General features: G+C 47.4%; 2 protein-coding genes across 2 annotated transcripts; both read left to right on the top strand.

Moving 5' to 3' along the window:
• Positions 1-35,598: 35,598 nt before the first annotated feature.
• LOC119444400 (glycine-rich protein-like) lies at positions 35,599-36,948 on the top strand. The gene is made up of 2 exons (XM_037708805.2): positions 35,599-35,753; positions 36,559-36,948. The coding sequence occupies exons 1-2, from the start codon at positions 35,742-35,744 to the stop codon at positions 36,946-36,948; spliced, it is 402 nt and encodes a 133-aa protein (XP_037564733.1). The 5' UTR covers positions 35,599-35,741.
• A 16,331-nt stretch (positions 36,949-53,279) lies between these two features.
• LOC125944241 (glycine-rich protein-like) lies at positions 53,280-54,438 on the top strand. Its single transcript, XM_049664578.1, has 2 exons — positions 53,280-53,291; positions 54,061-54,438. Exons 1-2 carry the CDS (start codon positions 53,280-53,282, stop codon positions 54,436-54,438), a joined length of 390 nt encoding a protein of 129 aa, XP_049520535.1.
• The last annotated feature ends 17,651 nt before the right edge of the window (positions 54,439-72,089 follow it).

The raw sequence follows: 72,089 nt of genomic DNA, 5'->3' as shown, positions 1-72,089 counted from the left end.
CACAAGTTCAGCTTCCAGTGTGACCATAAGGTAGTTCTCCTTGCTCCAACGGGCTTTTGTTCTGGTTATGTCGATTTCAGCGTTGTATGCCTTCTCGGTGATGGTGGCAACGGTGCTGGCTCAGCCCTATCTTGGAGCTAAATGTCCTGCTGCATTAAATACAAGTTTTGTGACTCAGTGTATCTGCTCTGGTAGTCTCGTCTGCCGCAACCACGTAAGCTGGGGCGGCGGAAAATCGGTGGCCTCTTGGGATGCACCAGAGTTGCGTGCCACAGTGCGGGAGCCCCCAAAGTACACAGGGGAATCTAGCATACTGTCAGACCCTGACAACAGACTAGACGGAAGACGAATCCTCCATCGGTCCCCTGGCCATCCCCCCGTACTTACCCAGGCTGACCCCTGGTGGCTGCCGTCGGTGGAACCACAAGGGTGCGCCGGTACGAACTCACTCGGTACTGGGCAAGCGGAGGTGGCCGCAAACACAGTAGTATTAGCCTGCCTGCTCAGGCCTGCGCTCACTTTGATGCTCACATGTCTGCCCTTAGACTGCCTCGCAACACACTTCATGTCGCCTTCAGAGGACCCAATTTCCTCCACTACTCTCTAACCAACCAAGACTCCACCAACAGCAACTCTGCCTGAGGGTGTTACTAATTGCTCGCACAGCAGGCCTTCAAATCCTTCCTTTAGTCTCTGCTCTCTCTCTGCTGTGGGCTCTACAGCTGGAGCTGTGGCGCCATCCGAGTTTTGTAATTGATCCGACGCTGGTGAATTGATAGGCCTCGTTTCGTGTCGAATGCTGTCTCGCAGACCATACACTTAAACCGAGTGCCTGTACTCTGCGGGGCCCCTTAGGCCACTGGAGGCGCCATTGTTTTGTGTACGAGTGCGACCTCTACCACCTCTTACACTTGGTGCTGCCGCCACTTGGCAGCCGCTTTCTTTCGGGTTTCGTTTAACCAGTTGCTAAGTGAAAATTGGCACAAGGACAACGCCTTGGTCAAAGATGCCTCCAGTGTTGCACGGAAACTCAGGTGATTTTGGGTTGGCAATCTCACCTATTGCCGACACGGTGGCAGGTTGAACCACGAGCAGGTACCGGTAGGACTTTCCCTTTAAGAGATTCATTGTTACTCCCGCAGTGCTCCGCGCTTATTTGAATTTCTAGGCTGTTGCTGATGATGTGTGGCTAACCGTATTCTCGTTAACATGCGACACTGTGTAGTTCATTGTTGAATGGTAAGAGCATCGGCAGCGGCTATTGGTTCTACATTGTCCATGTTGCAATATGCATGTCTGTAAGACATGCGCGTGTAAGACCACGAATGTTTCCTTTCGCGAGCGGCGACGCTTCATCAGTGGCTTCGTTATGTCAGAGCGGGCTGCTCACGCGCTCTACACAACAGTGAAAAAGACTATACGTATATATATGCCACTCTTGAACCTTTTTCACGCCGACATGGGTCACTGTAGATGCATGTCCGGGTATGTAGCGCTCTTCATTATAAATCTTTGATGCTGACTTGAAGCACTGAGTACGTACGTGCCAATGGATCTGGGCTGGTTTTGAATCAACCGCTTGGTCGCCACATTGGGTCACTGGGTATACTAGTAGGTGTGTGTCACCCTACAATTACAAGAAATGCTGGCTCTCCCGTAATCCAGAGTAGATGTAATCATGAAATGGCTACCTTATGGCGTCATTTGCTACCCGTGATGCCACCGCCTTCAACCGCTTTTCTTATTCCAACAGTGCAGCGTGCTCAGAGTCTCTTGGTACTTCTTGTCGCGGACCGGTCACGAATCATTGAGCGTGGAAAGAGCACAGGCCACCCTGTCTCAGCGCTAAAAGATGTATGGTGCCTTCTATATCCCTTTTGAACGTCGCTATTGGCAATGACAAATAAAACTGCAGCGTACTTGAAACTACAGCTTAAGTGGTATTGTGAACGAACATTTTAAAGAAATCGGAAGCAATATTTTTTTTCACTAGTTTGGGAAGTAACCAGCGTATGCAATGCGGTTCTGTGCAAATGGTTGGGGGCCAGAGGCCGCATTTTCTCTAGTTTTGACTGGTTGCCCGGATGTTCTCGTTTTGTTCTCGCAACGATGCTCGGATGTTCTCGTTTGAGTTCCCGGATAGTCTCATGTGAGTGCCCAGATAACGGCTCTTGCTTTTGGCTCAAGGTCACTTGAAGGTCGCCGACAAGGGGAGCTAGAAGCATTTCATGCTTAAAAAACATTTAAAGGGGCCGTGAACCACTTCTTATGGAAGTCGAGAAATGCATTTGAAGTTATAATAGAAGATTTCAGAAATACTTTGCCACCGAAGTACTTCAATGCATTCAGTAGAAGCGGAGTTATTGTCAATCAAACATTTCCTTCGCGGTGCTTCCGCACCTGCTTTAATGACTTGCACTGTGAAGGGTACGTCGGAATTCTTGATCCCAGGCAGTTATGGGCTTCGTCCAAACAGCAGAGTGGGCACCGAAAGACGCCAGACTTTCGAGAATTCAAGTTATTGATGATTTTAGACGCACTGAAGTAAAATGGAGAGACGAGCTAGCTGGTGAACATTCGTCATTGAAACGTAAGCGCAAACTGAGACAAGCACAAGAGAGGACAACGACGCCAACGCTTTGGTGTACTGCGCGTCTGGAATTAGTGACAGCAAGACCAGGTTCACAAAGGCCGTTTGAGCGCTGCAGACAACCTGACAAGAGGTTCCTGCAAGTTCTGCTTTTCGCTAAGATATATCCTTTGCTTGCGTCGTTTAATCTTTCCACGGCATTGTTTAACAGGATTTTTTTAAATGTAAAATACCATCACTAAAATCCTCCTTAGCAGTTTATAAATGTCAACTGCAGTAAGATAGCCTCACAGATACAGCCTAAGTTTCTGCAATTTTATATGTCATGTGTGTATGGGTCAAGGGCATCATCGCCCAAAGAGCGCCAAATTTATATGTGGTGCAATGCACACTTCACTGCAGCGGGCCAGTTATGTGGAACAAGACACAAGCAAAAAATATACAAGCGCACTGTCTAGACATTTTACTGGAACCTAAGTGAAACGATATCTGGATCATACAACACCACTTCCCCTTTTACTGAGTTCTAGATAAGAACGATAAACATAAAGAAATCAGAACGAACGTTCCACATCAGATCCACTTATATGTCTCGTTGCACTTATTAACAGTTCGGATCTGGATAAAAATGTGTGGATCACCTTTTTAACGGGAACTTATATGGAACCAGATTAACAGTGTAGTTATGCACAATTGCAAAGTTGTCAATTCTCAATACAGATGAGCAGTGTGCACTAGCTAAGTATTAATATCACCCAAGCAAAAAATAGAAAAAAGGACCTTGTCTGAGCATTCATAACAAAAGAGCAGTCAGCTAGCTCTATCTTCAGTTCCCAGCCTGGCTAGCCTTCTGGCTTTTCCTTGAGAGGTAGCTCTTTAGCTGCTTCAACAAAGCTTTCAGCCTATGTGAGATAAGCATTGCTGAAATGTACCACTCTTTACTAATACGGTTTGCGGCAACCCTAACCTCTGTCCAAACGCATGCGGATACGAGAGATCTAGTAGGAAATAGATTGTCAAGCATAGGATTAGTGCATGCTCTGCTGAACATCCAGGAACAAGGTGAACTTTCTGTGGATTGCACACAATTCTTCCAGCTCCAGGTTCCATGATATCGCATGCTCCTGGAAGAAGCTTGCTAGTATCATGAGGGTCCTAAAAGGAAAGTTTATTTAGGGAACCTCATCTTTATCATAAAGCAGTTGTTTAGCATTTCCACCTTAATATAAACAATCACACTGTATTGAGCCCTTTCTAAATGTTTCAGGTCATATATTTACCTCTTTAAATAATAAAATATTCTCGTTGACAAGTGAAAATCCACAGATGAATAAAAAGAAAAAAATAATCAGAGCCCTTCCACTGCTGTGAAGATGGAAGCCAGCGAAGCTGTGACTATGGTGGGCCTGCTGTTGTGACTATTGCTATAGTGAGTTTTTATATTATCAATATTGATTATATCGAGCGTCTTCGGCAAGTTTGTCAAAGAGCAAGGACACCGGCGTCTTGTGTTCACCCGACGCTATGGCCATTAGTGCGTTTGCTGCGCCAAGTGCGCCCCATCGTCATTGACTAATCTATGAGCCATAGCGTTCGTAGCCGCGCCACACTGCATGGCAGTGTCAGGATCCTGTGAGATCTCTCCCGCTCTTGCTCTCGGCGGCTCATACCCACATGTCCAACGTGGTATGAGCCAAACGCGATTTATTTATTACCTTCCTTCTTTCTTTCTTTCTTTCTTTCGGTCTTTTTTTATTTCCTTCCTTCCTTCCTGCCTTCCTTCCCGCATATCCCTAGCTCATACCCACATATGCAATGCGGGTATGCGCCACACATGATTTTATATCGTTAATCGTTACGTAACTGACGAGCATGTGATGTTATTGATGTCATGAAATATCAGTCATGTTAGTGTGGTAGGAGGACGCCAGTTTAATGTTTGTGCTCGGTGTTCGGGGCCAAGAGATGAAATGCGCGGGCTTTTCCTTGCTTGTGTTTGGCGTGCCGGGCTGAAAAGCGCGGGAGTTCGTGTGGCTGGTGCGCGTGGCGGGTGCGCGTGGCTGGTGCGCGTGCCGTGAGAGACATCTGGAACGACGGGGCAGCCAGGCTGACAGAGCGGGCAGTTCAGCGAGATGGAGCGGACCGAATGCTGGCCCAGGTCCCGGCATCCCTGTCCTGTTCTGCAAACCGGGCGCCGCCCCGGCTTCTACCATCGTCGCGGGTCCTGCTGAGCTGAACCACGTCTGGGCTCGCACGTCCGCTGCCATGCTGCTGGGCTCGGGCTACGTTCCACAGCCCTGGTCCTGTTCTCCAAACCAGGCGTCGTCCCGGCTTTCACCCCACTGCTGTGCTGGGCTTCGTCCTGGCTCTCAACCCGACGCTGTGCTGCCGAGCTCGGGCTACGTCCCAAAGCTAACGCTCCGGAACCGGGCTACGTCCTGGTACCGCCCTGAACTTGAACCGCCGCCCGTACTCACCGCCGTCGGAGGCAAGTCTGCCGAGCCATCGCCACGAGGCCGGAACTCCTGATTAGCATTGTGAGTGCTCGAGCGTGACAGTTACCCAGCTTATCTGTATGGTCCATGTGTTTCTGTATTAGTCCCATGTGCCGTTTCATGTTATAAAGAAGTCTCTTCGTGTCTATGCTTGCCTTCTTGTGCGTCTGGCTGACCTGCGCCCACACAGTTGCCCACAGTTAGTCATCCGTTTTGACACATGTGATAAGGTCTAACTGGCGGGAAACCGCCACGCTCGTGAAGCCGAAATAATGATGATATTTTTTTTCTACACGTGGACACGATCCTAGGCAAAGTAACCCTTAACAGCCTAGCTGTAAAATGTGCGAACAAACTCGGACTACGGGGGCTACATTGTTATTTATTAGCTGTTTAGGACAACTTTAAAACATTTCCCGCAAGCCACATACACCATAACACTTAATGCACTGCAAAGAGCTTTTTAAGGTGTTTTAAAATATATTCAAGCTAATCCTACGTAACATGAAACTTCCTACGTAACAATATGAAACTTATCGCTATAAAGTCCTTTTGAGAGTGTACTCACTAGTGCTATATTTCTGCTAGAAATACTGCTTCAGGAAAGTTGTCACTTACTTACGTCGCCTTCCGGGTACTGACCACAGATATTAAAGCAAATTCTGCTTTTTTAAGGCGTAGATAGCAGTCAATATCAACAACTGTCCATGTTGAGGTTTTCTCGGATTCTGTGAAGCTCACTTTTTATAGCGTGCAGTGATGCCCAAACCTAGCTTCAGCCTCCATGCCAAGCTAAAAATACACTATACATAGCACTCAAATGCTACATTCGCTAAGCTCATAGCCTTTTTATAAAAGTATACTCTAAACAAACAGTCTTTTTGTATGTTTTTGAGTCAAGATGGTTTGTTTTAGGCCATTTGTAAGTTTTCGATGTACTTTAGTAATGGTGAGGCTTTTATGCTTTGTAATGAAATGTCTGAGGCACCTGTTTTTTTGCAATACAATCTATATTTTTAGAAGAAAAAAAAAACAGCTACTTTCAAGTCATCTTTCTACGTTCTTGCTTACGGCAAAACAGTCTGAACCATTCAGATTTAGTCGGTTACATGAAGCATACATTACAATACATAATATTCTGCTCATTACATCGTGCAACATTATTGCAAATTAACATGCATGCCCTTTGTATACAACTAGGCCTACTTTCTTAATTCTTGAGGTCAAACAAAATTCTGGAACTTCTAGTGAACAATTCTTTATATTTAACCCTCACTGCCCATTCTATAGGCTATGGCACCCAGCGTGATTGAGACGAAAGCACGAAATATACATGAAAAATCACGATGTTTTGAAAGATGGACCAACCCAGACAACACAATAACATCCTCAGGATGTCCTGAGTATGTCACGCTGAGGACGTTATGATGTCCTCAGGACATCCTCTAATGGTACTAGCATTGCACTAATCCAGTCCTGTTGTCCGGCCTCATAACAACCTCAGGACGTCCTGGAAGCAACTTTTCAAGACTTTTTCTGTTCGTTTTGAGTATGATACTTTGCAGGGCTGGTTGGGTACTGCATTTCATAAAATCGTCTGCAATTGCTGCTTATAATCTGTTTTCAATATTTTTTTCAGGCATTAAGGATCAACGTGTTTCCAGGAGCTTTTGTTGAAATAAGCACTGCCCCTAGAAACGCACATAGACAACAGCTCAGTTGCTGACACATACAATTAAATGAAGATAATCATTTATTTGTAAATTATGACATCGATCGTGTTGGCAACTTCGTTGCCCATCGTAGTAGTCCGCAAAGGAACCTAGAAAAAGAAAGTCAACAATGAATTAGTACAATGAAGAGTAGAACAAGTGTATATGCTGTCCCTGAACTTACGAGATTGTGTTTACTACTACTGCAAGCAATTACATAGGTTGTTCCCGCCCTATTTGGTAAGATAACATGTTTTGAATAAACACTGCACTGGGTCGGCCGGACCGTGGAACGAACAAAGTTCTACCACCATGCCTGCAGCTTGACCCGCAAATGTAAAGCAAAGTTGTGGCAGTGCGATTGATCAGCTGGCCCTACGCCATCACTGTCGGCCGTCAGCACACAACTTACACATTGGCATCGTTCCAGTGAACGCGATGAAGGGTCCAAGCTTATTTGCTCAACATCCGGCTATGGAATTTTGCTGTGCATGCTGCGTACCCGCCGAGCAGCCCAAGGTGGAAACATGGAGAAATAAATCAGTGGGAAGACGACACAAGCAGCGAGTGGCAACTGAAGCGTTCATTCTGCACTCAGCAAAATGCAGTGTGATAGAGACAGAGAGCACTAAAAAAAACTCGAGGCAATCATTGTGACCACGAACACCGGCAACAACGGCATGACACAAACCAACAAACGCACAACAGTCGAAAACGGCGGAATTGCGAGACAAGGGAATAAAGACAGGCTTGCGCGTGAAGGAAGAAGCGAAAAGCAAAGAAAAACAAAGCGCAAGTACACACGTATGGTGAGCGGGAATCGGGAATGAGACAGGAGATTTTACCAAATGCAAAATAAACCCCTCAGTTCACATTCAGTGCTTGTGCCGTCCAGTCGCTCGAGCGTCCACGTCTTTTGCGCTGCAAATCAACTTTACTGAATGCCGCAACATTGTCAACATGTTTTGGCACAAAAAACCACTCGGAAAATTCTCGAAATGGAGCTCATCTATCAGAAATTATCAAACACCCATAAACGCGAATTTTGCTGATGCATAGGGGCTTACTCTTATATCTTTAATACACAAAGGAATTATGAGAAGACTCACCTCCGCTCCCTCCAATGCATGCTGCCATCTTGATTTCAACAGTCGCTTGGCTTGGCTAGGCTAGCTTGATCCAATACTAGCTGTGATGGATTGGTAAAATGTCCTCTTTCGTTGTGGACTTACGGCCATGCTGTTTGAGATGCAACGCGGGTGCACCAACAGCTTACCCAAGCAGGGGTGAATAAAAAAACAAAAAACAAAAAAACAACTTTCGACAATTTAAATTTGACTTTTTAATAATACGTATCTGCTTGCTTAGAATGAAAGTGACAAATTATATTTCAAGCTGTTATCGTCCCCAGTACGTCCCCGCAAGGATGTTTTCGGGACATTGCATTGTCCTCAGAAATTGCCCAAAAAGACGTTTCGCGGTTGGTCCAGCGGGCGTTGTCCTCCCTCAGTACGTCCTAAAGACATCACAAAATCTGCGAGGACTCTTGTGCCATTTGAGGACGTCCTCATGACGTCGATTGTTGTCTGGGAAGTACCGCATATTTCGATGTAAATTTCTTGATGTGACGCTATCGAAAATTTCAGAAGCAGAGCATCTCATCTGAGCCCCCCCATTTCTCCGACCCATAAATACGCTGTATGGGGCTAGCTAGACATGCGGGTAGACGCAGGCGGCAGCAACGTGCTGTTTCGTAATGCGAGATCGCCTACTGTGCCACTAGCATGACATCCGATAAAGAACGCATTGTCCACCTCGAACTACATGGAGGAAAAACTTGAAAGTTCTAGTCGGCACCATCACAGTAAGTTCGTTATGAAGTTAACAGTACTGGACCATAACATGTTCAAAAAAGAACACTCAATGCTTTACAGGTACATATAACGCCCTTCTAGCTGGTACAGCGTCCCTCCCGTCACAAGTGTTCGATCAAGTATAGTTCGAGATTGCTCGGCAGAATGTGCCACATAAAAGCGCTACATGGCACAGAAATTGTGTTCATGTGAGATGCTTGCGTATTCATGCGGCCTGCTACTGCGCGCCCAAACTCTCTTCAACCCTCGGCTGTAGCAGAAAATTTCAAGCCACACAACAAAGACCGAGCTGAAAGCCAGCGAGAAGAATGACGGAAAGCATGCAAGAAATCCCGATTTGTTCTCCGCCTTGTCACTTATTTAGAAGGAGTATAAACACGCACCACTCACTTCTGTGAAGTGACTGTCGGATGAAACGTCCGAAGCGTCGAAGGCAAACTTGTTAACGACAGTCCCAAAGCTTCCGGAACTACCTACAAGCTTGATAAAAACTTTGAAAACCCACCACTATTGCACATTTATCGGCACAGAAAATGGCTGGCTTTTAGCGTTCAGTGTTACAGTTTTGTGGTAACTAGTGAAGCACTTGTTACCGTAACTTCGTAACCGCCATAACACTCCGCCATACCGTTCACTCCACCAGTGAAAGTTTGTCGGTTAGAGCGCACGGACTTGATCTTTCTTTGTGAGGAAATGCGCTGCAGGGAGACATCGCGGTGCTTTGCCAGCGCCAATCAAGCCTTTGGCTTGCTTTGTCCCGTTGCAGCACCGATGTTGTTCTATATTCGAAGAAAGGGTTCATGGGAAGGACAAAGGAGAGGAGGTCCTCAGTTAAAGGCTACACAGACGCGCATAAATTATATAGCTGGAACATGAGATCCAGATGCGGCGTTGTTTCACAATCGTAAATGGAACAAATCCCAAAACACGAAATTCGGTAACCGGAAAAAATCACTGGTTTCAGATAAGTATGACTCGTTCCACTTAACTAAGCAAAAAATAAAATAATAGACAGCTGCTGTTTCGGATAAAACTCGCGATTCAACTCGGATCCATATAAAATTCCAGCCCATTGCGGTAAACTTATCTGGAGCATTGTTTGACCCGGAACCTATGTGGAACAAGATTAAGAGTGTAGCCGCGGCTCGCTGTCAGCGAAGAGCCGACGATCCCGAGGCGAGGGCTTCAGAAGCCGAAGTCCGCCGTCAGCAACGAGCAGAGAATCCCGAGGAGAGGGCTTCCGAAGCCGAGGCCCACTGTCGGCGACGATCAGAGAATCCCGAAGCGACGGCTTCCTAACGTTACCCTGACGATGGTCAGATATACACACGAGAAGCTTCGCTTACCCCCATTTTCTCGACAGGGGAAGGGCTGGTGATTTTTTCTGTCTTCAAAAGAGCGATTCTATTCGTAGTGTTAGGCCTTCATTACACCTACTGATGGCATATCTGACTCTGTGTGGCTTTCAATTCTTGAAGATGTAAGGCGAAATATTCAGGATGTTCAAGGGTATGCTTTACCCCTATTTGAAAGAAGATACTTAGCACAGTCTGTATTTTGCGGCCGTGTGTGGTACATTTGTCACGTTGTACAGCCGCCATTACGAGTTACTAGATCATTGCAGTCCCTTCTTTGTTCCTCCTTCTGGTCGGGCAGTACAGAACTGATCTGTCGCGCAGCGCTTAGGCAACCACGCTCTCGCGGCGGGTTCGCGTTCCCATCCGTGTCTGACCGCTGCCGGCTGCTTGCTCTACGATTTCTCCTTCGCCGATTACCCGGTGATCAGTGTCCCGCACATGAACTCGCCTGTTATTTCATTGGCACAAAAATGCGTTACATGTTACCGGGCGTACAGTTAAGTCCCGGGCCACAATTGCTCAACGCACCTGCATTTTACTCTACGGCCGTGGAATTTTATCGCCACGCACAACAGGTATGTCCTGATGTAGAAGTCCTCGAAAACCGTGTTATGGACACAATGTCAGCCTTACTGATTCCTCTGGTTCCCCCAGCGCGTCACACACGTTCCAATAATGTGTCATGGGGTGCGATAACGGCGTCCATTCTGCCTGGCCATCTACGCGACTTAATGTGGCGTCTAGGGTGGCAAGTGCTCCCAACGCGTGACAGATTAGAGGGGTGGGGTATGGTCCCACCTTTGTTGTGTCCCAATGGCCCCCTTCAAGAATCCAACCACCATGTGCTGCCGCAATGCGTCGTTGCTAGGGTACTTTGGAGATGCCGTGCATGCTGGTTTCTGTGGCCTTGGAGTTAACCGCTTTGTTACATCTGGTCGCTGCTCACGTGGCCGCTTCGCGCGACTTTAATTTCTGCGGGGGCCCTTTGTTTATGGCGTAACCGCTGCGAGGCAGTTTGGGCGGAACATCGGTGCCGCGCTCTTTTTCCACCAGAAACCACCTCATAGCCCCTACACAATTCTCTCCGCAATGCCGCTTCTGCGCAGAGCCCGGGTCCCTCAGGCACATAGTAGGGGGCTGCAGAGAGGCACCACTCAATCCTCCGAATCCTTACCACACCAACGAGCTTTGGGAGAGAGCCTTGGCCAGCTCCGACCTCGAAGATCAGCAACGGCTGTTTGCGAGGGCCCAGGACGCGGCCCGAGCTCAAGGCATTTTGGAATGAAGACGCCTCTCCAAAGCTGCATTTAGACATTAAATATGTTTATTCTCTCTCTCTCTCCACTTCTGGAGAGGCTCTATTCTGAGCTACTGTCATTTCTCTCACCGGAGTTGTTCTTCCTTGGGGAATAGGAATTCCTTCGACAGTGGTCATGCTGTTTCCTTTCGGTGGCTGACGGACTCGTATGGCTTAATTTCCGACCAGCCTGGTTCTTGTAGCCAGGTCATCAAAATTATTCATTCATTATACATAGTATGTATACGTGCCCGTGATTTCTGTGTGCGTGTGATCTTGTATGCGTGATCATTTTTTGCAAATACACATTTGCAAATCACTAAAAAATTATGTAAAGTACCTCTGTCACATCATCATTGTAAATAACCATTGTGTTCACTGTCATCATTAAACATCATATCATATAATCTGACAACTAGTTTACGTGTAACTGTGCGTTTCCGTCGGTCTATGTCGTTATATGTTAGTGAGTGTGGACTCCGACATTTCTACGGAAATGTGCTGTGTATACAGTGCTCAGTACTTTGTATATGTTATCGTCCTAGCGGAATTGTGTCGTCATTGTCACTCAGTGTTAGTATCGTCTTTTGTTGAAATAAACTTTTTCTAAACACGATTTCGCTTTGACGACACGGTTTTCGCTCAAGGACTTTGAAGGTCGACTGAACCATCGGGCATATAAGGCTTTCGCCTTAATAAAGGACATAGCTGTGTAAAGGATGAAAATAAAAGTTTTACTTACCTGCTGTAAATGTTTTTTTTTGCCGACAAGCATTCAAGAAAGCATTTTATCAGCTGAAGTTCGTCCCTGCGGAATTTGTAAAACATTTCTTTGAAGCCCATAGTGGCCCCTGCAGACAATACGTCAGTTGCGCACTGACTATTTTCAGAGGACCGAAAATACAGTATGCTTGTCACAGTCGATGCCTAGGTACTTCACCTGCATTAACTAAATTATCATCCACAAGAGCACTTGGGGTTGATTTACACTCGTCATGCCACAACGTCATGCAGTTTGCTCATTACACAAAGCTCGTCCAGATTTCATCAGCCATTTTAAGAATTTCCACAACCTTGAGTAAAGTCTTTTTTTGACAGCACACAGCGACATATAATCACTCAAGAAAATATCAGTCTGACACGTCTGCACAAAACATATGGACGCAGCCATTTGCAGTTATACTAAGAGGCAAACTCCTAATACCCATCAAAAAGAAGACATTCGATGAGCACCCATCACGCAGAGCCGATTATACGTCATCGGAAGCCTCTACCGAACATTGTTAACAATAGCGCGGTTCCTGATACTAAGCAAGGATTATCTTCTGGCCTTGTGGGTGCGCCATCGTTGATATAGTGTTTGTTTTAGCGCGGAAACATTTTCACACGACCACAGGAAGGGTCACACACAAGCACTAACTTTCAACAGAATGTTTATTGGATGCCGGATCACTACTTATATATGCCATGCAACAACTCAGGCATGCGGATCAGAGATGCATCGAGATACAATCGAGAGTGAAGGCATGCTATCACAAACTTTGCCTAGCGTCTCCATAGCTGCATTTTCAATTATCAGTCTCATTATTTTTTCTTTGTGCTTGCGCACAACGACATACTCTTGGAAAAGAGGCGAGCATCCACACGTTCTGCAGTGGGCTGCTGACCAGCCTTTACCACCTTTCTTTACATTGTTGCAGTGCCCTCTGTTTGAGCCTATCGTTTAGACATCGCCTGTTTACCCTAGGTAGTGTGTACGCCACGACATTGGTACCTGGTCTACGACTCCTTCTTTGCATGATAGGAACCGTGTTCTATGGTTCTTGTCACAACCTAATGTATGCAAAAGCAGCAACTGGGGTGCTGATTTTGCATACATTTCTGAGCTTGTTTGGGGCCGGGAAAACCACGCTAACGTTTGCACAAGCACGTATCTTTTTATGCTGTTGGATATTTTGTGCGGGTATGACATAGTGGCAAACTTTCTTCAGCCATCGAAGACAGCTATTTTGTAGGCCTGGCAGCTGGAAGGTGGTTTCTGAGTAGTGTTTCCGCAACTGATGCCAGAATAGGACTGGATATCCTGCTTCAGAGAGGCGAGCCTTTCGGCTATCAAGTCTGGTCCCGACAAATGGGAACAGGATCTTTTGAGAGCTTTATCAAGGCAGCATCTGACGAATCTCCTCTTAGCCATTTTAGCGGGGGAGGACCTAAATGGCAACAATGGTTTCTTTCTCCTAGGTTCGTAAGACCAGCACGTGCGGTTTGCAAGAAAATCAAAACTTATATCGAGGAACCTCATAGACCAATCGTCGCCCGGAACTTAATGTGTGAGTTTCAAGGACTTCAAGCATTGTCGAGCCAATGTTAGTACGCTAGAGGTTTCAGATTCAAAGGAATCTTTGTCACACTTAAGCAAGAACAACTAGTCATCTACGTATCCTAAACATTTTTTTGTGCCCGTAAGATGCTTGAAGAGCACTTTGTTAAGACTGGATAAGAACAAATTGCTTAGGGTTTTTTCCAAGAATGTTTGGATGTGCGCAACCTTAAAGAAATAAATAGACTGATAATTTAAACTGCAACTATTTTAGAGCTAGGCTAACTTAGTGTTTGCACGCCTCCGCTATCTTTAGCAATGAAAGAATTGCCATACCCGTGAGATGTCGACCGATGCGATGCCTTTATTTCCGCGCAGCCGCCCGAGACAGAGCCGAAGCACCACACGAGCGAAAAGAAGATGATGAGTCAGATGTACAAATGACGACGACGATAGGCACAAATAGCGCTCACACAAGATGACGAGTCGTATGTACAGATGACGACGACGATATGCACAAATAGCGCTCACACTAACTCCCCCCCCCCCCTCCCCTTCAGGACAGCGGTCAGCAAGACCGCTTACTCGAAAGGATAGGTATGGCAAATGTATGGCTTCAGGCGAGAGACGTGAACGAATTCTGTAGCGCGGAGGTGGCGGTCAGTAGCTGAGATGACAGCAGTGACGCGGTAATTCAGTGCTGAAGTTTTTTTGCAAAACTGTGTAGGGGCCGAGATATCTATGAAGAAATTTTTCACAGAGCCCCGGTGCGCGAACAGGTGACCACAAAAGAACTTCGTCGCCTGGGCGGAACGAAGCAACGCTGACGCGTCGCATCATAGCGAATTTCCTTTTGTCCTGAATGGTAGTGGTGTTGGCGCGGAAAATTCCACGGCAGCGGGGTGATGCGAGCAGCAAATTTTTCTGGGAGAGACGCGGATAGAGCAGCAGGTGCTGAAACGAGTGTAGTGCCCAAGACGAAAGACGGCGCACGACTGTACATAGGGAAGAAGGGACTGTAATTAGTTGTGCCATAGTCCCTCAATACTTTTTCTGGTCCCGAAACTCCGCCGTCACTCTATGGGAGAGCTTCATATGTCGCATGAAGCCGCCGCGCTTAGGCGCCACCGCAGCTGAGAGGCCACCTTTCTCCGTGTTAAACCTGGAGAGACTGCAGATGCGGCCGGCGTGGGCTGACAGTTTAGACGCGTACTTTATATTTGATGTGTGTGTGTGCGCGTGTCTGTGCGTGCGCGTGCATGCGTGTGTGTGTGTGCGCGCGTGCATGCGTGTGTGTGTGTGTGCATGTGTACATCCGTGCGTGTATGTGTATGTGTGTGCGTGCGCGCGCGCGTGTGTGTTCGTGCGTGCGTGTGCGTGTGTGCGCGCGTGTGTGTGTGCGCGTGTGTGTGTGTGTGTGTGTGTGTGTGTGTGTGTGTGTGCGTGCGCGCGTGCATGCGTGTGTGTGTGCGTGCGTGCAGGTGTGTATGTGTGTGTGTGTGCGCGCGTGCGTGATTCTACATTTGCTTCAAATAAAGCTCGCGATTCAAATACTATTATGCGTCGCAGTTCGCCAAGGAGGTATGGTATTGAATGCAACGGACGGTCAATCCTCGTCACTCTGCTCGTGCCAGTTAGAGATTAATAAGCGCAGTGCTGAGTCAGTCGGGCATATTAACCCATTTGTGTTTTCATAGTGTATACTGACAACAAAAATCGGGTTTGAAAACTTTGTCGCGCATTTGGAATAATACGCACGAAAACCAGCAAAGCTTGCGATACATGAAAAATGCCAATATATACTTTCCTTAAAGCAAGCGTTTCATTCACGGCTACGATCAGCCGAAGTACCTGTTCCAAACTGATTCTGACGTCCTAGAGCATTTTATGGTACGTGCGATTACAATCTATCACCGTCGCCTGAACGGCTCTTATGCAATCGGAATTCGGTAACAGCACTCAACCTTGAAGTCAGGTTGTCGTTTACTGACAACACCATGCCGCTAATGTCTTATTCTTTGTACAGTGCATAAAAGACACTCAAAAGTTTTTAATCGAAGCCGGTTGGGCCAACTAACGACCGAAGAAGAATTCTATGCGCGTCGTCTGCTGATACGCGGAGCCGCCAGCTGACAGCAGAGTAGGGACTGGCGGCGCATTCAACAAACAGCTTCCCCAACCTGCATCAACTCAGTAAAATAAGTCCAACAAGATTTCTGGACATCTGTCCATGGTGTTCCAACAAACCCACACTACAACATATCACATGGGAGTGCCTGGAAAGGCCTTCACATATTACTAGCCCGCACACAACATCACAACCACGCATGTTAAATAGGCAGTGGGAGGCAGGACTTGCGGACGAGGGACAGGAGAGCCAAGTGACTCTCCTGGACCAAGCCCAGCGAGCCGTTCGCGCCAATGGAGCCCTGGACTAAGGGCCCAATCACGCTCGCCTAATTTTTCTTTTTGAAATAAAGTTTATTTCTCCTCCTCCTCCCGCCAGCTGACTTTGAGATTGTTTACTTTTTGTACATGCCTTGATTTCGGTTAGAAAACACTCCGAGAAGTTCATGTTTGGGTAGTAACTGCTACGACAAAATATAACGTAAATAAAATCGAGAAGAAGCTGGGCTTTCGGCCACAACGGGACCAGAGAAGAAAAAATACCTTCGCCGCCCGCGGCGGCCACTCGGCTAGGTGGCTTTTCTTAGCTTTTCTTTTACTATGGCGCCCCTAGCGGCAGGTGCTGGCTCTATATTAAACTGAGGCGGGAGTTTCATGACCAGAAAAAGCTATTGAGGGACTATGGTTGTGCGCTGGACGGCAGTATTGCAAGCGAACATAACAAAAGGTAGAATGGTGCCCTAGGTGGTGTGATCGGGTCGAACATACATAGACATCAAGTCGGACAAAGTTCGATGAAAACGCTCTGTAAGACCATTTGTTTGCGGATGGTACGCTCATGTGGTCTTATGGGCGGTGTCAGAGGCTTGAAGGATTTCCCGAAGCACATGCGAAAGGAATGTCTTGCTACGGTCACTCAGGATGACACGAGGTGCGCCGTTGCGCAAAACGATACCCTGCACGAAAAAAAATATCGCAGTTTCACCCGAAAGGCGAAGCATCAATTGCGATAGCAAATTAGTAGAGAGCTATACGGAGTAAGGATAGTAGTTTTATCAGCTGTATAAACTTGGACATGCAGCAGCCCCAGCAACGCGCTGAACCATTGTCGACGCCGTCGGCGTTTTGCCCGCGTTCGCACGGAACGCGCGCGGCGTTGGTGACTGTTGCCGGGGCCTCTGGGGCGGCTCGGAGCGGAGGGGTCCGTATAAGTCTATGCTCACGATTTCGAAGGGGGTGGACGGGCATGGTAGAGGTATAGGAGGCTATGGTAGAGGCTGCAGAATACCGGCTGGAAGGGATGTCGAGCGTTTTCGGTGTTGGCATGACGGGCAGGAGCCAACGTATTTGGCGACAGAGGTAGAAAGGCACCTGCCAGAAACAACGAGGTTTGATGCGGTCGCATGTCTTGTGAAAGCCCAAGTGGACAACCATCGCGTCGTCGTGAAATGCTTCTAATACTTGGAGTCGAAGTGAGCGAGGTATGACTGGGACCCATCGGTTACCAGAAGGATGGTAGATTTATCGAAATAACGCTCCACCTAGAAGCTTAAGACGTGAAAGTTGTCATCTTAAGCGACTGTTGGAGGGTCGTGCCAAGCCAGTGAGTTGGTCGATCAGCGTACGGCAGTATGGATCAGTGCATTGTAGCAAGACGAGGTCAGCAGACGGAAGAAAGTCAACTGAGGCAACCGACTGTACCGGGCTACCGGCCGTCTGCTTAGACGTGTGGCTAGATGGTGAAGCATTGGCGTTTGGAGACAGCGGGCAGCGCGACAAAGCGTCGGCATCTTGATGATGTTTGCCGGACCTATACGTGACAGTGAAGTCATATTCCTGCAAGCGCAGTACCCAGCGGCCGAGGCGTCCACACAAGTTTTTCAGAGACGACAACCAACAGAGAGCATGGTGGTCGGTAACAATAATGAAATGGCGGCCGTAGATATAGGGTCATAATTTTTGTATTTTCCACACGATGGTGATGGTATAGTGGCGCTCATCAGGAGAAAGAGTACGACTTACATAAGCCACGACTTGCTCTTCAGACTTCTGATTCCGCTGCAGCAAGACAGTGCCATTTCCATGCCCACTTGCATCAGCGTGTAGAATAGTAGGGACGGTTACGTCGAAATGACGGAGCACAGACCCTGACGTGAGACATCGTTTGAGGGTATGGAACGCGGCTTCACTGTCGTCCGACCACACAAAAGACGCGCTCGAAGTCAAAACTTTCTGTAGAGGAGCGGTGATGGTGGCGAAGTCACGGACAAAGCGGCGGAAGTAGGACGCTATAGTCCTAGAAAGCTGCGGTGTTCTTTAAGTGTGGTTGGTGGCGGAAATTGCAGCACTGCAGCAATTTAATCGGGATCACGCTGGATGCTATGCTTACTGATGACGAGGCCCAATACTTAATGTTCGGCTTGCAAAGTGACACTTTTTAGTATTCAATTCGAGACCAGCCTTACCTAGACACGTGAGAACTTGGTCTAGACGTTGTAGGTGCTGCGAGAAATTCGATGAAAAGATGACAATGTCGTCCAAGTAAAAAAGGCAGGTCTTCCATTTTAAGCCACGGAGTACTGTATCTATCATACGCTCAAACGTAGCTGGTGCATTGCGTTGCAGTCCAAAAGGCATCACGTTAAATTCGAAAAGGCAATTATGTGTAGCAAACGCAGTCTTTTCTTTATCCGGCTTATGCATCGCAATCTGCCAATATCCGGAGCGCAAGTCGAGGCTAGAAAAATACTCGGCACCTTGTAAGGTATCCAAACCGTCGTCGATACGAGGCATTGGATAAGCATCCTTACTTGTAATTTTGTTTAGAGCCCTATAATCGATGCAAACGCACCCAGAACCATGCTTTTTTAACAAGCACAGCAGGGGAAGACCAAGGGCTTGCTGAAGGCCTTATAATGTTGCGTGTCAGCATGTCGTTCATTTGTTCTTCTATAACTTTTCGCTCCGAAGGTGACACATGGTACAGGCGACGGCGAATGATGTGAGACCCGTCTGTTTCAATTCGATGAGTAGTTACAGTGGTCTGACTCAAGGCTCACGAATAAATGTCAAAAGAAGCTCCATGCTTCATTAAAATGGTGAGGAGTGCATTGGTCTGGGCCGGATTGAGATCTGCACTAAAGTCAGCCTTAATAGTACCAGAGTGGCCTTATGCGGGCGTAGAATGCGTGGAAGACGCGGCAGGCGAAACACTGACTATACCATTTGAGCATGCCTGAGTTCTTGCATTACATATAAGAAATATTTATCCGTCTTCCAATAAACATTCTGTTGAAAGGTACCACTTGTGTGTGTCCCTTTGTGTGTCTGCGCTAAAACAAAAATTTGGAGGGCGCTCCAGCTTCGCTTTTAAGAGGGGAACTTGATAGGATTCAAATATACCTGCCTGCTTCTCACGCTTCCCAGCAACTGCAGCTTATATAATCGTAATGTAGACAGGGAAACGCTGGCGGCGAACGCTGTACACGACATCGAGCATTCTGGTAGAAACGCAGCCTCTTGGGTGGGCCGATCTTTTGTTATTGTTTCGCACTTCGAAGACATCAGTCTGAGAAGACTTAACATAAAAGGCATGTAGTGTCGGTGTTTTGTTTCATGAAATTTGTTTGTGGGCTCTCATTCTGAAAATTCCGAGGAAGAACTGTGTAAAGAATGTAAGACAAGGTATGAGCAACTTTAGTTATAGAACAAATTTAGTGCCGAGTAGAATATATACGGCAATTTTTGCCAACGCCGGCGGCTGCGGCACCGACACCGTATTTTCTGCGCCATGGGTTCCTTAACGCTCTCGCGTTGATATGTCAAAGCTCCCGATACCCCGAGTTTGGTGAGCGACTATTTCTTGTTATAATAATCTATATCATGCTAAACCAGATTTTCACCAAGCCGCATAATGCCGCGTAGTTAGTGGGATGAGTATGTATGAGCCAAAAGTTATTTTTCTATTTTATAAGCCTTGTTTGCTTCGGCGAATGACGGCGATAACGTTTTTTTAATTAATCAAGCAACACTACGTGCAGGAGACACGTTCTTGTATAGAATATTGGTCCGAACAAAACTTGGATCGTGCCTTACTGGCGACTTCCCAAGGCTGCAAATATTTATTTGTTACGTAGCCAATTTTTGTTCGATTATTTTTTTTATTTCTGATAAGGGTAGGGAGGCTTCCGAATGTGCTTTTTCTCTTACATACGCGTCGTACGATGTTTTAAAGGTTATGTTTTCAGGCGCATGATGAAAGAGCTGCCAAAATACGTTTCCTTGTTATCAATAAAGAAATCCCACTATTGACACCATGTATCGAGTGTAATGCACACGGTGGTGGCCACAATAAGATTCCTTTATTGATAACCAGGGAACGTATTTAGAGCCGCGCTTGCGCACAGTGTTGCTCTCTTGGTTTGCACAGTGTTGCTGTCTTGGTTGGTCGTTGAAATATCGAAAAAGGAAATGCATGCCCTAAAAAGTAGCTGCTATTTCAACACCGTTTTTTCCAAAATACGTCTACTTTGCGGGAGTGGGCTGGTAATACTTGCATTAGGCACTTAGAAAACCACAACGCGTTTCTCTCGAGATCATTTCGAGCACCATGTCATAGCGCTCAGCTGTGCACAGTCGAACGCTCTGTTTTGAGAGATAAGCAGTGATTTCATATTAATCTCCTGTAAAAGGTGATGCGCTCCTGACAGTGGGTCAGCGGTAAAGAGTCATACGGTACTCAGTAATGACCACCTCGAGGAAGGCTCGCTGATTGGGCGCATACCGAAGGTGCTACTTTAGAATGAACTGCGCTGCGTACGGCATTTGTGCAGTGCTTACTGCAAAGTGCCTTCTTCGTCAGGTAGCGCAGAATCCTCTTATTGTTATCCAAGAGTTCTTGCAGTGACTCTGGAGTCGCGTCTCATCGCCCGATCACGTGGCATTCTCTAAGTGTATCAAGATGTTTGGGTGACTGATTGGTGTTCATGCTGATAAAGTAAAGCGAATCAAAGAGTCACTGTTTTCTTGAAATATCTTTTTTTTTCATTCCCAGCCGCGTGTGAGAATTTAAAGAAACATAAACTTTGCAAGAAAACAGGGCGAGTCGCACACGTAGCGCGTTTTATTATACGAACGTCTACCCTTCTGGAAACAGCCACGATCATACCGTTACAAAAAATGTTGTTGAAATTCCATCGGTTTTCTATTGCTATTTTGTGCCACCACCAACAAAAAAATTGTGGAATTTTTATTGGTATTTCATTGTAGATTTTTTTAGCAGTCATGGAAAAGTGGCAACCCCTGAATCCATTGGAAATCCATTGTAGTATTATTGTGTTGTTTTTCCATTGGTTCGTTATTGTATATTCATTGGATTTAGACCGAGATGAATTTTTATTGTATTTTCATTGTACTAGGATATATCCCACTAAGGTCTAAGTAGCAAGATTTGGCTCACTGACGCTGAATGTTAACTGCAGCCAACAGGAAAACAAAAAAGGCACATGAAAAGGCATTTTTATATACTGATTTTACTTCCCTTGTAAGGTGAGAGAACAGGCTGTCCTTTATATAAGAAACACTTGCGCCTGGAAACTTTGTGCTGGCATATCCTGAAAAACAAGATATGTTATCAGTAAGATAATCAACATGTACCGTCATCAATAGCAGTGAAAGATTATGCTTAAAGCCATAAGAGTAAGCAAGTTATATTAGTGCTTAAAGCTTTTGTGGTTTAATGCAAGTGAAATTGTTCTGCCTAAGGTAGAAGAACATTATAACGAGCCATGGTAAATGTGGCAAGAGTGATGTATCTGCTGCAACACAGGATCGTCAATGAACTTCTATGTAGTGCACTATGAAATAAGTGCATATAAGCAATAAGTTAACTTCTATGCAGATTAAACTAGCTTGATGTTCTTATCATCCACAAGAGACCTCTAATATTTTTGTGTTCTTGCCTAAATGGTTATCACAAATTACAACTTCAAAATTAACATATGGTCACTATGCCAACGCAAGGCTTGCAAAGCATATTTGAAGATATTGTCTCTGTTTGCAATGCACTATTTTCTGTATAGCTCTTTTTATGACTAAGTGAAAGACCTCAAATCTTCTAAGGTCCATGCAGCCTGCTCAACTAAATAAAATTCATGCATAATGTGCCTGTCACACAAACGTGAAGATCCTCTTCATCTTCGTATGGCTGCTAAGGTCCTGCTAAAGGCGAGGCTAGCATTTAACATGAGTCTGGTTAATGCCACCTTGTGATAGCAATAAGCTATATGTGAGAGCTGAGTGAAGCCGAGAATCTTCTATTAAAAAGATTTCCAGGTCTTTTCTTAAAAAAGAGCAACAAAAAAGGTAGCGTGTCGCAAACAGCTAACAATATTTTGAAATGTACCATCATAGTCATCTAGAGCACATATACACCTAGGACTGTGTGTGTGCTAGCTGGTGGGCAATGATGAATTCATAACTCAATCAATCATTTATTTTATCTCTACTTTAATACCCTCTGGTTTCGACAAGATGTGCATTTGTGCTTTTCGCTTTCATTTCATGCTTCTTGGCTTAATCAAAAATATCTGGATACAACTGATATTCTAGTACTTTCTTTTTTTGCCGTTTCTTTTGCAATATCCAAACCATATATCTTGTTCTCGTTTAACTAGGCCCAACACTGGAAACACTTGCATACACACAAGTTGTCTTCTAGGTTTGTCACCCCTACTTGGATGAAACAACACTAGTAGCCCTACACGTTCTCTATCACAAGAAACCTACACCTCCTTGTTTTCTTTCTGTCCTCTTTTTTAAACACTTACAATTCCCTCACCTTACTCTATGCACTGCCTGCATCATTCACATCTGCCCCCAATGAAGTGAGGGAGCAGAAATCAGGTGCTGGCTTGACTTAAGACAATTCTCTTGCCAAAATGTTGGTCCCAGTGATATGTTTGTTTAACCATTCTTCAAGCCTTCTTTTTCTTCTGCAAGTTCTGTCTTGTTTGAATTTCTACAAACATTGTGTGCTAGTAACCGCTTTACGAGATTAGCATTCTCAAAATTTATGTATAATGTGACAATGTTACAAGGCTCTCACCAACAACATTTGCATGCTGCTCTTGCCATCTTCTTCCAACTTCTCCTTTCGTGGCCTGGGATGCCTCGTGAAGCTCTTGCAACTTGAGTGGCACACATGCTGCATAGATAGGTTTAAATGAAAAAAAAATTACCATAGCTATTTTTTCTAGCAGCAAAAGGAACCTAAAAATCAGCAGTATGAGCACATCGTAACTTCTTTTTAAGATGCCACAGTATTCAATATTCCTTATAAAATCTGGCACGGATTGAAGGCTAACAAAAACAACATTGTTGCAGTGTTTTTCTGTTTTTCTTGTCTGGAGTCATGGAGTTCCTACATAATGCTGCTAGAGGGCCTCAACACCTACACACTCATAAGTATTATGGAGCACGTGCACAGGAACGTTTTATGAAGAAGGGCATGTTCAACTGTGGCATGTTGTCTTACCACTGTTTATTCTGTGTCTAAGTACATTCACAAATGGAGGTAACAGTCTTAAACATTCTTTTTACATTCACACAAAGCATTAACCAGTTGGTATAAGAATGTTTTCTGTTGCTGATGTGTCACGCAAGTTTGCACCAGCAACTGCCATACCCTTTTCTCCAGATGCTGTGGATGCCACTATTTAAAGAATTGTATAAACGCAGTATTGTGCAAGCAACACAATGAAATGCCCTCAAGGATAAAAGATGTAAATAAGCACTTGATGCTTATTTCAGTAAGTGTTTAGCTACAGTGTTAACACTGTTTTTATGTGACTGAATGAATCAGTTGAACTTTTTATTGTTCACGGCTTATGTTTTAGATATAGTGAAATACCAAGAACCAATTTTTTTTACCGCCAGTTTTTCGCAGAACATTTAAAGAACTTCAAAAGAAATGTCTGACAATATGACATCGGCTAAAGGCACTTTTCTGCGCCGAGTACATAAAAGTCGCAATTCTTGTCAGTCCTCCGATTTCCATATTTTCTCTCTCTGACTTGCATACTTTCACAGATCTTATTTTCCATTTTTTTGCGCGAAGGAATATACTTATAGTAACACCTGACTAGCGTGTTTTTTCTATCATACGCCACGAGTAAAATCTTGGTTTTCAAATTATTAACAGTACAAAAATAATTTCGCAGAAATAGTTTTGCCATGTGAAAAAGATATCCAGGGATGGGAGGGAAACTGGTGGCGTCGATCCCATACGCTGTGAGCATTTTTCTTTTTTACAATACGGTAGCATTCCATTCGCTAACGATCAAACTGGCTGTTTTTTAGACATCACAAGATATCGTTCACGACATTTCTGTATGATTATTTTATAACGTACAACAACAAAAAAAAACGGACAGCGAGTTCGATGTTTATATAAACGGATGTGGCTTGGGCCCCGCTGCAATAATACCACTTAAAACACAGGGTCAAGCATTATGTTCATCAATCGCATTCTGGGAATTATCGTTATAAGGCACACCGCAGTGTATGGCTCTGGATTAAATTTACCCACCTGGGAATCTTTAAAGAGCATCTATATCTAACCACGAGCGTTTCTGCATTTCGCCCAATCGAAATCCGGCTGCCACGGCCGGAGCTGAACCCACGACCTTGCAGCGCAACTTCATAGCCGCTATCAGCTACCGCAACGGGTAGGGACGAGCATGAGAACACATAAAGAAGTGCCCCTGTTTAAGTGGTTTGTTGCAGTTCAGTACTTAATTGTTTGATAGCGACAAACTTGCTTAAACTGCAGTACAGATAAATCGGCCTGGCTACTAAATGCTCAGCTTAAACGGACGACATGCCCACCCCTTGGCGCTCCATCAGCGGAAGGCGAATGCAACACGCCACACGCACACCGGACCGGCCCCGCACAAAATTCTTTGAGACTGGCGCCGTGAACCAGGCGTGAAACATACATTCAGCTAGGAAATCACTTATACACACAACACGAGACAAGTGCTTACCGGAGTCAATGTATCGTTGGGTCAGTCGGCGCTCCTTTCTTCATGCCCGCGTCCACGCAGCCGAGTCGGTAGCATACCTCCGCGTCAGCCAATGCACGGACGGTATATAGATACATCCCGCTTTTCGTCTTGTACGCTCTTGACAAAATGTTCCTTATCGCGCAGCAGCAAATGACAACACACACTCATGTGCTTAGAGCTTACGACACACATGGCGCACACGCAGACTAAGAAAAAAAAATGCAAATGGCGACAAAAACAAACGCAAAAAAATAATATACCAATGTTGCTTGTTAACTTGTTTAGATTTCGCTAGGTTTGGTAAGAAACATCGAACATCATTTTTTTTCGAAAAACTTCAGTATCTTTTTATATGTCGTCAGCTATACACAGAGTGTAATACAATAAAATATATCCTTGTGCAAATGACTATTGGCTGCGTTAAAACAATCATTTAGTGTTGAGGACAACACTTAGGCACAGCCTTCGAGATCACCTCAGCGCACCAGATCTCAAAGGCCACACTTCGATCAAGTTGGTCACAAAGCAACCGGTCGCAAATGATCGCGAATCACCACTGTTCTGGCTCATTCGCTAAGAGCTTGATTTCTCAGTCGCGCGAACGCAGTGGCAAAGCTGGTTAACCAATGCGCTGAAGATTATGTTACGCGGCGATGACGGCGCGAGCAGACGTGAACGGCATCAATGTTTTGTTGATGCGATTGGGCAGGTCGCGCTTGCTGCTGTGAACATGAGTCTCCATGAGTCGAGTCGCCATTTACAGATGTTGGAAATCTTGAATAAACCAAGCAGGCTAGGTGACATATGTCTCCGCCCTGTTTCAAAGGTTTTTGATGCCGATAAATATAATAATAATCATCATCACCATCATTGTGGCTGGTCGCACGACCTCTGCCAACCGTCGGTGGGAATCGCACAGCATTTTGTTGCATGTCTTGCGGTAAAGTAATAGTGAAAATTTACTCGAGGCCGGCTTTCCGCTGGCTCTGTATCCGTGTGATAGCTTGCGAGGCCACGTAATAGAAATTTTAGTAGACACCAGTGGGATCCATACACCGACGTATGATAGGTTCGAAACACAAGTTCAAAAACCGGTCATCTGTTAGTATTCTGTCTGTTTTGCATGCATTGAGCAAGGCATGAAGCTAGGAATGCTGTCGCCAGCCATAGTAATTAAATGATGAGGGGTATTAGCGCAACAAAAGAGGCGCGCTCAGTTGTTAGTTCATGGACAGCAGGAAACGTAAGTTTGGGCAAGTTGGCGCGTCATCCTGAAGTATGTGCTTACAGCGCGAGGATACACGTGGGCGGAGAGAAGTAAACACGGACAACGTTTTCACTGTTTTGTCGCAGGGTCTCTTTTATGGATCCGCCAATGCGTAAGACGGGATAGGGGGGGATTGGGGGACGTGGGAGAGCGACCTCAAAAATTCAAGAATGGCAATCTTCGGCCTACGATGGCAGCGCATATCCGAACGTAACGCAAACAGTAAGCCAGGATGCCTGGCTTCTTTCATTGGATTTCGTGCTCCTTAAGTGAGAAAATGCAACGAGAAATCCATGAAAATTCAACAGAAAACTTATTGAGCAATGTACAACGGAATGTTTAATGAAATTTCATTGTGCTGGCTCATTGAGTGTTGGAGTTTCATAGAATTTCCATTGAATCAATGATACTTAAACAAATCGACAACGGAAATTCAATACTCATTTTTGGAAGGGTAGGGACTTCCCGTCACGAATATCTCGCTGGACATCTGAAGGCCCATGCCTCGGCTCGACCGCACGTATACCGCGCCTCTCAGTGGGACTATCGTGAACGGGAGGGACTAGGACCATTTCCAAGCACTTCCGCGCCATCCTCCAGCACTTCACACTTCGAAAACGGAAATTCCCCGCGCCCCATGCATCACTCACCCGCGACAACTAGAGACAAACTGATACCCACATCGCACGCTATACCGCGCGATGTAAGCCACAGATTATCCATACACTTGTACTGCAGTGCGCCCGCTACGGTTTACCTACGTCACATGGTCATGCAAGCTGAGAAACTGGATACCACACAACCGAAACGCCAACGCAAAACAGCGGTAAGCTTTGTTGTCAAGCATCGACTCCCGGAACCAGCTCGATTTTGTACATCCATAAAGTTCCTCCCTCTCTCTCGTTTAATTCTGTCCCTCAGGGCCCGCTGAAAAGAGTCCAAAGCCGTCTGCGGCGACAAAATTTCTGACATTTTACAATCCGTTGTAGCTTGACGGCGGGTATTATATAATGACACATTTTGTTTCCCATTCTTATCCCTAATGTCGATTTGACCAATAGGGACGATAACGGAGGCACGATGACATTCAAGTCTTTGATAATCAAAGTTTTGACAAAATATTTTGGTAGCACTCGCTGCAACTACTTGCTCGCACGTCTATGCCAGAGCTAAATTGTATTCTATTCCGTCGCTTTTTTTCCTTACCCGCCGCAGTGGCGTAGTGGCTATGGCGTTGAACAGTAAGCCGGAGTGCGCGGGATCAAATTCCGGGCGCGGCGTCCGCATTTCGATGGGGGCGAAATGCGCAAACATCCGCGTACTGCACCAATGGGCGCACTTAACAGAACCCAAGGTGGATGAAATATACCGGAGCTATACAGCGTGTCTCACAATCATATCGTGGTATTTATTTTTCTTTATTGTTTTTTGTTTTGTCTTTATTTTATACATTTCATAGTCACTGGAGTTTCTTTTTGACGATTGGAATAGTGAACTCTTCGGTTGCCAATTTACTCACTTGCTCATTACTGAGAAAACAACAACGAACAAGAACGGAGAATGAAGTGATTTGCTGAAATTTAGGCCCTTGGCTTTGTTGCTAGACATGGCGGGTTCTGTTTTGACGTGGCTAGAGCACACTCAGACTCTGGATAAAGCCATAACACACTTACGCGTGTCTGCGTGTTTGGCGCATACTTTAATGGCACAATAAGACTTATACCCTAGTTACACGGGCGTACTAACCGCAGTTAAGACGCACCTCAGTTCCGGCCAACCATAGTTACACCCAGTTAGACGGAAAGCCTGACGGCGGTTATTCGTCTAACCATGGTCCCTCCAAACTGAGGTTGCCCACCTCAGCTCAGGTAAAACGAAGCAAACAGACAAAATGGTGGCACCCATGCGGATGGACGAAGGCGGCGCGGCTTCAACTAAGGTGACGGCCGAAAAGTCTTCCAAAGGCGTGTCAACTGGTCTGTCTCAACAAAAGAGTCGTTGATACGCCTTTGGGACGACAATTTTGCCGCGCTGCGGTCGAACACGCGAAATGAGCGCATTTACGGCGCATTTACGACGCAAGGTATATAACGCACGCCTGCCTGCCGGCGAAGTGCCGTTCACAGCGAAGCAGCTTCGCCAGAAGCTTGAGAACTTGAACAAGCAATACCGTTGAGCACAAACTCATCACTAATCACGTTATGATAGTGTGTAGCGACTGTGTTTGTGTGGATGTGCAGGCTAAATCCGACGCGTAAACTCAATAGCGTGCAAATTAAGCCCGGGCGCATGGCGTCTGTTGGTGTAGTTGGGCCTAATCTTATACGGGTGTCATACGGCGCATATTTGATGGCGATCAATGCGGATCCGGATCTAAGTTCTCGGTCGTGATTGGCACCTTTGTGCCTGCTGCGCGAGGGAGCCAATCTCAATCAAGAATTTCGAGCTGGATCGGGCTTGATCGCGTTCAAATGTGCGCCGTGTGACCCCCGTATAATGTGTGTGTCACACGCGCACTTTCATCGCGATCGAGACGGATCGGGATCGAACTTCTCGGTCGGGATTGGCTCCTTTGCGAAAGCTATGTGAGAGAGTCAATCGCGGTCGGGAATTTCAGTCCGGATCGGGCTCGATTGCGAACACCGGAATTAAGTGAACATATTGCCCGACATCCAACTTGAGTGGGTCGAAACACACACAAGGCCTCTTGGATCCGGCCTTAGTTAAAAAGTGATAATGCATGTCCTCGCACGATCCCGCCACGGTAATTCTATTGTTTTCAAAAGGAAGCTGGCTAGCGAACAGTCCAGCGACTGACGGTGCGGAAACGCGTGTCAATGTTATCCTCGGTGTCTCCGCATGTTCACCGACCTTTTCCTTAGATCTGTTTGACTGCTTCAAAAGATCAGGCAACCGAGACCTCACACAGTCTGCGTTCCTTCCGACTTCACACTAAACATTGGACAATGTAAACATTGTTTATGGGCCAAAAAATCGACATACGAAGGAAGGACGTACACAAAAAGAGCCAACAATGAGCTCCTGTGTGGGTTCTTCCTTCATATGTCTCTTTATGCCACCCAAAACGATGTCTAGCACAACCCATCAACTTGCACAAGAAAACATCCGATTGAGCTATATTGACATTGTGCACATTCTCAGTCCGCCGAATGTTCAAGAGCATCGCAGTACTCTCTTCTTTCCTGCACCTTCTCTGTGGACAGCCTCAAAGAGGCGGGCGATATGCAAAGTTTGAAAGTAGTGCCAATCTTCGTGCATTTTTTTATTTGTGTAATAAATAACACTGCATACAATTCTTTTTTCCTCAATGAGGCTGGTAATTATATTACAAGCACATTCCATTTGCATGTTGTGAAGAGTTCTGTGCACTAAAGGAAACTTTCTTTTAGAAAACTCAGGCGCTTTGGTACATCGACAGGATTAAAAGGTGTTGAGTGTCCATTTTTTTGGCAGCTGCACTCATTTTTGGGAACGCTTCCAGTCAACGACAGTGACCTTGTGGAAGAGAGCGTGGAGGTAATGTCAAGTATATATAATAGCAGTGCTATAAATAGGTTGATGTACTCACTCACAAGTACTCTGACTCGTACTTGCTCTCCGCTCATTTCCCAGGAGTGAGTGCCGGTGAGTTTGATTGGAACTGAGTTGGATGAATAATAATGTGTGCTAGTTAATTAGAGTACAAATGCAATTCAGTGACGGCGATTTTGAGTGCATCGAAGTATGAACGGGGGTGATTGTTGGCGATTCTGAGTGGATGCATGTATGTGAGTGAGTGCTACTGAGTACGAGTGGACGCAAGTATGGGTGAATATGTGCTAGTAAATGTGAATTGACTTTAAGCGTTAATCAGTGTTGGTGAGCATGACTGAGTTTTAGTAGGAATGTGAGTGAGTGCGCAGCCCGCAAAACTGGATCGTTTCTGCGTGCATTAGTGCATATATAAATTTTACTTTAATTGCAGAGTTACACAACAAGACCAAGGGCTTCTGGACTAAAGGCATACAGCTTCGCTTGGCTAGGCACACAGCAATGAGAGCCAGCTGCCTCAGAGTTATCACAGCAACAAACAATGCCAGCATAAATTAAAATTTATTAATATAATGCACGAATACGGTAACGCGTGCTATTTAGTAGCTTATGATTCAATTAAACATTTAAATAGACTCATTTCACATCGTTAGACACAACATATTCCAAGGAGAAACAATAAAAAGTCAAAGGCCTGCGCGGCACACGCAGCACAGTCACAGCATAAGCTGGTCGAGCGGCTCAAGAGTAGCTCCAATTTCGGCACCACGCACACCAGGGTCTTCGCGACTAAGTCTGTTCGCCTCGTTTTGACGAGAACGATCTGAACTGTCCGCCCGGCGTCGACGGTGAGCTGCGGCTTGTAATGGTCTCTGCACAGCAGTCTGCTGAGCCCGATGATACCTGGTTGTAGCCGCGCACGTAGCTCTATGATTCGTTTCGGCAGCAGCAGTTCGTACCTTGCGAGAAGACGCCATAATGTGTACCGAAGAGGTATCCAGAATAGGTGCCGCACATCTCACGTCAGAATCGAGTTGATTGCGTGCCCCGTCTGAATCGCATCTCGTCGTCTGCGCCTGTGAACGCTGCGTTTGCAGGCACCTTAACTAGATGGCGCCACCGTACTGGCAAAGGGTGGGGATCGCGTTTTTTCTTTTATTGCGTGCCTCGTCTGAATCGCATCTCGTCGTCTGCGCCTGCACACGCTGCGTTTGTAGGCGCCTTACCTAGATGGCTCCACCATACTGGCGGAGGCTCGGGTCGTCTGAGCCTGCGCGCGTGCCTGGGAAGCATTTATAGGGCATTTTTCCACTACCCGATAGGAAGCGCTTGCGTGGGTCAGTGGTTGAGTATTCGATCCCGGCAAGAACCGGGTACTTTTTCGCATTTCCGGCGATAGCGGTTACGGTCCCCAAAGGCGGCCCCGGCAGAGGCGGCTGACACAATCGCGAACCTAAACGGCTATTGGAATGAGCCCATAACAGCTTACGCTGTAAAATAGCTACGTATAGCATATTCACTTCCATGAGACATGCACCTCAACTGCGGAGTGAACTACATCTCCCTGAAGTTGTACATGCTTCATTATATATTTTTGCACAAATGAATCAAAGCGTACGAATTTTAGTGAAAACAAACACGAAATTCTTAAGCTGTATTAAATATTGAAAGGAAGTATCATTAACAAAATGAAATATGGCCTAGAATGTCCATTTATGTGTAAACAGTAGATGGCACACTTGTAGTATCTGAAGAGCAGAAATGTTTTTCTCAAACAATGATGCAGTCGTTATTCTATATGGCTGTGATATAGCAGTATTTTAAGCGGCACATAAAGTGAAAAACTGCCATCAGGCACAAGAAGCGAAAGTGAAAAACTGTCATCCACCCGACTCTAGCTAGCAGGAAGCTACACCGAGTGGATGCCAAGTTTCTCGTTTTCTGAATTTTTCTCCACCTTGCAGGCTTCCGCATAACTTATTTGCGAGAACGTACTTTACATTGAAAACTGTCGTTTGTTTTTTAAATGTAAGTACTAGAATCAGTAGTAGCCATAACTGGAGAGAACTCGCTCTTCGGACATGTATCATGCTGCATGCAACATGTCAGAGCACAGTTGGTTGGTCTGCTGGTTTTCAAGTAGATATTCTGCTGATCCAGCAGCTAGTTTGCACCGGTGCACTTTGACTTTACATGTATACGCCATTGTATTTTCCTATCATACGCAGGTGTGAGAAGTTTATGAGGCACCTGATGATGCTGAATTGGTTGCATCCTGGGATGCAACCACTGCTGACCAGGAAGCTGACCAGGAAGAATCCTTCACTACAGGATGCCTGGAAGAGAGCCCTGTTCCCACGAACAATAATTGTGGAGCAGCACAGAATGACTGCAAGACCCGGTGCCAGCTGCCCACCAAGCAGCAGGAAGCGAAAGCGGCCGTCATCTGTGCTGCAGGATTTGATGGCGCTGTACAGCCGCGCAGAAGAGCGAGCCGCAGGAATTGCAAGAGACTCTCCTCAGCTGCGCAAGGAGCTTGTGCAGCTCCAGAAGGAGGCCAATGATATCAACAAGAATATGGCAGAAGTGATGAAGAGCATTTTTCTTCGTGGAAAAATAAAGTTTGAATGCGAGAGATCCAACATTATTTTTTTTGGCTTTCCTCAAGCTCGTTCATGAAAATATTCATTTTGGATGTCCCGTACATCCACTTGTACTTGTTTGCACGAAATGTCTAAACCAGAACTATCACTATTTTCTTTGAATAGGTGAGGCAAAGTTTCACTGTTGAAGGTATTTATTTCCGTAAGAAAGCCACAAGACAATCTTGCTTTCAATATAAAAAGCCCACCATGTGCAAATCAGCCTTTGAAAAAAACATAGGTCCACCTATCGAAACGCCAGCCGGCTTTTATGAGGCACTTTATCCCTGTTTATACAAATTTTATCCACAGAGTTCCATCTGCTGGTGCCTTTGACATTGAATATAAAAAAGCAGTCATTCACTCCAGCCTTCTGTAGCCTTCGAATCATCATCATCATCATCATCATCTGCCTATATTTTATGTCCACTGCAGGACGAAGGCCTCTCCCTGCAATCTCCAAATACCCCTGTCTTGCGCTAGCGTATTCCAACTTGCACCTGCAAATTTCCTAACTTCATCATCCCATCTGGTTTTCTGCTTCAAATCATACACAACACCAAAACAAAAAAAAAAACCCAGAAGGCAGTCATAAGTGCACGTGCAACTGCCCCAAAGCACCCTGCACTGCAGGTTGCCACTTTTGTACACAACACTAAAACTTATACACAAGCGAGTATACGAAAACCAAAGGAGACAATACATTTGCACTGCATGCTAAATAATGTTCGTAACACACTGGAAAGTAGGGAGTAATGTCCAGGGTTGTCATGTATAAGAAAACTTTCCTCATCGAGCACTGCACTGAAAGCAAGACCTTTCTTGTAGTAGACATGCAACTTCTTGCACAATTCTCACAAACTGCGAAAATGCCATTTGTGCAGCCCATAGCATGTACAGGGAGTGCTTGTCAAAGCGTCATGCTGGTGCATAAGGCATTGTGTGGAGAGTCAAAACACTGAGGTGGCCCTCCGTGCTGCAATATGTTTCACAAGTGCCTCTCTCACTTCCACCCCTAGTGGCTCATTACGACTGCTTGTAAATACAGGCTGAGCCCTCCTTGCATATTCACTACGCGCAACTTCAATCCAGCTTGCATCACAGTGATCGGTTAGGTGCTCACAAATGTTGTTCAGAACACAGCAAGCACGGATGATGCAGTTTACGTTGTCGATATCGCATTCCAGGCCCTTATGCGTGATTCGGAACCGCGCTTTCAGTCGCCCGAACGCGTTTTCCACAATACGTCTAGCCCTTGACAGATTGTAATTGAAAACATGCGATACTGAGCCAGTAGGACCTGACTTTGGGAAAGGTTCCATTAAAAGAGGCTGCAGAGAGAATGCCTGGTCAGCCAAGAGAGCAGGCTCAACCGATACCCCTTCAATGGCATTCAACCTGAACAAATTGCTGCTCACTACACTTGGCAAACGTCACTGCTCGAACACTGCTGCATCTGCATTCGACCCGGTGATCCAACCTTCGTGTACATAAATCTTTGCTGGTGATTGGCAACAGCGAGAAGAATGGTACTGTATCACCCCTTATAGTTGAAGTAGTCGGCGGCATGCTCTTTTGGAGGGCAGACTTCAATATGACAGCCATCCAGGGCGTCAATTCCTTTAGGAAACCCTGCAACAGCGGTGAACTGACGCACGTGCTCTGCCAGCCCTTGTGCTGAAGGGAAACGCACGTACCGCCGTTCTAGGCGCCACGCAACAACACTGCGGAACTCGCGGAATATTATGTTAACCGACGAACGTCTGACGCCAAAGAGATTGGCCACGGTTCTGTCTTTGGCGGATGTAGCCAGCCGATACAACTCAATCTCCACGCGCTTCTCAAGAGGGATGGCTCGGCGCATGTTCGTCTCTTGCCGTGCCATGGATTTGCACACACTCACAATATATCGGAACATGCACCGATTGAGTCGAAAGTTTTCCCTGAATACAATATTGGTAGAGTGCGGGAGCGTTTCTTCATACTACGTGGTGCCCACGGGTGCGACCGCACATGCCGCTCACGGGAACAAAGCCGAACAGCCGTGGCCACGAGTTCACGACAAGGCGTTTCAGCGTTCTCTCTTTCCTGTTCAAGCACCTCAATGTCTTGTAGCACACTGAGCACTTCCATCTGCTTGGCGTGCAGCGCTGTTCGTTGTGCGACAAACATAATGAAAAAGTCGTCGAGGTCTTCGTCCCCGTCACTGGTTACAGGCTTGCTCAACACCATCGCACAGTTCGCGTCACCAGATCAAAGCTGGCACAAACGACAAATAAAAAAAAACGAAGCAATACCGTACTGAGTCTAGCAAAATCGCGAAAGCAACCTACCAATAACAGGGATCACAGCTATTCACAGCGCACGTGGTCTTGGCTTTCGTACGAACCGTGAACTAGACTTCGGCCAGGCATTGTCTGACTGGCTCTAACTGCTGCCAAACACCGCGAAAACAATTGAATCAATATGCTCAGACAGTGCAGATGCTAACACGACGGACATATTTTAAAGAAAATACAGTTTTTTGTCAAAATAATTAAAAAGAACAGCTAAACAATTATATTTTTATTCGCAGTATTGAGTATCACGTGACCTGCTTCGCAGCCCTGAGGACAGATTATCCAGTGTAACATATTTTATTAGGACGGGAACAAACAGCGCTATGACTGGACGGAGTGAGTAGACAGACAAGGCGCTGAACTAACAACAACATGGTTGTTGTTAGTTCAGCGCCTTGCCTGTCTCCTCACTTCGTCCCGTCCTAGCGCTGCTTGTTCCCGTTCCAATGGTGTACCAACCAGCCCAGACCAGCAAACTCCTTCAGACCATATGTCAACTGTAGTTGACGGTAACTATAGTTCAGTCTGGTAACTGAGATGCGTCTTAGCTGCGGTTAGCACGCCCGTGTAACTAGGGCATTACACTCTTAATGTCCCTTTTCACTCTTTCGTGTCACGGTACCAATACGCTTTGCTCTTTCCACACTGCTCAGTGGATGAACATGCCTTACACCTTCCGCCCGTGCAATTGGGCAGGAAGGGCCCAAATTTGCTCTTTCCTTTGCCTGCATTACTTGCGGCGATATACCCGTAGGGTGAGATAAGGGGCCCAGGTCCTGCAGTGTACGCGATGCAATCCACACATTTCGGCGACCGCGTCGTCTTTTTCCTCTTACGCCACCTGGGAAGCACTGTAGGCCCGCGGAAATGCCCTACAAAAGAAAAGATGGCACTGAAAACGTGGTTGTTTTTACTTGCGTTTCAATTGAAGGTGAGAGCACGGTGCGCGAGATAATAGAGCCGGCCGGAACTCGTCGCCGAATACGTGACCACAGTTGCTGCCGCACTATATCCTGCTTGAGCAGTGTGGTGTATATAAGGAGCCTGCGAAGGCACGTAGAAACATTGACTATTGAGCAGCAGCCGTCGCAGCTACAGCAACCATGAACGCACTGGTGAGTTCGTTAGCAATATCGTGTATGCAGTGCGCGTGTGAATTAAATAACCTGTTGTACTGTTTTAAACGGTAATTACACCAACAAAATGAAGCTTTCAAAATACGTTTCCTGGTCACGAGATAATGGCAGTTTTAGGCTATGTTAACAATGCTACTATAAATTACGAATGGACGAGGGTGGCGATATCGGCTTGTTACTCGGTCATCATGGATACCATATAGCGCTTGTCTTCGTGTTCGTTTCTTTACTTGCTGCGTATTTTGCTGCGCTATCCAGTTGCGAATGGAGCTCTCCAAAGCTAAACTTGACCCACAAAAGAGGTGTGTTTTTGGAACCACTGCAAATTTCTGACACCTGGGTTTACTTAACATTCACTTACACTAGCGTTCTTGCTTTAGCGATCGCAATATGGCGAATCGACATAGCTTCGCAGTGGGGTAAACCACATCGAATCGCGGACGCAAGGTCGCCTGCTTGTCTTCAGCATCAAAGCGTCATTACCGCTGAGCCATCCCACATAGTAGCCTAACCTTTCGCGTGGGCGAATTTCAAAGAAAAAGAGAATCCAATATGGCTTGCGACCTTTAGTTGAATAAATTGCCTCCACAAGGCAAGCATTGTGAATGTCATCATGCTTAGGCCAGGTTTCAAATAGCTCAGGCTAACCTATTTACCTTGTTCGTACTATTTGTTTTCTACTCGCCCTCCTTTAAACACCTAGAGAGGTTGTTAAGGGGGCCACAACGTGCAGTGCTTTTCTAGATAACTATTTTGTGTCTTCGCTCACGTTCCTCTCATGCAGAGCATCGCCGTCGTCCTCTGCGCCGTCATCGCCACCGCCATGGCTGGTAATGTTGGCCTTGCCTCCGGTCTAGGCTCTGGTCTCGGCTCCGGTCTCGGCTCCAGTCTCGCCTACGGAGGCTATGGTCTCGGCTATGGGCTCGGCGGTGGTTACGGCGTCGGCGGCGTCGGCATCGGCAGCAGCGTCGCTCTCGTTAACGGTGGCCCTGCCTTTGCCAAGGCCGTGGCTGGACCAGCCTTCCTCGTGAGGACGGTGCACCACGTCAACAAGCTGCATGGCGGAGGCGCCGTGGTCGCTCACTCTGGCCTCGGAAGCGGATACGGAGTCGGCTACGGTGGCTACGGAGGATACGGTGGATACGGCTATGGCGGCTATGGCTACAAGGGCTAATCTGGACGCAATGATGTTTGTTGCTCGGCTCTTCGCGCCCCACCCTGTGCGCTAAAAAACGAAGCTTCATCTACCGCAATCGCTGTGGCTTTTGCCCGCACATCCTCATGCTTTGAATGCGCAACAGAGGGTGTCTTAATATGGTTGCTGCTGTACATAGTGCCAGCTCGTAGTAAAAGTGAATCAAAGAAGACAAAATAAGCAACCTCACAATGGCTCATCGAAGCCTCGTTTCTACATCAGAAATAAATAAAGAAGATTTTTATACATGACTTCTTGTGATTTTTAAGGACATACTAAGAATTTTTGTAGGTAGCTGTTTGCAGAAAATCATGCGCAGCTAAGGACAAAAAGAACGTCCGGGCGCTGACTCCCAAGTGGCCAATAATCAAACAGACTAAAATAGGTTTATGCTACTGGAGGCTACAGATGTAGCAACGCAAATCATAGCTAGATGCTGCAAGAAACGCTTCCCGAAAAACTGAAATCTTGTCTTACGAACGATAAGTTGTGTCAAGTAGGTAGTGACACTCAAACGCAACAAGAAGAAGAAATACAGAAAAAAAAACTGAACGTAAGTAAAGTTGAGAGTGGCTCAAGCTGAGCAAATGTTACTTTTAAATATATATCTAATCTTGCAGTAATCATGACGGAAAGTTTAGTACGCCGCTTGCTGAGAATTCTTACTGAGTGAAATTTATCAAACATGGGTGATCGTCCGCACCAACTACGATGAAAAGTGAATTGAATAACAGTTGTTTCATTGAGCAAATTGGCGTCCTGGGGTGCTATACAGGATGCGCCGAGTTTGGAGAAACTCGGGATCTTCACGAGCTCTGGCGACGCCCCAAGATGAAAGAACTAATGGTAACAAGACAAAGTTTGTCCGTCGGCACGCCTCCAGTTTCATTGGTTTATCTAGATTTACTCTGGGTGGCTATCAACCCTTGGGCGTCGCCATATGGGCTGTCGACAAACTGGGGCTCAGGTGATCATACGGTCGGTGCATCGCTGTGCCTTCTTTCACTTGTTTGTCCTTCCACCGAGTGCATTACAGGCACAAGCAAGTTATAAAATAAATGCATTTAGTACAATATTATTAGTCACATTAATGTGGGTTATAAGCATTTTAAAGTTAACAAAATGTACACTGAATGTGTATTAGACTAAATTGCAGTATAATACGTTTCGCGTTATACCACGAGGGGCGCTCATCCTCTTCTTTTTTTTTTTCTTTGGATTGGATTGGCGCGGCTCGCTACGTACTTGCGCTAGCATTTCTGAGCACCGATTGGTGTGTGCTTGGTTTTCTCACTGGGACGTTTCAACAGATCGCTCGTTGCTCTTCTCTTTCCTCTGGATTGGATTGATACGGCTCGCTACGTGCTTGCGCTCTCATTTCCGAGCGCAAATTGGTGTGCGCCTGGTTTTCACACTGGGCTTTTAACAGATCGCTTGGTGCTCGCGCTAAAGTAAGGCTGCGAGACGAAGTGAGCGTCGGCTAGCGCATAAGTGGTTGGCCGCGCACTTACCGTGTAAGCACTCAGGTACGCCGGAAAGCACTCATACAAGGGTCACAAAACTACGCTTTATTTTCTTTTACTTTGCGATGCACCTTCATACTGGCAAGCGTCGAGCAATGGCTTCTAACAATCGCAGAAAAGACTCTTTATACTGGGTCGCCCGAGCGGTCCGTGGCTTCTCACAAACGCAAGAGAGGGTCCTTGCAGCGCACGTGGCCGTTGAGTGCTACCACATCCATCCCAAGTGGGACTCCGGCATCGGTTCAGTTACCCTCTACCCATCGCTAACGAGGTGGCGCTTCACTTTTTGACAATAACTTTCTATTTTTTTTAGTGTGAACGCCCTTGATGGGGTCCGCGAAGTTCACGCTGTGGTCGACTATTTCCCAATGCAGATTGAGGCATAGCCCCGTTAGCGTCCACTAAATTTGTGATATATTTGTATGCGGCCAATTCGTCACTATAAATATTAGTCCCCGGTTGAACATTGGCTGCAATAATGGCGCCTAGCATCGCCGCCTTTCGTCGGTCGACCTTGAAAGTCGCAGCACCCCTCTGGTCGCGCAGAACATGCCGATGACCCATGGGCCACCATCTTTAACACCGCCGTAATTTTGGCGGCTCAGCGGAAAGTTGTCGCCCGGCATGAGGCGGCCTCGATTGTACTTTTGCTCGCCGCGAAGAAGGCACTCGTCTCCCTGGGGACACCGAGTGGAGGTTGCGCCAGCAGCTCGTCCCTCGCAAACTTACGGGGGTCGTTCCTCTAGACGGCGATGGCGTGCTCCGATAGAGGAAACAAGTCGCCGGTCATCTCCTTCAACAGTCATTTGTCTACGCTTTGGCTCAGGCAGTACGTGAGCCAAATCATTTGCCGCCTCGAGAGGTGGTCGTTCGGACGGCCGATGCAGTCCGTGTTGGCGAAGTAACTTCCTTCACCTCTCTGCCTGTGCAGTGCAGCGGTACCGTGTAACTGCGAAAACTGATTTCGGCAGCTGTGGCGCCGGAAGGCAGCCGGGCGTCCATTCTGAGCCTTCCAATATAATGTGACCGCTTCGCCTGCGCAGGTTGGTTGGTCCGGGTTGAATCCCAGGTGCTCGCAGGTGCCCCAGTACTCCGATGACGACGCCGGACTTGGCATGGGACTGGGGCGCGGTGGACGAGCAGTGCTTGAAACAGGAGAGTGCTGAAGCGATCGGACGAACTTTTCCTCCGCAGCCTAGTCGCACCACTCTGCGCTCGGAAAGCACAATTTTCCCGCCACGCTGTCTCCGCAGACGACGGCCTTCGCCTAACACGTCACACAGCCAGCGCATTGACGTTTTGGATAGGCAAAAATGACACGAAACTCTACGTCGGTCATGTAGGTGAACGGGTCCAGACGGTCCTATTGACGCTTACTACCGCTGGATGCGATGACACAGGTTGCTGCGGCCGCCGCCATGTTCACGAGTTCAACTCGAGGGGGATTTCGCGATGTACGAGTTTGACACGAGTTTGCCTGTCAATCAAAACCATAGGTCACGCCCCGCGCAAGGCATGTAACTCTTTTGGCCCAACCTTGCACCACGGTTGGGCCACGCCCAACTTATTTTTCGGCAACAGCGACGTCGTGCGGAAATGAGGGGCGTTAACAATCTTTACTGGCGAAATAAAACACGCACAACGCACTGTCGTCGGTGACGTACTGAGCACCACTTTCAAAAAAAAAAAAAAGCGTCGACTTTCGCGGGCTTATGCTTATATCTTCTTGGGCTGTGATTGCCCCACAACACGGTTCATTGCCTGCATTGTGGCGATGTAGCGCACAGTAAATAATTATCGGCAGGTCACTGTAGCTGCTTGCAAGGCGTCGATGCGCCGCGGTGGACGACGATCCTGAGCAGTGCGTAGTGTTTTCCAGCGATAACGTATAGCAGCTGTCATTTGAGACGGCTGCTCTGTCATCAGTGATGTAACGGACCCGCAGTGTCGCAAACACGGTCAGCGGTCAGCGCAAACGCACCCTGTGCGATGGCATTTCTTCATCACAAGCAGGACACACTAAACAATTGCAACACCTTCCTGCGTTCGAAGTCAAATTTTTTAACTGCACACAAGAGCCCTCATCCGCCAAAATGCGATAACTGCGCTGTCATTAGGATATCCATCTGCAATCGCTGTTAGCTCAGCAGCATAGGCAATCGACAAGCACATTGGAGTGAACAACACACTCAAATTCTGCGTACATGCGCACGGACGCACCTTCACTGGGCAAGCGGTGACAAGCGATGCATCGCTTCGCAATGCATCGCGGACACTTCGCGCACGCAGATAAACTGGTGCATTTTCACTGTGCTGCGTCACTACGGACCCTACAAAACCACACAGCAATTTTGCAGCGACAGCCGTTGCTCCTGTCTCTATGGCTAGAGTGTCGTTTCAGTTGGTAAAGCGGCGGCCTTAATAGCCACCTCATTGAAAGCACCAGCGGTGAACAGCCATGCCGCAGCGCTGCGTTGCCATTCTCCTAATAGAGAGGGAATGGACAGATCATTGTCATGACTGACTTTATGCGTCATTATCGCATCGATTTTATCGAGAATAGCACTGCAGCGCCCCTGGAGACTGCTTCCCGTATGAACTCCCTCGTGCGTGCGACCCTCTAGAATGTATCCGCTTGTAAGCTTTCGCCTCACTGTCGCCACTCGCGGCAAAAAAGTGCAATATTTAATAATTCACTCGATGTCCGTTTGTCATCACAAATTTATAGCATTCAAAGCGAAAAACCGATACTTTAAGAAATAAAATGTTTGTTATTTTATTTGCTGTATTTCAATGTATTAGATTGAGGGAAAGTGTAGGTGCAAGAATGCACCGCATGTGCCCTGTTCGCATTCGACGGAGGATAGAAAGATAATGCTCGAAAGAGGAGGCACTCCCTTGACGCGCCCGACAAAGGCGTGGCAAGCGGCTCACGGCAAGTGTACAGATAGACAGCGGGACAGTGACGGTATTGCTAAATTGCGATAATACGTTGATAACAATACGCGGCGCTAGCGCGTTTTGTTGCGCAGTCCTCTGTGCTTGAAGCTCGGAAGCACTGTGAAGCGCAGGGTGCGCTCATGTTGTCATACGCGGCTTTATCTTGACATTTATTTTTGCCTGCTGCTATTGCACGTTCCTTGCTATCTCCGTTCACTGACTGCCGCCGAGCAAACTCGGGTAAAACTCGGGCGAACGAGAAATTCGCCGCATCCTGCATAGCACCCCCGGTGCAAGCTGTCATTTAGGAATGTTTATTTTGTGCTACATGAAATAGAGATGAGGTACATAAAGAACTAGCATGCGTGCATTTTGTTTTTGCTATATTTTAAACGCTTTGTCCGTTGCCCCATCATTATTGTGGATTTCTCGGCGGGGATGATGATCATTTATTGGCATCCCCTTCTGATACGTAGAAGTGACACGTAGTCACCAAGCCTGAATTGATTGATCAGGTGTTCTGCTCATACTTTTCGTCTACTATTTTTGCATACAACTCCATATATATTTTTTTTCTTTTCCTCAAAACGTCTCTATCTGCGCCGTACCTCGTCCCTTTGTGTGTCCACGTGAAAAACGTGTCTGCGCTAAAACAATAATTTGGAGGGCGCTCAGGCTTCGCCTTTAAGAGTGGAAATCGATAGCATTCAAATATAAATGACTACTTCTCGCGCTTCCCAGCAACTGCAGTTTATATAACCGTAATGTTTACCGGCAAACGCTGGCGGCGACCGCTATGCACGACATCGAGCTTTCTGGTAGAAACGCAGCCTCTTGGGTGGGCCGATCGTTTGTTATTGTTTTGCACTTCTAAGACATCAGTCTGAGAAGATTTAACATAAGAGGCATTCGCTGTCGGTGTTTTGTTTCATGACATTTGCTTGTGGGCTGTCATTCTGAAAATTCCGAGGAACAACTTTGTAAAGAATGCAAGACAAGGTATGAGCAACTTTAGTTGCATAAGAACTTCAGTGACGTGTAGAATATACACGGCAATTTTCGCCAACGCCGGGTGCGTAACCGACGCCGACACCAGATTTTCTGCGACGTGGGTCCCTTAACGCTCTCGCGTTGATATGTGAAAGCTGATAACCCGAGTTTGGTGACCGACTATTTCTGGTCATAATCACCTATATTCTGCTAAACCAGATTTTCACCAAGACACATAATGCGCTCACTTAGTCGCTTGAGTATGTATGAGTCATAAGTTGCTGTTCTATTTTATAAGCATTGTTTTCTTCGGTGACTAACGGCGATAACGCTTTTTTAATTAATCGATAGAAACACTCGGTGCAGGGGACACTTCCTTGTATAAAACATTGTCCCGAACAACACTTAGATCGTGCGTTACTGGCGACCATAGAAGGCTGCAAATATTTATTTGTCTCGTAACCAATTTTTGTGCGAATATTTTTTTTTATTTCAGATAATGGTAGGGAGGCTTGTGAAGGCGCTTTGTCTCCGACAGACAAACCGTACGATGCTTTAAAGGATATGTTTTCTGGCGTATGATTAAAGAGCTTCTCATATTATCGGAAAATGAAATGCAGGCCCCAAAAAGTAGCTGCTATTTCAACATCATTTTGCCAAGATACGTCTACTTTGCGCGAGTGCACCGTTAATACTTCCATTAGGCGGTTAGGAAAAGACCAAAGTTTCCACTCGAGACGACCTCGAGCGCCATGCCATAGCGCTGAGCTGTGCACAGCCGAACGCTCTGCGTTGATTGAGAAGCGGTGATTTCATATTAATCTCCTGTAAGAGTACTGCGCACCTGTTAGTGGGTAAGCGGTAAACATTCATATGGTACTCAGTAATGGCCACCTCGCGGACGGCTCACTGATTGGGCGCATACCGAAAGTGCTGCTTTAGAATGGGCTGCGCTGCGTACGGCATTTGTCCATTGCTTAATGCAACGTGCATTCTTCATCAAGTAGCGCAGAAGCCTCTTATTGTTATCCAAGAGTTCTTGCAGTGACTCTGGAGTCGCGTCTCTTCGCCCGATCACGTGGCATTCTTTAAGGTTATCACCAATTTGCGGTGGCTGATTGGTGTTTGTGCTGATAAAGTCAAGGAAATCAAAGAATCACTGCTTTCTTGTAATATCTTACTAAAGTTTTCCTCTCCTCGTTCTTCTTTGTTTTAGCACAGAGTGGTCCAAGCTGGCGTGACCAGCTAACTTGGTATGGAAACTTTTCTTCAGCTGCCGCCGTCGTCATCTCTCATCTTCCATCAGAGATGGGACACCATAGACGTTTGTACATGGAAATATGACTTTATGTACGCAATTTATACATCGACAGCTATTTACAGTGAGTCTGACGTAACACTCGACATAGCCGATAGTGCGTAAGACCGCTCGCACGTCCAAACACTTTGTTCACACTGGAACCGGCGCCTTAACTCAGCAGAGCCGACAGCGCAGACCACCTTTCCTGCGTCCGGAACCCTTGTGAGGGGTCGAGAGCCCGGGCTTAACCCTTCGGTTGCTCCTCGCAAATTTCCTCACTGCAAATCACGACCCCACAGTGACCTCATTGGTTAATTGGGCTGTCACTCACTTGTCACTACTTCTCTCGCTCTCTCCCTGCGTTTCTCCGAACATTCCGAGAGACAGAGAGAGAGAAAACAAATCAAACAAGAAATAAACAAATAACGCACAAACAGTTCCACTCTGCGACATGTTAAAATATCCCGGCGTTTCCCCCAGAAGACTGTCGGTGAAAGAAACACCCAAGTGGCCCCACTCTCGTGCCTTAATTGGCAGTTAGACACTGCATGCAGTAAAGGGCACCGCACCCAACCGCGCCCATCGAGGCACAATGCCGTCCTGTCCGTGGTCCGTCTCCGGCGGGCCCATAAAACTGTTATCCCAAAGACGGACGGCACCTCTGGTGCCAGCCCATCGCTCAAGATCCCGCACGTCGGATTACACGATCCCTCCACCTCTGAAATGGGTTCTTTGCAACCGAGACATGCCCATTGACACCCTAATGATGTTTTGCAGGTGGTCCGTCTTAGGCAGCGCGCCAGAGGGCAGCCGTTTGCGCTTCCGTTTGCACTTCTAGGCGAAATAGCTCCCAACGCCACCCCCGCGTCTTCAGACCACGCGGGCACCATTTTACGATGCACTGGGCTGGGGACGCGGGTTCTCTGCGGTCGAAGAGCGCCTTCTAACTAACAAAGCCTCCTGCTGGTCTTGCTTTCTGCGAGGCTCGAAACAGCGACCTTCCACGTTGTTTGGGCGAAATTACTTTTCAAGGCCTCCTGCGTTTGTCAACATCCTTTACACGCCCTCCCTAAGATTCACCTCCGCGGCCAAATCCGGGTTCTTGAATACTAACAAAAAAAAAGAATGGTGCAAGGAAATAATGCAAATGTCGCGGTTTCGCCGCTATATATCTCCGTGTCTCTGCCCAAGAAGATCGTAACAAATCATCGCTCCTAAGCAACAGAACGCCTCTACGCCAACGCGGAATGCAAACGCATGATATGTTTATAAAATAACAATACCCGAAGAATATCGCGGACAAGCATACATAATGCACACGCACCACGCTCGAGCGACTGATAAAGAACAAAGCAAAAACAAACTTTGAACACTGCCCATGCACTACATCGGGCGTAACAGTGTCACATAAATGACCGCAAAAAATAAAATAAACACTACATAACATCAAGCAATCCGCGAAACGCATGCAAGAACACGACAGAAAAAACGTTTGTTTCACTCAACACACTTCGGCACACAGTTATGTTCAATAGTTCGACAGTTCCGCACGTCACTCTCATCTGCGCGAGTGTTCACAACGTGCCCACTCCTACCGTGTTTTATCTGCCTCGGAAGCACCGTTGCCTGCGTTCTACATGCATACAGCCAGGCCACGCGCATCCTCCACCTTAAACCAAGGTGAAACATAGGCGGAGTGGAAACCACCACAGCTGATACTTAGCTGCCGGGGTCGAATGGATGCCTCACGCAGCGCGGACGGGAAATCTCGCGGGGCGCGCTGAGGCAAAAAATACTCGGAAACGACGCTTTCTTCGCGCGACGACCGCTTCCAAATTCTCGCGCTCCATTTCTACCCAAGTGTGCATTGAGTCACCGCTACGATGGGAACCACTAGCCCAGCCCCACACGTTCCCCTTTTCGGAGCCATCGAACCTCGAGCCGGGACTTCGGTTGGTTCGCGCCTGTCGTCCTCGTCTGCTTTTGGCAACGCCGCAGTTGTTGCCACGGGAACACCGACACCAGCGCTCAACTGTAGCACGGCCGTCATCAGTTTCTCGCAACTGGAACACATCCGTCGCTTGCTTCAGTTATAAATTGATGATCTCTGAGCCGGACTTCATTCAGCTCTACTCCCCGAGCGCTCGCTCTGATCTCACCGTGTGCGTGGTCACCACGCGCCTCACAACGACGATCCACAACACCGTCATCAGGGAAAGCCACGTGACCCACGGCTGCCCTGTCTTTCGGGACATCTGGCGGTTTCGTCAGAGTGACGTCAACCATTGCCGGAACCCGCTCGACCTCCGATGAGACCATTGACACCGTAGCTGCCAGTTGCTGCTGCTGCTTTTCTGCAGCCCCAGTGCATGGTTTCATCGAAACCGCAGCGCCACTGTACTCTCTATCGACACACTCATCAGCCTCGAATTCGGCGACACTCAATTCAGTTGGCTCTCCCTCCACGATCTCCTGACCGGATTTCTTGTCATCGGATGGACCAGTTAGCGACACTTCGGGATTAATCTCCTCACCGTTTGTTGCCAACTCGATGGTGCCTACCTTTTCAGTATCTGTTGGACCCCTTTTGAATTCTAGGTGCCACGCAGCTGCTATATCCAACGGACCGCCATCGAGTTCTGGTTATGTGCCGTCTGCCTCTTGCCCACTGATTTTCACTGCCTCGTCGAACCCGTCATCGTCCTTGAGCAATTGCCATGTTTCCCCTGACAGGAGGCAATCGGCCCGTTGCTGTCACCTTGTCCGTTAACGCACATAGCACCGGCACCGCCTCCTTTACGTCTGCGACAACGCCACATTCGCGGGCCATTGTCAGCGGGACCACCGCAAGTTTCGCCTTCACCCTTTCTCCGAAGGCCGAGGTTAGGCTGATCGTTCCTTGCGCCTGCACGACCTCCGGCGGAACAAGACTCTCACGCAACACTGTTATCTCCGCTCTCGTGTCCAGAACTGCGTCAAATACCAGTCCCTACAGTTCAGGAACACGGTAATGAGGTCACTGTGCCCAGCTACTGGCTCTCCTATCAAAACGTGTGCGAAAAGCTGTCGTTTTCAGTGTCCGGAACTTTGAATGTTTGCTGCTCCGGACGATTTGGGCAACTCCGCTTCATATGCCCACTAGAGTCGCATGAGAAGCAACTTCTGAACTTGACATTTGTCTCGGTGCCTCGAGCTTCCCTGCCTGTCATCATTCCTTGGCTGTACGCCTGGCTTAACAATACCGCTTTGAGACTCCGCCGGCTTCTGTTTCACTTGTTTCCCTGCGCTGTTCATGCCTGGCGCCTCCTCGAATGTCCGCAGTAGCGCAGCTAGGCCTGGTGCTTTTAGCCATGCTTTCCCTTCCTGCAGCGTGACGTACCGGAGCGTGGCCTCTGACAGGTTTTTCTTCCATTGGTCGGCGACCAATAGTTTCACCAAATCCTCAAACGTCGACACGCCTCTCGTGTCCAGGTAAAAGTGCAGGTAGCTTTGAAGGCGTGTTGCATAAGGCCTACATCCTTCGTTCATACGCTTACCTGGCACGAAGAACCTTTTCAGGTATTCCCCTGCGGAAAGATTCAGCTCGTCAAGTACTGTTTCCTAGATTTTCGGGTACTCATTGTGTTCCACCGGGCTAAGTCTTATGTAAAAGAACGGGACCTTCTCCATCACTGGCGGGAAAAGAATTTGTCACCAAAACCCCCTCGGCACTTCATACACCTTCAGGGCACTCTCAACTGACTCAAACCACACCGGAGCCTCTGCCTCTGATGGGAATTTGGGAAACACTCCAGCGAGACACTTCGAATAGCGTCTCAGCTCGCCGCAGCTATCCTGCACGCCGCACGCGTGCCCACTTTCCCGTGAGCTGCCGCTTACGTTTTGCCTAAGTCTTGCGAGCTCCACCTTGTACTCAAGCACTCGGCGCTGATCCACGAGGCTTCTGAGGTGCGTTTCCCTCTGACTCTCTGACGTGACAGCCCCAGCTGAGTTGTCCTCGACATTCCAGTCTCCCGACTGACTCATCATCGTTTGATTTCTCCTGTCGGGCTTCAAGGGAGCGAACCTCGTATTAATTCGATACGGTACTACTAGGCAGCGGTACCCCCGATGTGTAAGAACGAGAGGACTCACTACTTGCCGAGATACCACTGGTAGCCACTGGTCGCTGATGCCGCGCCTTGCCAGTTGCAAAGTCACCACCGTCAGTCAGTTCCAAACTTCCGGTGGCTTGCTCCGCCTCAGCTGCTGGTTTTCTTGCCCATGCCGAAGTTTCTAGTCCTTGCCGAGTTGCTGCTTGTAGAATTCGGGAAACTTCCTCGCTGTCTGCGATGCCTCAGTAGGAATGCAGAGCGTTCCTTGCCGTCAACTGTTTCGATCCTGTCACGACTACATCTCTAAAGTTTCCCTCTTCTCGTTCTTCTTTGTTTTAGCACAGAGTACTCAAAGCTGGCGTCACCAGGTAACTTGGTGTGAAAACTTTTCTTCAGCTGCCGCCGTCGTCATCTCTCCTCTTCCATCAGAGATAGGAAACCATAGACGTCTGTACTTGGAGATATGACTTTATGTACACAATATATACATCGACAGCTATTTACAGTAAGTCTGGCGTAACACTCCACATAGCGGATAGTGCATAACACCGCTCGTACGTCCAGACCCTTCGTTCACACTGGAACTGGCGCCTTAACTCAGCAGAGCCGACAGTACAGACCACCTTTCCTGCGCCCGGAACCCTTGTGAGGGGTCGGGAGCCCGGGTTTAACCCTTCGGTTGCTCCTCACAAATTTCCTCACTGCAAATCAGGACCCCACAGTGACCTTGTTAGGTTAACTGGGCTGTGACTCACTTGTCACTACTTCTCTCACTCTCTCCCTGCGTTTCTCGGAACATTCCGCAAGATCGAGAGAGAGAAAAAAATCACAGCATATCCACGGGGTGAATGATGATGAGTGGGCGAAGCTCCGGAGGGAATCATCGGATCTCCCGCTTAAGGGGACGCTAGCACAAACGCGTTAGAGACGTGCAGTACTCTCTAGTAAGGGGGAGCGGCCACAGCGTCTTACGCAGCCATTTTTACACATGCCGGAACGTGCACCGCGTTTGCCGACGCCATCACATGACTGCTGAGAGAGTATACCCCCCGTATTCATAAACGCTCCTCGACTTGAACTTGACTTGCCACCGCCTTGGGCAGCGCGCTCGAAACACGTTGAAGGTAAGGCGGAGAGGCCACAGCGTCTTACACCAGCTTCTTACACGGGCCGTAACGCGCTAGCACAAACGCGTTAGAAACGCGCTAGAAACGCGCTAGAAACGCGGCCTTTCGTTAATGTTGGGTATTTATTGCCATCGTGGTGCTTGTGTCTATGTGTGCTTCGTGGCGTAGTGGGCTAACGCCGCGCGCTCGGAAGCGATGGGTCCCTGGTTCGATTCCGCGCTACGGAATTTTTTTTTGTCATTTTTCTCAGACCGGTTACACACTACTACTACGACGAGGGACGAACGGGTGCCGCCTTAAGGAGCTTCGCTCCTAAAAACAACAAACAAGAAATAAACAAATAACGCACAAACAGTTCCACTCTGCGACATGTTAAAATATCCCGGCGTTTCCCCCAGAAGACTGTCGGTGGAAGAAACAGCCGAGTCGCCCCATTCTCGTGCCTTAATTGGAAGTTAGACACTGCATGCAGTAAAGGGCACCGCACCCAACCGCGCCCATCGAGGCACAATGCCGTCCTGTGCGTGGTCCGTCTCCGGCGGGCCCATAAAAATGTTATCCCAAAGACGGATGGCACCTCTGGTGCCAGCCCATCGCTCAAGAGCCCGCACGTCGGGTTACACGATCCCTCCACCTCTGAAATGGCTTCTTTGCATCCGAGGCATGCCCATTGACACCCTAATGATGTTTTGCAGGTGGTCCGTCTTAGGCAGCGCGCCAGACTGCAGCCGTTTGTGCTTCCGTTTGCGCTTCTAGGCGAAATAGCTCCCATGCCACCCCCGCGTCTTCAGACCACGCGGGCACCATTTTACGATGCACTGGGCTGGGGACGCGGGTTCTCTGCGGTCGAAGAGCGCCTTCTAACCCATAACAAAACCTCCCACTGGTCTTGCTTTCTGCGAGGCTCGAAACAGCGACCTTCCACGGTTTTTGGGCGAAATTACTTTTGAAGGCCTCCTGAGTTTGCCATTATCCTTTACAATCTTTTTCATTACCAGCCGCTTGTGGGAATTTAAAGAAACATAAACTTTGCAAGAAAACAGGGCGAGTCGCACACGTAGCGCTATTTATCTTACGAGCGTCTACACTTCTGGAAACAGCCACGATCACAGGGACTCCCCGTCACGAATATCTCGCGGGAAATCTGAAGGCCCATGCCTCGGCTTGACCGCGCGTCCACCGCGTCTCCCAGTGGGACTATCGTGAATGGGAGTGACTAGGGCCATTTCCAAGCAGTTCCACGCCATCCTCCGGCACTTCACACTTCTAAGACTGAATTTCCTCTCGCCTCACGCGTCACTCACCCACGACAATTAGAGACAAACAGATTCCCACATCGCACCCTATATATCACGCGATCTCTGTCACATATTATCCGTACGCTTGTACTGCAGCGATCCCGCTACGGTTTACCACGTCACATGGTCATGTCAGCTGAGAAACAGGATACCGCACAACCCAATCGCCAGCGCACAAAAGCGGCAACCTTTGTTGTCAGACGTCGAGTCCCGGGACCAGCACGATTTTGTGCGCCAATAAAGTTTCTAGCTCTCCCTCTATTTCGTTTAATTCTGCCCCTTAGTACCCGCTGAAAAGAATCCAAAGCCGGCTGCGGCGACGACAAACATTGTGACATTGTACAGTAAATACTCTTGCGTCTACATCCGTTGCCGCTTGAGGGCCGGTATTATGGAACCATACAATTTGTTTCCGATTCTGATCTTTAACGTCGATTTGACCAGTAGGGACGATAACGGAGGCGCAATGACATTCAAGTCTTTGATAAAGTTCTGACAAAATGTTTTGATAGCACTTGCTGCGACTACCAGCTCGCACGTCACCCATGCAACATGCTCTATACTGTATAACAGGCTACGCCGGAGCTAAGTTGAATTCTATTCCATCGCTATTTTTCCTAACCCGCGGTAGTGGCGTAGTGGCTGTGTAGTTGAGCACTAAGCCGGAGTGCGCGGGATCAAATTCCGGGCGCGGCGTCCGCATTTCGATGGGGGCGAAATGCGCAAACGCCCCCGTACTGCACCATTGGGTGCACGTAACGGAACCACAGGTATAAAAAAAAAATATACCAGAGTCCCCCACCACGGCGTACCTCATAATCATATCATGGTATATATTTTTCTTTACTGTTTTTTTTTTACGTTCCTTACTCACTGGAGTTTCTTTTTGACGATTGGAATAGTGGACCCTTCTGGGGCCAATTTACTCACTTGCTCATTGCTGAGAGAACAACAACAAAAAGAACGGCTAATGAAGTGAGTTGTTGAAATTTATGACCTTGGCTTTGTTGCTAGGCGTGGCGCGTTCTGTTTTGACGTGGGTATGGGCGTCTTGCGCTGGAGTTTGAGGTATAGTAGCGGCGCCTGGTGGCGGCGAAAAACGTCATCTGGGTAGTACCAGCTTGGATAGTATCGAGCCCTGGCTGTGGCGAAGCACGTTTATAGCCCGAGTTTTGCGTCGATTCGCATTTTTTCTGCCCTGTTTCGAGTGCGAAAAGGCTCGTCACTTCTCACAGACCATGGCGACCAGGCTGCGAGCTGGCCGCAGCCTACAGTTTTACGAAAACGGACTCCGTGTGCCGTGGGACGTAATGCTGGAAGCAGAAGGCATCGGCGACGCCGATCCGCAGAGACCTAGCTCAGCCTCAAAAAAGCGCCACCGTCGTTACTGCTGCGTCGTGGGCTGCCATGAACAAGGCCTGAATCCCAACATCAGATTCTACCGTTTTCCTTCAAGGCCTCACGCTGCGGAGCGATCGGGCGCGCTGGATAACTGCAGTTCGTCGCGCTGGGTAAGCGAAATGGCAGACCGACATAGCAGCAGGCATGGCTGGTGATTCACGATTCGAGACCCAGTCACAGCGACAATGAACAATTAGACCGGTGCGAAGTGGTGAAGTGACCAGGTGTGTGCAAATGACCACAAATGGTCGGGCTGATTCGGTGACAATTCACTACCCTACTACGAGCAGCACAGGTTAGAGAGTTGAATGTGCTCATCCTTGACCTCAAGCCAGCACGTTGAGGCAGCACAGCAAGGTAGTATTGATTACAGCACATCGATGTTCGAGCGCGCGCTGCCGCGCGATTCGCACGTACGTACGTTACTGCGAGCTTATATGCATTGCATCAGTTATTTATCAATTGCTAGACAGATGGTCGCTACTACAGCGCAGGCATAACCACTTGTCTAGCGGCATGCAGTCAACAAAGATTGCAGGAGATCCGCCGTTTCGCGGCATGTCGAAAGACCGCTGCCGTCGCGGCGCGTACGATCGTGCGCTCGAGCAGTTCCGTACACATGTCTGATTATCGCTGCTGTGAATTCATTTATAGAAAGCATTCCCTCGCGTTTGTGCGCCTGAATCTAGCAGCGTGCAAATCTTACCTGAAGTTCAACTGCGCACGTGCATGACTCGCTTCACTTGCGATTGACACCGGGCGAAAACTTGGCCGCTTATTTTTTGAACGGCGTACACGTATTCGGCGTTGCATAATTTCTTGCCTTTACGCAGCATGCCACCCATGGAAAAATCTTCGGCGCCCGATATTCGCTGCAAGCCGTGGTACAACACAACCGAAAGTGGCGGGTCCATATTGTAAACGTGCTTCCCGAAGCAGACGACCGAGCTTGGTACTACCCAGTTTCGGTTTGAGGGCGCTTTTTAGCACCATTATTGCAGCGCCCCCTGGGCAACGCAAGAGCCCCATACAGCACACTCAGGCTCGGGATAAAGCCACAACACGCTTACGTGCGCCTGCTTATTTCGCGCACAATGTAATGACACAATCAGGCTCACACTGTTAATGTACCTTTTGACTCTTTAGTGTCACGATACTGACAAGCTTTCTTCTTTCCACACTGCTCAGTCGACGAACAAGGCTTACAACTTCCGCCCTTGCAATTCGGCAGGAAGGGCCCAAATATACCTGTTCCTTTGCCTGCATTATTTGCGGCGATATGCCCGTAGGGTAAGATAAAGGGCCCAGGTCCTGCAGCGTACGCGATGCAATCCGCACATTTTGGCGACCGCATCTTCTTTTTCCTCTTACACCACTTGGGAAGCAGTGTAAGCCCGCGGAAACGCCCTACAAAATAAAAGATAGCACTGAAAACTTTGTAGTTTTTCCTTGCGTTTCAACTGAATGTGAGAGCACGGTGCGCGAGATAATATGGCCGGCCGGAACGCGTCGCCGAATACGTGACCCCCGTTGCTGCCGTGCTATGTCCTGCTTGAGCAGTGTGGTGTATATAAGGAGCCTACGAAGCACGTAGAAACATTGACTGTCAAGCAGCAGCCGTCTCAGCTACAGCAACCATGAACGCACTGGTGAGTTCGTTAGCAATATCGTGTATGCAGTGCACGTGTGAATTAATAACCAGTTGTACTGTTTTAAACGGTGATGACACCAACACGATGAAGCTTTCAAAATTCACGAGATAATGTCAGTTTTAGGCTATACTAACGATGCTATTAGAATTTACGAATAGGTGAGAGTGGCGATATGGGCTTCTTGGGCGGTCATCATTGATACCATATAGCGCTTGTCTTCGTATTTTGCTTCGCTATCGAGTTAGGAATGGAGCTCTCCAAAGCAAAACCTGGCCCACAATAGAGGTGTGTTTTTGGAACCACTGCAAGTTTATGACACCTGGGTTTACATAACATGCACTTACACTAGCGTTCTTGCTTTAGCGATCGCAATATGGCGAATCGACATAGCTTCGCAGTGGGGTGAACTACATCGAATCGCGGACGCAAGGTCGCCTGCTTGTCTTCAAAATCAAAGCGTCATTGCTGCTGAGCCATCCCACACAGTAACCTAACCTTTCGCGTGGGCGAATTTCAAACAAAAAGACAATTAAATATGGCTTACGACTTTTAGTTTAATAAATTGCCAGCATGAAGCAAGCATTGTGAATGTCATCGTGGTTAGGCAAGGTACCCAATAGCTCAGGCCGACCTGATTACCTTGTCCGTAATAAATTTCAATGCTCGCCCTTCTTGCGACACCGAGAGAGATTTTTAAGGGAGCCAGGAGGTGCACTGCTTTTTGAGATAATAATTTTGTGTCTTCGCCCACGCTCCTCTCATGCAGAGCATCGCCGTCGTCCTCTGCGCCGCCATCGCCACCGCCATGGCTGGTAATGTTGGCCTTGCCTCCGGTCTAGGCTCCGGTCTCGGCTCAGGTCTCGCCTACGGAGGCTATGGTCTCGGCTATGGGCTTGGCGGTGGTTACGGCGTTGGCGGTGTCGGCATCGGAAGCAGCGTTGCTCTCGTTAACGGTGGCCCTGCCTTTGCCAAGGCCGTTGCTGGACCAGCCTTCCTCGTGAGGACGGTGCACCACGTCAACAAGGTGCATGGCGGAGGCGCTGTGCTCGCTCACTCTGGACTCGGCAGCGGATACGGAGTCGGCTACGGTGGCTACGGAGGATACGGTGGCTACGGCTATGGCGGCTATGGCTACAAGGGCTAATGTGGACGCAATGCTGTTTGTTGCTCGGCTCTTCGCGCCCCACCCTGTGCGCTAAAAAACGAAGCTTCATCTACCGCAATCGCGGTGGCTTTTGCCCGAACATCCTGATGCTTTGAATACGCAAAAGCGGGTGGCTTAATATGGTTGCTGCTCTACATAGAGCCAACTCGTAGTAAAAGCGAATCAAAAAAGACACAGCAAGCAACCTCACAATGCGTCTTGGACGCCTCGTTTCTACCTCAGAAATAAATAAAGAAGATATTTTATGCATAGCTTCTTGTGATTTTGAAGCACATACGAAGACTTTTTGTAAATAGCCGTTTGCGGAAAATCATGCGCAGCATTTTAAGAACAAGAACGTCCGGGCGCTGTCTCCCAAGTGGCGAATATTCGAACAGACTAAAATAGGTTTATACTGCTGGAGGCTACAGATGTAGCAACGCAAAGTCAAAAGCTAGATGCTGCAAGAAACGCTTCCCGAAAAATTGAAAGCTTGTCTTACGAACGACAAGTTTTAGCAAGTAGGTACTCACACTCAAACTAGTAAATAACAAACAATGACAAGATGTTAATGGAAAACATTGTAAAACTGCAACAAGAAGAAGAAATACAGAAAAAGTTGTCGCAGTTTCACCCGAAAGGCGAAGCATCAATTGCGATAGCAAATTTGTAGAGAGCTAGCTATACGGAATAAGGATAGTAGTTTTATCACCTGTACAAACTTGGACATGCAGCAGCACCGGCAACACACAGAACTGTTGTCGACGCCGTCGGCGTTTTGCCCGCGTTCGCGCAAAACGCGCGCGGCGTTGGTGACTGTTGCAGGAGGCTTTCGACGAGATCAGAACGGGACACTCGTCGAGCAGCGTCGGAAGTCTTTACCACCTTCTCGCCTCGCAACGTTTTTATATAGATAGGCATTTTGTGCCGCAGCTAAACTTCGCCTCCCTTCCCTTCGCCTCCCTTCCCTTCTCGAGACATCGAACGCAAGCGAGAACGGCGGACTGCGGGCATACCGTCAGTGACGTCATTTTCTCCGTCACAGCCAAACGTGTGTGTAACCTCATAATCGATAAGTACTTTAATGAACCGTAGGGATTAACCCAGTGATAAACACCGGGACCGCACGTTTCAGCTTCGCTCGTTAATCATCTGTACGGAGTGATTGGGCGGGTGTATCTTTCATTTTTTGCAACCATTTCACTGTCTCCGTTTCTCCCACTTTCTTTTTGATGAGTCATCCTTGTCTATTTACACTTTCAATTAGCATGTACTTGGCTGCCAACTTTCTTGACCTCTTACTCCATTCTGTGTCCACGCTTTTCAGGTGCACACAGGTGCACACTTAACCTGGGCCAAACTTTAAATATATGCAAATGCTACGTAGCTGGACAGAACCAAGGTAATGATGTTTGCCGTTGCTTCGAGATACTCAGATAATTTGTTGCATTCCGCTTAATTAGATAATTAGTCCTAATTGATTATTCAACTTCTCAGTTAATATTTTGAGATGGAAAGTGTCAATGAGAAAATTATAGAGCCACATGAGAACCCTCAATACAGCTTGCTATTCATCAATACGTACTACATAAAAGTTTTTCCTATCGTGAAAGTTGCCCGCGACTACGCACAATGTGCCTCTAGCGGCCAGTCGCGCGGTAATTTTGCCTGTATTCGCAGGCTTCTTTCACGCTCGGAAAAACACCTTTATGTAGCACGTGTTGAGCAACAGAAAGCTGTATCGGGAGTTCTTCATGTTGCTCTGCAATTTTCTCATTCACACTTTTCGTCTAATTATAATAATTGAGAAGTTGATTATGTATTACAGAATAATAGCCTAATTAGGCGAAATGCAAAAAAATGGGGGCAGCTTCGCACTAGTGGGGCGAAGTATGAGCAAACAGCTAAGCTGGCGGCCCTTCCGTAGCTTTGCTTGCTTGCTTCCAATGCCACGGCGCATACCCACTACGGGGGATTGGTCAAGAAGCCGGCGGTAAAACAGGTGGGTTGAAATTATTCAATGAAGCTGACTGATGTTAGAGCCGTATTTTATTTTATGTTATAGGGAATCGTGTGCTTTTTGGAAGGAGATCAAGGTAGAAGGTAATACACTTCAATCAGTTTAATTGGAATTTTCGAAATTAATAAATAATCAGTAAATTAACGTAAATTGGATTTTTTAAAATAATAAACAATATTTCAGTAATTTAACTAGGTATTCTCCTTGTGTCACCGACGAAGTCGCATACGGCCCTGCATACGTTCCTGTGGTTAAAACCAAGTGTATATGCCCCGAAGGATAGAATATTTTCAGTGTTTATAGAGATGCCTAATTTTCCGAACAGAATTTCGAAGTATTTCTTTCCCTGGATTGCGAATCGGCGGCAGTTTAATAAATAATGATCAATGGTTTCAGGTTCATTGCAGAAATGGCATAGAGGGGACATCGCCAGACCAGACCTGTGTACATAAAGATTTAGGGGTGGAATACGGCATCGTAATTTTGTAATTGAGATTTTCAATTTACGTGTGGGACACCATTGATTATCCCAAGGGTAAAGCAAATGGTTTAAGTCTGTGATTTTAAATGCCTGTTTTGCAGAGTAATTTAAGAGACATAGTTTTCTAAACCTAGCCGCGGTGATATAAGCAGAAGTCGGCAGAACATGCATGACTGGTCCCTGTAGGGATGTACGTGCGAGTGCGTCGGCCATTTCATTTAAAAACAAACCATGGGGACCTGGTACCCATATTAAACGCACCAGGCGTAAGGTCGAAGGTATTAATCTTTCTAGTTCGTTCAAAACTGTATTGTCTGAGGATGAGGTGAGGGGTGTGCACACTGACAACGAATCAGTTACTATTACAGCTGTCGAAGAATTTCCAGGAAGTTTACGAAGAGCTAATATAATTGCTAATAATTCTGCCTGAAATATAGATGTAAAATCAGGCGGTCGCATTGAATAAGACCAGGATAGCGCCTCAGAAAAAGTACCTACACCCGCTTTCTCGTCACACGCTGATGCATCCCTCGCTATTACAGTATTGATTTTCATTTCAGCTAAATGATCTTGCAGTAATCCGCTTAGATATTTAGTTGGCCGGAGTTAAGCATTGAAAGGAAATATGTCATGAAATTCAATTCCAATAGCATTTACAGGTTTTCTTGAGGGGAATGATCTCGCGTATCTGAACCTTTAATGGTTCTAGTGGAGTTTGCACAAAAAGAACCTGCGGATTGTATAGACGGGACCATGTTTCTTCAAAGAAGGCAGATCTTTCTGTAATAAATACATACTGCGATCGTCTCAATCAAGATACGTAAATGTTTAACTAGGTTTTTACTGTAAGAATGCGGAATCTGCTAACGAGTGTGGGTAATCGGGCTTCTTGATATAATGTATTATTAGCAACAAATTTTGGCAATACAAGACAAATCCGGAGGGCCTCTCGCTCTAGAAGAACTTGGGGGTTGATCTTGTATGCTGGACCACCAGAGAATAAAACACACCCAAATTCTAATATGGGTCGAACATGCATACAATAAATCATAATGAGAGTGTCTCTGCGTAGGCCAAAGCGGCGGTGACCGAGTTATCGAGTCATGCCAACAGCGCGCGCTGCCTTACACGTAACATGTTCAATCTGGTTGCGCCAACTAAGTTTTTGATCGTATATAACGCCTAGATACTTAATAAAGTCGCGCTGAGGGATTATTTCTTGACGGTATTGAGGGGAGACGTTAACCGGTATATTTAAGAGAAATACAAGCAAGGCACTCTTGATAACATTTATTGTCATACGAATATCATCAAGGCAATCTTGAAGTATTGCTAGATATGATTGTAATATTCTTTGCAGAGAGTGAATGTCACTCGCTGACGCAAAGAATGACCTGCGTAAACATACACTTGTACATCATCACACAGTGGAATTGAGCTCATTAGAATAATAAACAAAATGGGAGAAAGAACGGAACCCTTTGGAATTGTCCTGGACTGATTATATTTTGACGTCGAAACACCGCCTTGTGAGCAATATAATTTTCTACATCTTAGAAATTCAGAAATCCAATTTGTTATATATGGAGGAAAATTCATGTTCTTTAGGATATTGAGGAGAATGATATGCTGTACACTGTCGTATGCCTTAGCTATATCAAGAGCCACTAGTGCTGCAAACTGTCGCCTGTGACGAGCAAGCTTAATACGTCCCTCCAAATAACTTGCGCGCACCAAATCGAGCATCCCGGTCTACATCGGATCTGACATGAGCTCAGTAATGTGTTAGTAGTTAAAAACCTCATTATACGGATGTATAATGCTCTTTCATAATGTTAGACGCTAATGCAATGGGCCTTATTTTGTCCATATGCAATACCGCTTCTTGTTTCTTAAGTAGGGGGAGAATTGTAGCAAGCCTCCAATCTGGAGGAATCCAACTGTTCGTTAGGGAGTAGCTGATGATATTAAGTAGGTCCTGTGGAGACACGTCAAATAATATTTTTAGCATGCTCGTTGTTATGCCATCTGGACCTGGAGCTGAGGCAAGTAGCATTAACTTGGTTCTCACCCGAGCTTCGTCGTCCTTTTCCACAGCTGGCACTGTGGCTACCTCAGCGGAAGCACGCGACCACGCTCGTGACATTGCTCCCGCGTTTGTCGTCGTCGTCTTCTTCCGCGTTGGCTCCGTTGCCACTAATCATTTTAGTGTAGAATTTCACTTCTCTTGAGTAGTGGTGCGCGTAGAGCTGCTGCCGACGCCCACCGCGTTTCCCCGCGTTCGCGCCGAACGCGCCCGTGTCCGTCACTACGACCGATGCATGTGGCGGCGGCTCGGCAGGTAAACTCACCAGGCAAAGCGTGTCTCCGCGCCTCGGCGACGCGGAGCTACATACTCTAGAGTGACGCCATTGCCTAGCTTCGTCCCCGTGCTGCTGTGGGGAGAAGCTATGCTCGAGAGCTACGGCGGAGGAGCGAGCGGCGCTACTGCGGAGGTTAGGCAAATCGTCGCTAGGTGGCGCGGTGGCGAGAGCGGCGGTGAGCGAGGAGGTGGCGCTTCGTTACTAGGCAACGGTGAGGCAGTTTTTTGAATTCAGCAGACGCATTACGCCCGGCTTATGCAGCTCCGTTGTTAAAACTAATCTAAACATCTCCAAGCGACGGCAAACACCACTACCTTGGATCTGTCCAGCTACGTAGTATCTGAATTTTTTAAAGTTTGGCCCAAGTTAAGTGAAACATCCTATATATTTGTGCAGTTTAGCCGTCCGTTTATTTTCATCCATCTTCCTGTGTCTTCCTCAAAACAAATTTTGCTCGGCGCTTCTCCGACTTCGAAAGCCAACCGGCGAACTGATCTTTTGCTAACTTCTGACCCCGACAAGATATCCGATTTTAGCACAGAATGGCATTTGCGAACGTCAGCGCTGGCACAATTATTTGTTTCCAGTTTCGACGCACTGCATCATATTTATTGTAGCCCCAAAGTGCTCTTTGTTTCATTAGTGCTGCATTCCACTTCCCCTTTATTTTCATACTATCTTGGTGGGTGCTAGAGTAAGCCTTTCGTTCTTTTACGTATACGTCAAGGTAATTACTATATATTCTTTGACTATGTGTATGGCTTGCTGTATAAAATATTCACAAAGATACTTTCCAATAAAACCGGGGAAACACTTGACTTCAGCCAACCAAGAGAGCAGGCTTGCTTCAGGAAGGGATATTCTACGATGGATCATATCCATGTCATCAGTCAGGTAATAGAGAAATCTGCGGAGCACAATCAACCTGTCTATATGCCTTTCATAGATTATGAAAAAGCATTTGATTCAGTAGAGATACCAGCAGTCATAGAGGCATTGCGTAATCAAGGAGTACAGCAGGCGTTCGTGAATATCTACGCAAATATCAACAAGGATTGCGCAGCAAGCTTGGTTCTCCACAAGAAAAGCAAATTGATACCTGTCAAGGAAGGGGTCAGGCACGGAGACACAATCTCTCCAATGCTATTCACTGCATGCTTAGAAGTATTCAAGCTCTCAGACTGGGAAGGCTTAGGAGTGAGGATCAACGGCGAATATTTGAGCAACCTTCGGTTTGCAGATGATATTGTCCTATTCAGCAACAATAGGGACGAATTACAGGAAATGATTGAGGACCTTAACTGAGAAAGCGTAAGAGTCGGGTTGAAGGTTAATGTTCAGAATACAAACATTATGTTCAATAGCCCGGCTAGGGAACAAGAATTTAGGATCGCCTGTCAGCCTCTAGAGTCTGCAAAGGAGTACGTTTATCTAGGTCAATTCCTAACAGGGGACCCTGATCATGAAGAGAAATTTACAGAAAATTAAAATTGGGTTGCAGTGCATACGACGGGTATTGCCAAATCCTGACTGGGAGCTTGGCACTACGGTTGAAAAGAAGGGTGTACAATCATTGCATATGGGGCAGAAACTTGGAGGCTAACAAAGAAGCTCGAGAACAAGTTAAGGATCGCACAAAGAGCGATAGAACGAAAAATGTTAGGCCTACCGTTTACAGGCAGGAAGGGAGCGGTGTGGATCAGAGAGCAAACGAGGATAGCCGATATTCTAATTGACATTACGGGGGGAAAATGGAGCTGGGTAGGCCATTTAATGCGTACGATGAATAGCGGTGGAGCACTAGAGTTGCAGAATGGATACCAACCGAAGGGAAGCACAGTGGAGGATGGCAGAAAACTAGGTGGGATGATGAAGTTAGGAACTTTACAGGCGCAAGTTGGAATCAGCTAGCAAAAGGCAGGATAATTGGAGATCGCAGGAAGAGGCCTTCGTCCTGCACTGGGCATATATATAGGCTGATGATGATGATAATGATGGCTTGCTGTTCACTTCATACCACGCAGTTACTCGTCCCTTCATCAAAGGTCATATTTCCCGATTTCTCTGGGCTAATCTGAAGGTCTATATTTGCCGCTGCGTTGCGAGACATACAGGTATTCACAAGTCTCTGTTACTTTTTTTCCATTGGCAGGTAGTAGCACTATGTCGTCCGCATCAGAAGATCATGAGAATTATATTACACCCTTTGCCCATTACGAACGCGAGATAACCCAAAATTTAATGCACTGTTTTCTATTCGTCTTTCTGTGGTCTTAACATAAAGCGTGAACAACAATGGAGACAGAGGACATGCTTGGTTTAGAGCACTGCACGGGACGATTTTTGCAGCCCAGGCACGGCGCCGGCCCGTTTTTTACGTTGGGCTGCCCGCCGGAGCCCAACCAAAAGTTTTATGGGGAGATCCGGGCCCGGCCCGGCCAACCACCCCTTTACCTTAGGCATGAGCCCGGCTCGAGCCCGGCTAGAAACCGGCCCGAACCCGGCCCGAGACCGCAAACGACATTGTGCGAAACTGCGCTCTACGGGGAACACCTATATATTGCGCATATACGAGGCGACCCGGGGCTCGGGAAACGGCGGGGGGGGGGGGGGGGGGGGCAGAGGGTTTCGAGCCTATCCCGGTCTTGTATCGGTTAGTCAAGTCATAGCTAAAAAAAAACGCTGGCTGTAGTGGTCCGGAGCTCCAGATTCAATACGGTTGAGTCATTTTCCCAGAGCACACGTCCCGCATGCCAAGGCTATTCGTTAATTTCCTTGCTACTGACACCTTACTATCACGGGAGTTTTGCTGTTCCTGTATGGGGAGGAAATCATTTTCTTATCTTACCAGTCATCGTTTTTGCAATTCGCCTTTGAAGAATCAGCAAGTCGCGAAAGCGCTTACACCGCGCTGAAAGCATTAATTACATTGATTTAGGTAAGGAATAAAAAATATAGTATCCTTTGGTTTGAGGCGACTTCGGTCTTTCTCGACTTTTGCATTCTGTTCAAACAGCGCAAAATACGACGGAAGAAGAAAAGGGATTGTCATAGACCCCGTGAACGCCGCACCAAATTCCAAAGCCGACTTATCAACTTCCGAAAATAGTCCCACGAAAGCAAGAACAATTAGTAATGGGCCCTCTGGTGCGCTAGCGAACGCCGGTTGCTGTCTAAAGACCGAGCCAGATCCCAAAGTTGTCAAAATACAACAAAATATATTCTTCACATAAGGCAGTTACACGCCCACGTGCACACTTAGGCTAGACATATCACAATACAATTCAGATGGGTATTCAAAAAACCCAGGAATATAATTAACGACAAGCACTAAGAGTCCAACACGTAAAGTCAAAATGAATAGGAATACTAAGTGTCCAATCATATTTCCGCGTGCTGGTCTTCAGTCGGACGATCTCGGCGTAGCTCGGGGCAAATCTCGAAGAAGGAGCTTCTTCCGGAAATGCAGACGCTCGATGAACTCGTCGACTGTTTGTCGACTAGCTTGCCAGGGAATCCCCTTCTTCCGCAGACGCTCATTCTTCAGGTTGCATAGCTTCACCGGAGTGGTCTGATCTCCCCTCTGATTCCCGCATGGTGTTTTTATAGCTTCCGACGGCGTTCTCGAACCTTCCTATCGGAGTCGTGATCCCGTAGTATGTCCAAAGCCTGGGAATCTTCTAGTCATATCTCGCACCTTCAACCGCCGCCGTCGGAGCGTCGTCGAGGGGGTTGTGAGTGATCCTGTTGGCGCACGCTCACGCTGTAGTAATCTCTTTCTCTCGACTCGCCGGGTGAAAAGGTGTCTCGGCGCCCGCGCTCTCTCTCTCTCTCTCTGCTTACCGTCGCTTCGTCGATGTTCTTCTAGACGTCTAGACGCCGTTGGTCGCATCGGCCGTTTGAGGCGTATGCGCTGTACCCCTATGTTGAAACTGTCGCGGGGCGGGCGTGCCTCTTTCACTGGATTGTGTGACACGCGTCGCGCGCTTTGATTACGCGCTCTTTTGTGACAGGGTGTAGCACAGGAGTAGCCCTGCTAGCTTCCAGCTGCGCCAGGGGTAAGAGTTTTTTCAGAGTCGTGACGCGCGAGGATAACTCGCTGCACGTTACATGCACACCACCAGAAAGTCCGAGCCCGACCCGGGGCCACGTCAAAAAACCGAAGCCCGGCCCAGGCCCAGGTCAAAAAACACATTCCGTTCCCGAGCCCGCCCCGAGCCCGTGGAAAAACTGCCCTACAGGGCCGGGCGGGGCCCGGGCTTTTGGGTAAGCCCGAGCCCGTGCAGTGCTTTAGCTTGCTTCAGCACTTTGTAAATTTCATTACTTGATTGCTTGTTCAGCTATCCCACACAATTTGTACTGGGTTGTCTGTGTATATCTCCCTCATCAGCTCCACGAAATCGTCATCCATGCCTTCATGCTGAGAATTGCCGGTCTCCCTGTAAGCGCCCTCTTATGAGCGTTTTCGACGACCAGTATTATTTTGAATTTTTGACGGAGAGTTTCCCGAAACGTCGTTGGTTTTAAAGTTGTTTGCATTACCATGCATGCGGCTTCCTCCTGCCTTCACTCTTTCCAAACAGACGTTGGCAAATAGGCAGCGCCTGTGTCATCAACCACACTTTGTTGCATAATTTGAGCAAGAAACAACTAACGCATGTTTCTACACAAATGTAGGCTGTTTTATTAAATATGCAGCCTTGTATTTGGTACAAACTAAAGTTTTAAGCAGGTGGTGACTTCTGTCGGTTGACTTTCCCATGCATGGAGACCGAACGCGACACTTTTCTGGGATGACAGCATTGTAGCGTGGAGTGCGTGGCCAGATTTACAGGGAGACATCAAGCATAGGATCGCGTACGCATGCTAGGTCGAATGCCAGTTACGCGTGTTGGGAGTAGATGCCGCTTTCATTCGCGTATGTCGCGTCCACGCGAAAAAGGCTGTTTCCAGCGAGGATGGCGAGACCAACAAAAAAATCGCAGCTATCCCACTATTCCAACTCAGGAACATGGCTGAAAATAAATGGGCGGCAAACGTGCACAAGTATCTGTTCCTGAAAAGCGTGTCACAAAATGGAGGAAAAGGTCAAGAAAGTTGGCAACCAAGTACAGGATAATCGAAACTATAAATAGATTGGGACGCAGGGTGTACCCGCCACCTCATCCAAAACTGACGAAAGAGGAAAGCACCGTATTCCGAAGACTGCAGAGCAATACATACACCCATGGGATCCTCATGCATCGCATCCACCCGACACTACACACATACAACTGCCCGATCTGCGCCGTGCCAGACACTCTGGCGCATTTGCTACTAGAGTGCCCGTGGCGCCCCGAAGACGCCGTTACTAAACATACAACGTCTGAAGACGTGAACCTCCTCGCCGAGACGTGGGAGGCCAAGATCTCCACCCCGGCCCTGGACGAACAACGACGTCTTGTCGCCAGAGCCCGGGATGCTATCGCGGCCAGAGGATTCCTGGAATGAGGGACCCTCCCACCTAGAGTGATCCACAGCTCAAACGCTCGGGAACACCGTCTCGAAAATTAAAGTTTATATCATCATCATCAACCCACTGTGAATGTGAACTATCAGCGGAGCGGTTCTTCGGCAGTACGCACTACACGCGGCCTCCCTATACAAGCGCACGAAACATGCTAACAGCCGCATTGGTTCTTTGCGCAGTCGCGGAATTGCAGCGGGTGGCTTGTCAGCAATCACCTGTCACACCAAATGATCGATGCGCACTACGGCCAATAGCGCTCCCTCGGCGCAGCCAAACCGAGCAGCTGGCCAAGACAGGAGCTGTGGCAGCAGTCAAAACCGGTTAATCACGTTCACGGTTAGCGACATCTCGAACATTACCAATCACCATCAAATCGTTCTCGAACCATAGTCTGTCACACATCGCACAAGTGGATCCAAAATGCCTGTTCAGAAAGTCCCTCTGAAATTTTGCATCGCACCCTTGTGCTCGTCAAATTTACTGGCGTGGTACCTGCGTCGCTTCGCCGCATGCTCCTTTTCGTGGCACCCGCGTCCTGTCGAGCCCGACATTTACTGGCAGCCTCTAGGGCACGATCTTTGCTGCTATTCACAGCCCGTTTCCTAGCTTTCCTCTTGCTACGCCAGGTGTCAGCACATGCCTTACTGGTTTGCCCCGGCTTCTCATGGTGGCATTATATAGTATTGGGTCTTTTGAAGTCAGAGAAGCACAGAGCAAAATCAGTTTTGAAGAAAAACTCAGGAACATGGCTGAAAATAAATGGGCGGCAAACGTGCACAAGTATCTGTTCCTGAAAAGCGTGTCACAAAATGGAGGAAAAGGTCAAGAAAGTTGGCAACCAAGTACAGGATAATCGAAACTATAAACAGACAGTGAATTGGATGCAATGAATGGAAGCAAAAAGGACATGGAGATTTAAAAGAAGGAGAAGAAAGACATTAGAAGGAAAAATCTGTAGGATAACACAAGGGCAGTGCCTTGCTATTTGAGGCTCCAGCCGCTTGCCTAAGCACCAAAACATACAGGAGCAAATATTGCGAACTAGATCGTTCATGATGGCGTTGCAGGCGTCCAGCTTGTGGTGCACATAATGATACTGAAAGAAAACCATCGACGTTTCTCTGAGCCTAAAGAAACGATTATATATCTTGACAGGTACCGTCCCTTCCGCTCCGACCATTGTAAGCACTAAGGTGCGGTACGCTGCTTAGCAGGGCAGATAAAGTGTGTGCGCGCAGCGCTCGTGCCATCATCGGAAGCCAGAACGACTCTGGCTAGAGCCACTTAAGTGGAGCGTGACGGTGCGTCCACTTGGCTTCGTCGTTTTTGCAGCCAACGCACTGCGCGTCTCAGCATATCTTCCTGCCCTCCCCGCACTGGCCGAGCATGTGTGTCGGTGCTGTGGCGTACTCCCCGACTGTGGCGTACAGGACCTTATGTACACACGCGTGTGCTCAAGCGCTGTTGTACGGGGACGTAGGCGCGCGTATGAAAGCTCCCTACTGATGCGCTAAAGCCCCTCGGAAATATAGCTCCTATTGCAATAAAAGTGGGAAGACAACAGAAACTTGCGCACTATGTTTCACTTATGGTTCATTAGAGCTAAAGTGTTTCATAATGAAACTGTTTATTTTATTGGCTTTGATAATTTACTTAGTTACTTGAATATTTATAGGCTTTCAGCAGAATTACGTGAGGGTTAAGAGCGAGTGTTCACGAGCGTGAGCTATTTAAAAGCTACACAACGGTTATCATGCAGTAGCTATACACATATACACTTTTACATTGACGGTAGCTATACTGTAAACAAGAAAGACGTAATCATAAGCACCACGTTATGGATATGCAATACAAGTTTACAGATATTATATGGACAAATTAGGTGGCCAAATAAATACGAAGCTTTTGCAAGGTAAATACGGTTGTCTAATTCTTTTTCGAAAGGCAATGACATTGCAAATGCCAACAATATTTTGACGAAGGCCATTTCAATGAGCTACATGGCACGCGGCACTAGTGATAAGGCCGAAGATAAGGCCGAAGATACATTGAGATTGTTTGCCCAGGCGCTTGTTGAGGACAAAGTAGACGGGTGTTAAAGAAATAAATTTTCGGTTTTTCGGTCTCAGAACCCCGATCTCGATATGGTGCACGCCGTACCGAGGGACTCTGGTATAGTTCTACCCGCCAGGGGTTCGTTAAAAGGCACCCTATGCACATCACTCGAGCGTTCTTGAATTCCGCCACCATCTCCATTGAGGCGACCGCGGCCGAGATCGAAACCGCGACCTCGAGCATCGCAGCGAAACGTCATAGCCACTGGACTACGGCGGTGGGTGTATAGATGTTGATTTTGTTATCTTATGAAGAGACAGATGAGCGCTACACTTCTACGAGATTATACAGAGAGTAACAACGATGACAACTGAATGTCTGTCAAACTGAAATGTATGTTGTAGTTGCCGTCGATGAAGCATGTGCGCGATTGTCAACGTATTCCAGCGAAGAGATCAGGCAAGCTTGATCAGCGATGAAGTCCTCGCAGAGCCACAATGGAGTTTGGGGCATAAATATGATGCGCATGCGCGCCGAAGCGTGATTGACGATGCGCCGCAAAGGTTGTCTTTTAGGCAGCCTAGCGTACGTAACTTCTGACAGCTATTTTGCTAATATGAGTGGTCCGCAACACGTTCGGCTTCAGGCTGTTAGGTGAACGTCTATACTCCGCTTCATACATAGCCGGCAACACTATGAAAGCTAGAAACACTTTCCTCCTTCAAGACGAAAAATAGTGCACCAAGATGGTAAAGGAAGGCTTAGGTTCGCATCGTGTAATTCCATGTAGCATTACCTCTCATAGAGAAGGAGTTTCGAAGGGAGACAGAAATGCAGCTACATGTGGAAGACAACACAGTGTCAAAATACACAGATACAAATATCGCCCGTTCCGCTGTTTTTTGTGGTCAACCTGAGGTACGGACAAAGAAAAAAAAAGAAAGAGAATATAAGTGAGTTGAAAAGCGGGTACGTCCTTGGCCTTACAGCATTGGGAAGCCGAGTTGGGGAGCCTCGGTGTCATTGCAGTTTTCGAGCGTTTACCGGAGAGCTTCATGACACCACGTGAGCTCGCGTGTATTACTAGCAGCGACAATAAGTCCCTCAAAATGACTACTTAACGGGCCCCTAAACCACCCAGAGGTCGAAATTTAGTTGTGGTGTTGCAATTGGGCACGAGTCTGCAACGAACACGTAGCCGCAAGAATTTTTCGAAATGGTGCCCCAATAGCGTAATAGCGTTTGAAGGTCGAAACACGGCTCTCACTCGTTTCGCTCTTTCCTTCGTTACGCTCCGTTTGTCGAGTGCTCCTCCAAATATCACATGACATATGTCATCACCAACGCGCTTTTCAAAACACTGTCCACATCCGGTTAAGGCACGTCCACGCTAGCGGCAAACTACCAACGGCGAACCGGTTGCCAGTGCCGCGCGAGATGTGTCCATAGTAGACGGCAGTTCGGCCGGCGCACTGCACGACCGACGGGCCAATCAACAACCGCGACGCTGCGCTCCTCCACTACCGGCGACGCAAACATCGGCTACAGCTTCTGTTTCAAGCAAAGAACTAGATACTGTGATGCGTAAATTGTGCATTTTATGAAAAACGATATCCACTGTCAAACGTTTAACATGAACGAGAGCACAGATACTTGTCGAGGTCAGCTGCAGTGCGCGGCTATCCGACGGCAGACGACCGGCACGGCTGTGCTCGCATCGCAACCAACGGCTCCGCTAATATCAGCGTATTTTTCTTCTTTGTGTACAATTATTGCGAAGAGCGATAACAGCGATAAAAAAATATTGCAGCTTATAAGCGTCGGTAATTCATTCCGAAGCCCCGTCTGCTTTAGCTTTGAAGTGAACCGGAGAAGGCCTATAGCGACGATATCGGCGCCGTCGAGTGATCAGTGGTGGTCCGGGTGCCGGCGGTGCGAAGTGTCTGCTCCTCGGTCGCTGATTGGCCACTTTGCTGTACCGCTGCCACACAAGTGGTTCCCGGTGCCATCCGCTCTACGGCAAAGAAATCTTGCTGTTCCCGAGCAAAACCGCCGTTGAACGGCGGCCCGCGAACGGCAAACGGCGTGCGGTGAGTTGACATGCCGGTAACGTATACAGAAGGGCCTTTACCGCGACTCCGCCCATCTCGGCTAGCCGCTGTTACTGGCGTGCCTGGCCCATGCTCCTGCGCAGCGTGCCGCTATGGACCCTGTGCTGCGCGCAGGTCTAGAAAGGCCTACACTGTCGGCCTCTGTTCGGGTACCTAATCAGACCGCTAAGCACGACTGTGTTGGAGCGCGAGCGATTTGGCACACGCGTTGCGGGCCGAAGTTACCAATTCGCAAGGGCGTACAAGCGAGCTACACGACGAGGAAGAGCAGGGAGCGCGCGTACCTGCTAGCAGACTAACCGGAAGTCGCTGGTTTTTACTCGACCAATCGACAGCGTCTGCTCCTGGTGACATCACCAGATGCACCCTGTTGATGGCACGACAACCACTGGGGCTAACGCAAGCGCCCAGAGAGAAGAATGCGATTGTTCTTTTTTAAATTTCTTTTTTATTGTAGCGTGCCCGAGGCGCGTAGCGCTGCCGCATTTGGCATCGTTGATTGTGACGGCATTCTGAACTCGATGCGCGTGTTTACTTGAAATGTTGAAAAAGATCGCAGGTGGTTTAGGGGCCTTTTCCGCGCGCCTCCTAATGGACGCGGGGAAGGAGCAGCAAGCGGTGTCGAGTGTCTCACTTTTGGAGTAAGGAGTGCGTAACTGCGGTATCCTTATTAACCGCATATCTCGGAGGCGCGTCAGTTGCCGCAGACTCATTCATTCCTTCAGGGTACGTTCCGAATTTTTTGATGAAAAATTATTATCCCTGCTCGCGTGCAAAGGGTGTGTAGGAAACCAGTTTGCAAGAACACGACGCTCACGCATTCAAAGAAGTGACCAGTCAGTCGGACGTGCCTGTAGAAGGGTAAATTCGGGATAGTTTTCACATGCACGCGGTGGTTGTTGAACCGCAGGCAAAAAGGGGTCTGTGTTTTTCCGATATACTCCTGCTTACACACCTCGCATCGAATTTTGTACACGACATTACTGGAATCACAATCAAGATTTTGGATTTGATGCTTCAGCTGTGTATGTTATTATGGGACGAAAAAACTTGCAGCGAGATTTTCCACAAGTTTGACAACCATTATGCACATTGGGCACCTGTGTCCTCACCCTGAAAAACAAATCCCTCAAATGTTTGTTTCTTCTATGTATTACATGAGGCGACCACTGAAAGATAGTTCCGAGTCGGTTGGTCTGTTTGATGTTGTTATAATGGCGGTGAAGAATGGCATTGACTGGTGGAGCTCCGGTAGTGTATGTGAGGACCAAGTTCGGATCAGATTGGGAATTGGTTTTGTCCACCATTTCTCCCATTATATGTGCTCGATCTAAGCTGCAGACGCTCTCAATTTTATTGCCTACTATTTGTGGATGATATCTTTGACGGAAAAGAGCGTACTTAAGAGCATTCTTCCGCGCGTTTCTTCTCCGACTTATGTCATTACTTTGCTACTGTCCTCCTTGCCCTACAAACATGGGACTTCGCCTTCCTCTTGCCCTGCATCGTTGACAATGTGGTTGCTGTAAATGTGTCAAAGCGCCTAGAAAGAGTCAATCACTCTCACCACTGTTCCTTTTCGGTCTTACGTATGTCGTGCATGTCTGTTTTCCCCCTAATACCGCCAAGCACGTCATCTGCTGTCATCACTATCAGTGCCAAAGTGCCACTGCCTTGTGAACCCCTATGAAGACCAGTCCACCTGCCAGAACTGTTGAATTAAATATTTCTTCTGTCTTACTTGTAGCATCATGTTCTATATGAACATGAACATGAGCGTTAAATTAATATCGCGAAACTGGTTCAGTCCTGAGAATTCGTACGAAGTGGATACGCCTTGTGAACTCAGCCGCTATATTTCGTAGATTAAAAGATGTGCCGTAAAATAATTATTTCAGAAGGTAATTACCCCACTTATGTTAATTATTCATTCAGGCGTTTCGATTTCTCATGGAAGAAACGGCCGCTTCGTCGAATAGTTTAGATAAACGATTATAATTGTGCTATCTGCCACAGGCAATTTTGTAAAATTTGGTGCAACTAAAACGCAACAGCCGGTATAGCTTCATTGTGTGTTGGCTTTATATGGCCATATATATATATATATATATATATATATAGAGAGAGAGAGAGAGAGAGAGAGACAGAGAGAGAGAGCGCCTAAGCACATTGCAATGTGGTGAACGCGGTTTAAACATGGATCCGGGGCCTCGAAGAGGCTCGACGTAATGCTTATGCATTTCGCTCGCATTTACCGCTACATCGCCACTGAATTTTTCTGTAACACAATATGATGTATTTATTACGTGGAAAGGGTCGCACATCAGAACCTATTTACAAATGCACAAGCGGACTGACAGGATTCTGCAACCAGCGGTCAGAGCACATTGCTTGCACTCGTGACCGAAACATGGCACGTTGCGTTCTCGACGTGCAAACGTCCCAAATAAATTGTGATCTTGTGTGTTTTAGTCCAGGGTTGTAGATGCAATATGGGAAATATTTTAGTCTTTAAAAAGCGTCGCAGGTCAAGAACAAGTGCACTGCAAAACGCACGGAGCGACACTTCTGTGACCGCACTTCTTGCGTAGTTTCCCCAGCTTTGCCCGCAATACAATATATGGAGTCATTCATCATCATCAGCCTATATATATGTCGACGGCAGTACAAGGCCTCTCCCGTCGATCTCCGAATTACCCCTGTCTTGTGCTAGCTTATTCCAACTTGCGCCTGCAAATTTCCTAACTTCATCACCCCACCTAGTTTTCTGCCATCCTCGACCGCGCTTCCCTTCTCTTGGTATCCATTCTGTAACTCTAATGCTCCACCACTTTTCCATCCTACGCATTACATGGCCTGCCCAGCTCCATTTTTCCATCTCAATGTCAAATAGAATATCGGCTACACCCGTTTGCTCTCTGATCCACACCGCTCTCTTCCTGTCTGTAAATTTAGGCCTAACATTTTTCGTTCCATTGCTCTTTATGCGGTCCTTATCTTGATCTCAAGCTTCTTTGTTAACCTCCAAATTTCTCCCCATATGTTAGCACCGGTAGAATGCAATGATTGTACACTTTTCTTTTCAGGGACAGTGGTAAGCTCCCAGTCAGGA

Source organism: Dermacentor silvarum, chromosome 3 (assembly GCF_013339745.2).
Source record: "Dermacentor silvarum isolate Dsil-2018 chromosome 3, BIME_Dsil_1.4, whole genome shotgun sequence".
NCBI lineage: Eukaryota > Metazoa > Arthropoda > Arachnida > Ixodida > Ixodidae > Dermacentor > Dermacentor silvarum.
Note: the sequence above shows the minus strand (reverse complement) of the source record. Positions and strands in the feature narration are given on the sequence as shown.